This window comes from Phalacrocorax aristotelis, chromosome 3 (genome assembly GCF_949628215.1).
Source record: "Phalacrocorax aristotelis chromosome 3, bGulAri2.1, whole genome shotgun sequence".
NCBI classification, from domain to species: Eukaryota; Metazoa; Chordata; class Aves; order Suliformes; family Phalacrocoracidae; genus Phalacrocorax; species Phalacrocorax aristotelis.
The window spans coordinates 44,230,645-44,302,733 of record NC_134278.1 but is presented as its reverse complement, the minus strand read 5'-3'; the positions used below and the strand labels follow the sequence as shown (position 1 = coordinate 44,302,733).

Sequence of the window (72,089 nt, the reverse complement as noted above, 5' to 3'; positions counted from 1 at the left end):
CATCTCGAAGTCAATCAAAGCAGAGGACACTCAGGCTTCTCCAAGGTCAAATAAATAGAAACCACAGTGTCTTCCAGGAAGGGAAAAGGAAGAAACCTCCATATTAGCCCTAATCCTGCTTGTTCCTAGGGTTAGTAATTCTTTTAAAAGAGCACTGGTGCTGATTTTTTAAATTTCTAATCTGCAGTAACTTAATGTCACTTGCCCTCCTAACAATCCATTTGTAACTACTCCTACTAGCAATACAGAATTTTGAAATTAAATGGGACCATGAAAAGTCACTCTGCTTTAAACTGAAAGCTTGTAATTAAATCAGGTCAATTCGAAACTATTGATGTTGTTCTCAAGGCTACCCCTATAGTTGAGGTGATTCAGATGTTAAACCAGCTGTAATGCTTCTGCCCGTAATACATCAGATGGAATTTTAACATACTGATTAATTTGTTATTTTTGCTCTCCATTCACAACACTTCAAAAGCAGGCTGTTTTAAGAACACCGATGTTTTATTCATAAATCCACCTTTAAAACAACAATAAATTTTAAATGCTGCTAGAGCAAAAATCATTGAAGTTAGAAGCAGCAATAACTAATTCCTTTCAACCAAAAGAATTAAATAAGGATTATAGTATTATTTATTTTAACTTAGTTGGAATTATATTTTCCTATATACAGGCTTTCCCCATTGATCACCTTTATTTTAGGTTACGGAGAAAAGGAGAAGAAAAAATAAAATTCAAGTGCCCGTCAGACAGCATAGCTTCGCATAGAATTCAGAGCACAGAGAATGCAATGGGAACCATCTCTGCAGGAAAAATGCTTCATAATTTAAAAGTGAAGTACACAAAAATCAACTGCTATGTGTTTACTGCCTCATGTGACATATAAAGGATGTTATCACTCATACTTTTTAAATAGCTCTTCAAAATGGGCTTGTTCTGTACGGCTTGCAGCTGTTTGCATTTTTATAAGTCTGGAGGAAATGTACAAATTGTAGATGGATTTGCACGCATTCAGCTTTGTATCACAAAGATATTTTAGGGATAAGGCCAATACAAAAACAATTCAGCAAGGAAAAAAAGTTTGGATAGACTTGACTTTGCCTCACAGAAATGGTACAGCAGGACAGCTAGATTTCCTTTTCATCACCATTAATTTATCTGCATGTAAGTTCTGAAAACTCAGTGGTTATTGGTAAGACTATAAATACAGAAGCTGGATAATAATGTTAGGTTGTCTTTTATCACTGATGATATAGGAAAGGCAGAAGCCAGGGCTCTCAGACTCAGTGCAGGTCCTGGAAGAGGCACTTCACTGGTTCCAGACACCAGAAGGACTGTATTTTAGTTAGCACAATGCCTTTCTGCGGCTATTTTACTATGTCTAGTAATAGTTTGCTTTGACTTTCAAATCCCACACTGCATTTGTCTCTCTGAGATCCAAAGTGAAACCCCAACCCCATTTTACTTAGAAGATGTGATACACTGTCAAGGTGAAACACACCTGAAATACTTCATTTTGCAATGTCTTCTCAGACTGCAGCCTCCTCTTAACCTTTATAATGGTAACTATGGATTCTCTTAGTTTCCGAATAGCCCTCAGGTAGAACGAGTCATTTCACTTTTACCCTTCAAAACTAACAAGCAGAAAACTGTTTGCATCTTGATTCTATCCCTTGGTCCAGAAAATTAACGTTCCCACAGAAAATCTTCCTCTCCAATTTACTCTCTGTTTTACTCACATTATAATTCCTTTCCCTCCCCTTCACCTCATTAATCCACACTACAACAGTTCGTTGATCATTGACCACTGAAAAGTCTGTGCAAATCAAAATGATGATGTTATTTCATGCTGGACTCCTGATATAGGATTTGCTTCATCTAATTTAACTGCCTGGAATGTATATATTTAGACTTTCAGCCATTCATCACATCTTCATTTACAGTCAGTGGAGAGCGACAAGCATCTTCAAGTATATATTCATCCTACATAGCTAAAATACATATCTTATTAATCATTCCTTGGAGATATTTGAAAGGAGAAAGCCTAGGTGGCAGAACTTAGATGTAAAGCTACATGCCCAGCCTTAAGACAGCTGAAGTTAGGTGAGATGAAGCAACTTTACCAAATATCTAGTTGGTTTCTAACTACTCTTTCCAGGGCTACTGTTCCCTATATATTTTCAGATTAGTTCCTCCTTTTGTCTTTTCTAAAGCAAATCAGTTAGTGTAATGATATTTCCAGCCAACTCTGTTGCTGGCTGTTGAGAGAGGCAGTCAAATTCACATCAGGTAACATAACTGAGGATGTGTTGCAACTGTTAGCTTCTTACTATGGAATAGTATAGGAAAGTAGTAACAGTTTCAGAAAAAGTGATCTCTTCAGGGTTGCTCCAGTCTACGCAGCTGTTGAGTGTTTACATTGCTTATGACTTAGTTTTTTTTTCAAGGCCTTTGATTTCAGTAATAGTTGGTGTTTAAATACCCCTAGAAATTTTGTGTACCAAACAAATGCAGGGAATAGCATAACAGGTACTGGCCCTATATAATTTATTCCTTTAAAAGAAATGGAAATAGTTTAATAAAAATGCAAGTGTTCTATTTGGACAGCACAATACAAAACAGTAAAAGCATTCCTTTTTTTTTTTCTCTTGAAGCATTTCTTTCTTTCATTTAATTTATTTTTTTCTATCTAAACTGATATTTTGAATATAGCAAATTTTGTGGATTGTGAACTGTAATTTCTAAGAAAAGTTTTAGTTGTCTTACACTTCCCTGTTAGATGTTTCTGTTTGAACCTGTCTGGCTTCTATACCTTTTAATCGCTTTCACTCTCATCTTTTACCCAATAAATCCCAATTCCCCAGCGTTGCTTCCTTCTGCTTGTAGTTTTTTTACACCAACAACGAAAATCCCATAAAACTGTCCTGTTTCCTGCTTTGCTGCTGTGACACTGCAGTTGTTGCGTTCCCACTCCAAAGCTGTCCCTTTTTGCCTGTGCAAGAGGCAGGGAGCTGGTGCTGAGCTGTGGCGCTGCAGGAGGAGGTGTCTCCTCTCTAGCTAGCGCTGTGCATCATAAACCCACAGGGCTGGGGGAGGATGTGGCAGGTAGAAGTGTTCCCTTGCCACATGCTGGGACATTAGGAGAGATAATTCCGTGCTCCTTTAGATAGTTGCAGCCATTCAACCTTATTCACATTTCTGCTACAGGTACACTTTTGAAAACTACACAGGCTTTGGGTTTAGGCCCATGTGCTTCCGCAGCTGTAATGCTTCCTTTCCTGAAAGGAGCAAACTTGCAGGTGATGGGTGACAATTCTGTTTCACCCCTCCCACCACACAGAGTTACTACATATCCCCACCTCCCGGGCTGAATCAGGGCAAGAATAGCCACCACCTCACAGGACAGAGCCTTTGATGAATGTACATGGTGAATACAGCATCCAGTCCAGCTCACCATATTACCAGACAAATAACTTGGAAGAGAAAATAATGATGCAGTTTTCCAATTTTAGCCGCTTTTGAATTTTATAAATGAAAATCTGCTGAATTTAGTAACACAGCAATAAATAATGATGTAACCAAAGAGAGAGGCCTGATTGCATTAATTTTTATCTGTCCTAGCTGCTAAGATTTGTGGAGCATCCCATTAATTTCACATTGTGATGCAATGCATATTTAATTGTCAAGCCTTCACCACATCAAGCGATACAGAAACACAACACAGAAAATGGGATCTTTAGTCTGAGAAGACAGTTCAAGGTTGAGTTCCCCAGCCTTTTTCTGGTGCTAGTAAAATATATTCATTAATAATCTGTAAAACAGAATAAAGAATATACTTATTAAAATTTTAGATAATGCCATGCTGGATGATTTGAAAGCACTCTGGAGGAATCAGAAAGATCAAAAATCAAAGGTTCTTGGTAAATTGAAGAAATAATTTAAAATCAAGGAGACAAAATTCACTAAACACAAGTGTGTACTTCAACATTTAGGAAGGCAAAATCAAAGGTGTAAGTATAAAATGAGTAATAACTGAGTTGTCAGAGATACTGCAGTGAAGGCTCTGAGAGTTGTAGCAGATCACAAATGAACCATGAACCCCTGCTGGGATGTTGTAACAAAAAAAAGTGTATCTCGTTCTGTGATATATTAGCAAGAATCATGTATAACGGAAACAATTACTTCCTCTGTTAAACGCTGGTGAAAAACTGGAACTCGGGCAACACATTTAAAGAAGGATCTATAAAAAACTAGAGAAAGACTGCTGGAATGAAAGAAAAAAGCACTTCTGAAGCAGTTGGGCTTATTTAATCTAGAAAAGAGAACAGATGGCAGTAGGCTGTGGCTACTAAAATGTTAGTATAAGGATATTCTCCATAGTTATCAGAGGCAAGAGAAAAATTACTTTGCAGCAGGGAAGATTTGAGGCAACCACTCAGGGGAAAGTCACATTTGTCCCCACTTTGGAGTATGGGAAGGTCCTTCCTGGGTGGTTTCTGGCATTCCATTTGGCAAAGATAATGTAGTTAAAATCAGTTTACCTCCAGATCCCACATTCAGTTCTTAAGTTCCCTCCCTGACAAAAACGCTTTTAGTTCTATAACACAATCTGTGAAAACAGTCAGCCTTTAAGAACAATGGCTGTTTTATTTATATACAGTGGAAACTGTTGTAAAAGAGATGTATATGGATTGTTCTAACTTGAGAGACAATGCAAGTACAAACAGAAATACATGGAAGCTTATTTATTCTACTGATAATTTACTGTGGGATTTTGCCAAGGTGAATTATTTCCTTCCAAAATATTTAGTTAAAGGATGAAACAGATGGACAGGGATTTTTTTCGCTATGTGTCTATTAAATTATAATTTATGCCTACCAGACTATGAGCTTTGTCCAACAGGGGACCCATACATGTGGAGATTCAGTTCTACTCATAGATTATATCCTTAATAGATAAGTAGGTGGATATTAATTGAAAATCAACAAAAAAGAACTTAGAAAACAAAGACTAAGACCAAAAGATATGCCAACATAATTTTAGAACAAAATTCAGTGAAATTAACTTTATGCAATTTTGGAACCAAAATAGATTTTCTCCAGCAGATTTTTTTTTTTGAGCCACATGGATCCTGTGCTGTTGCAGGATAATCTAGTGTGTGGTAACAGTATGCACTACTAGCGATACTCCTCAGTGAGTAAATAAGATATTAATCAAAAAAGGCTGCTTGGCCACAACATCTTGCATAAAGAATTGTGTTTGAAGGTATTGCCAGTGGGTTCGGAGGCATACTATACCTGGAAGCTGAACTTGATGAAATACAAAAAAGAGACCAAGTAGAGTATTTGCCTTGATGAATTTGAGGGAAATTAAAAAGTAAGCAAGCTCAATTACAGTAATCAATTATCCCTCAGTCTTGCCTGCGGTTGTGTGAGGGTTTATATTATACGGAGGTATAATCCTGTTGCAGTCAAATAAGGTCCATTCAGGAAAAAAAGATACGTGAACACATCCCAACACTCAGCATCACTTCAAAGCTTATGAGTAGTGTGGGCACAATTGTATGTTGCCATCCCAAGAATGAAACAGAGGGGCCTTGTCATCATGTTGAGGTTTCTGCAAGAAAAGGGAGGAAGAAAGGTGGGATCTGAGGCAGAGACAAAAAGTAGCTTAAATAAAAATCTCAAAATGTATAACTTTCATTCACACTGCACTAAATATGAGATGGTATCATGTTGTTGGCATGAGGGTGACTGAGAACAGCTTAGGATACTGGACATAAATTCAGCTCAGCATAATGTGATTTTTTTTTATAAGAGCCATTGGTCTTCTAGCCAGCTCTAACACCAACTCTCATATTTATGTGGAAGCTGTGTTGTGATGCAGATTTCTTTTACTGAGTTCTGATGATGAAGTTATAACCCATTAGGACTTTAGAGAAGAATGTTGTGCCAGTGAAGAGTTTTGGATGGAGGATCTTAATTTTTTTTTGTACTGTAGTGAAAATTAGAACATAAGGAAATAGTAGTGGGGTCATAAACATACTAGCACTGCGTTTTCTTGTGTGGGTAACTTTCAGATCTTACCTTTTAGATCTACTAGGTTTCACATTCCTTACTCAAGACTGCAAACAAACAGACCAAAACAATATGTGTTAAGCTATCACAACACTATTGCAATCTGTAGTTCACAGAATCACAGAATCCCAGGTTGGAAGGGACCTCAGGGATTTTCAGGATTTTTGTCTAAAAGGTATGACATTTTTGAAGCATCTTTACCTAGCTAATGAATTAATTTCCTAAATTCCTTTACAAAAGTGAAGTGCAATATGTGAAACAATAGGTGAATATGGAAGGGCTCTGAATTTTCCATTCAGTTATGTTTGCAAACATGCAAATGCTCATTTGATTCATTAAAATCCTTTCATGCAGGGCCTCCGTCCTGCCATGGTGCATCCTTCTGCTATGCTTCTATAAACACATTCAGCCCCCATTTGATTAACTGAAAAATGTGTCTCCAGATTCAAGGAATTTCAGCAGATGCCTATCAGAAGAGCAGAATTTCTTCTGCTCGCTTTTGTTATTTCTCTTCCCTATCAGTTCCAGTTCTAATTTGAAATATGAACAGAATCTTGCCTTCTATCTCAATTATATGGAAACTATCCTATTTTAGGAGAAAAAAATTCTAACCCTGAATAGATATTGTGTGCTGGGGTATAATGAATGAACCCTTTAATCAGGAGCTATCTATTCTCCAAATATCTGAAAAAGATTGAATTCACTCTTACACAGTCGAACACTGCAGGAGGACTTTCATAGTAATCAAGGAAGGGAAGGTTGTCAAACAGCATAAAATTTTAGGCATAAATTAGGTCCACATTTATGTAATACCAGTTGTAAAATTTTGTTTTCATTAAGAAGAAATTGTCACTAAAAGGGGGTAAATTCACATTAAATACAGGAGTGTGAATTGTCAGAATGCTGCCAAATTGATCATGCACTGAGCTGTAACAGCGAAAGATTTTTTCTAAATTAGTTTATCGCTCTTTCAGCATAACATGATTACTCTCCCCAGAGAATATGACAATGCATTTTGCAGGTGGTGGGATGTGATACTGTTTTAGTTCATGAGAAATACACGATTCAAGAATTTAAAGAAGTACATAGTATTAAATACTTAAATCTGTGCTTACCTTTAACTGCATTTTACTACTGAAGTATGTCCATGACCATTCTCTGAGACTAGCCAGTGTCCGCACTAGTCAAGTCTATCCTTCAGAACAGAATACTCTCATATTAAGTGCCTCTCGGCATGAAATGTGCTAGGAAGGTACCGGGATTGCAGCAGCTGGCCTGAGGCATAAATAGTACCAGGGTTCACTCTAACAATGCAATAATATAGATCACTCTAAAATGTAATAGTATATGTTACAAAGCCTGGGACATGGTGGAAAAAATGACCTTAGATATCTAATACCCACTGTCTGTATCCATCTTTGAAGATCTGGCCCGTAGTTTCAGGAAAGGCAGATTTCAGAGAGATTTGAGCATTTGCCAGTCATTTTAAGGGCAGGCAAGGAAAGCATTTCTGTGGGGCTGTATGCTGTGGGAGTGCATGCACCCAAGCAAGGACAGTCTTCTGATGTTCACGAGAGAGGACTGAGGGATCTGTATCTTTTACTCCTCTGTGGCTCCCAGAGGCTAATGCTGGCTCTGGAATTAGTTAATCGTCACATGTCTACACAGAAATATGGTACCAAAAAATCTGCTTGTGCTCCCATATACGGTGTCATGTTGCTGACACTTAGCAGTAGTCAGGTAGCTCTACCCACATGCTGCTGCCTCTGAGGTGTGTAGCTGGCTTGCATGTCCCTGGCAGCATGTTGTTTAGCACTTTGGTGAGTTAATACGGGTACAGCCAGATAAGCTTTCAATTAACTCACACACCAAACTTGATTTGAGAGAAATGATACCGTTAGACAGTCTGCCACCTGCTGCCATATCTGAGGCCGACTGACAGTTGCGTGCCACTGGGGTTGCCTGTAGAGTGCACACAGACTGTTAAGCATCTGAGAAAGGGATTTTAGAATTTGGCCAGTGAACATGGTGCTGCCATTGGTCTCCAGGAATGAAAAGCTCTGGCACCTGTGGGTCAGTTTTCAGATATGGTCACGGAAAGCTTACCATGGCGCTTCTATATGAGGACATAAGAAGGATCAAACTGGGTTAGAATAGGAATCTATCTAGCCCAGTGGTCTGTCTCCAAGAGCAGACACAGGCATATGCCCAAATGTGCTGTATCGTAGGCTGCCTGAGTATCATTTTTTAATGGCTCTTTGGCTGCATGCTTATTTGTGAGCAGCTTGTGTTTAAGTGAACAGTTGGGGAACGGTTGTTCTTTAGCAAAAACTCTTAGCTGTCATTCTTGTGTTCAAAAAAATTTATCTGGACACTTGGGGAATATAGTCTTTGTAGGTGAGACAGGAAGAGAAATATTGTGTGGAAAGAGCATAATGTGGTCCTAACAAAATCAAGGCAGTCTGAGGAAGAAGGAAGAGGTTTGAAATGGGATTAAAAGTGAAGTGGCAGTTGTTTCAGCAGAGAAGCTGGCTTTGTCTTTCATGTTTCTCCACGGAAGGTGAAAGGTTGAACTTGAGTTTCTCTACGGGTGTGCAAATGGCAGTTATTTATACTGCTGCATGGTGGAAGGAGATATGTATCAGAATTAGATATTTTAGACATTTCCCAGGATATGAGGCTTAAGTGATTCCTTTCTCTCCTTCCCTGCCTGTCTTTACCTGTGTTTTCCTTTTTGGCTCTCTCTTTCACACTTCATAATTTATCAGCATATGAGCCAATTTCACAGAGTGTTAGCAGGTGTAAGGATAATATGTTCACATAATGTTCATCAAAATGGGCAACTAAATAGTTCAAATAGACTTGTAAAGTCTCCTTTCTGAAAGAAAACCTGACTTATGAATGCAATCCTCCAGAGACATCAGGGAATCCACAAGAGAGAGCTATTATGAGCATCCTGATTGTGAGAAAAGCTTTAATCAGACATCACGCCTAATTATATGCTAGAGAATCCAACTACAGGACCTGAATTCATAAAAATAGGCTTTATTGCTTCCTCTTCAGGAGGATCTTAGGAGAACTAAATGTCTTTTAAGGGGATGGGGCTGGTGATGAACTTCACTGAATGTAGCATTGAAAGTACTACTGGAAAGTCTCCACTGAAAGTGGAGAGGCATTGTTATGCTTAGTAAACTGAGTGAAAAAGAGCAGCATGTTGTCTAGGTAAAAAAATGATGGTGGAGAGGGATGTTTTGGGAAATTTTTTAAAACTGGAATGCCCTGTGAAGCAAAAACCACAGAAGCAATTAGCTTCAGAGGAGATAACATAGCTTATTAAGCATGTATTCTTCTGTCTTGGGGGGTGTAGTATCATACAATGGAGTTATTACTGCAAGTATTAGAACAATGCAATCAACAATGCCTTGAAATTAATGTTTCTGGACTTCACAAGCAATTTCAATTATATTATGCTAATATGTTAAATTAGGAAAACAGAAGTTATGTAAAGCTTTTAGATAACATCAGGGTGCTGAGCTGGTAAATGAATGAAGGGAATTCTCCTGTAGTGGGAATAAGGGACTGAGAAACAGTTAAAGGAAGGTAATTGGGAAATGCCCTCAAACTGAAGCAATCAGCTACTGAAAGAACAATAAGAAATCACTATAAGACCAGAGACACCACCAATAAAGGTCTCCTCGGGGAAGAAGATGGAAGCCAGATCAATGATTTTAGAGAAGTACCATTGAAGCTGCTATCACCTAGCACCTCAAATACTGCATAGCTCTCTAATCACTCAGGTTCAGGAAAGATAAATTCCTCTTGATGGCTAAGAACATCAGGGCATGGCAAACCCATGATGTGAAAAGCAAATGGAGGAGCAAACTAAAAATGGAGAAGGAATGTAACACTATGAAAACACATGATGAATGTAAGCTTAAGGGAAAAAGAAAATAATTTCTTCCCTCTTAAGCTGAAGGGCAGTGCTGTCAGAAGATGAGGTGGGCTTTCATGAGAAGGAATAGTTGAACTACTGAAGTAATGAGATTCCAGAGCAGCAAAACAGCTTTGAAAGTAATTTTAAGCTTAATTATTAAGACTATGCTCAGGTTTGCTGAGAACTGTTCTGGGTGTTCTGGCCTAAAATGTGTCCTTTCCCATCCAGTGTTAGATTTTAGATATCAGGTTGGCATAAAATGTAGAAAGACAGAAGGCTACAGAGTAGAAAAACAATTGGTAAGGAGAAGACAGCTACCTCTTCAGTAAGGATATTAGCATTAAGTATTTTCCAAAACATCTACATGTTTCACTGAAGACAAGTTTTAGTTGTCTTAAAATGATTATGCTTAGAGTTTAAGAGAAGAACCTCTGAGACATCTTTATTAATGCTGTGGTCATCTGTGAAGTCAACTGCTTTGTAAAGGTATGCGTTAGTATCCACCATGGAGAGATGCTCCCAGGTAGCTTAGGTTTCATTACAGGATTAGGAAATTTAGAAAAACACCTAAGGCTTGTTTTCTGACAAACTTTCAGGGAGGATTCTAGAGATTTCCTGAGTGGAAGGGCTTATCAGATCCCTTGCAGAAGTGCAATGGCTTGAAGTGAGCTTGCTCAGGTGCTGGGACAGCGCAGGCAGGTGGTTATATTGTTATACATCTGTGCTGTACAATAGCTGAGCTAGTTCGTTCTGCTCGTGACCATACCGGGCTGTGCAGAGAGCCCAGCTAGCTGAAGTGTAGTATGTCATTTGTAAACTCTGCCTCAGTTCTTTAATGTGGAAGAGGAAAACATGTATATTTATGCAAGGCACCCATTTTCTGGAAAGTAAATGCCCTAACGCTACAAACACTAGTGCAGATGCTTTAGTTAAGTGTGGAAGGAGTCTCAAAACCATTTAAGTCTACAATTTACAACATCAAGGAAAAGCATTTTTATAGATGGTGAAGGGTCAGATCTATTTCACTAACTCTTTGATCTCCTTGGCTGAATGGGATTGGTAGCAGTGAGAATGATTATCATTATGGTGCACATTCCTGCATATTTTTGCTGATAAGATAGAGCTCATGAACCATGTTTTCATTTGTAAATACGTATTTGAGCCTCACAGAAAAGGTAAATGAGTTCTGTTTTGCTATACGGTTATCTGTGAAAAGCATTCATCTTGAACACGAACAAAAATGTAATGCATCAGAGACATAAAATCACTACAAAGGTTAAGGTTTTGGTTCTGTAATTTTTGTAACAGGTTTTGAGTGATAATATTAAGTGCCATTGCTTTCAGAGGTAATGGGAAAGAGGATGTTTTTTAACATCAACCAAATGGAAGATAAAAGAATTTTTCAGACATCCAACATGAAAGACATGAAAAAGGACAGAGAGAAAGAAAGCTGCACTTTTGAACACACTCTCGTGTTGACCTAGATCTCATATGGCTGGTGGGTGGCCCACAGGCTCAATCCTGCTTGCCAGGCAGTGCTGTCCAGCTCTCAGGAATGCTTGGAGATGCACCTGCACTTTATTATTGCTGGGCAGATCGTCCAAGGCACTGGAGAGCTCTGTGAGTCCTTATGGTGCTCTGCGTTAGCCAGAAGCCAGGATGCTAGGAGCAGACTCAAGGGCTGTGCCGAGACAGAGCTCATAAACGCTGCTGGACATGGGCTGGGCCTGCGCAGGCAGATATCGCTGTAGTAAATTGGATAGTACGTCTATCTGTATGTTTTGGGTTGGTTTTTTTTTTCCCCCTGTTAATAAGGGAATCTCAGATAACAACTGATTAAATGGTTATCCTGTGTTCCTGGTCTGTCCCCTCAGTATTGTTTGCTGTCTTTGAGCTCAAGACTGGATCTAGTATGGTATAAACGCATGACAGCTTGGAGCTATATTAGAATAAAAGGTTTCAAGGGTAAAGCCGCCACTCTTGGATGTAATTGACACATCCGGTTGATTGCATTACAATATATTTGATTGACAAGCAGAACTAATTAAAAAGCACTTGATTGCCCTGTACCTTGTTACATTTCATTTCAGTGCACTTATCAGTGAATTATATCTAATTTAGTGACAATGAAGGGACAGTGGCGTCAAGGTGTAGGGCTCACTAGTTCAAAGTTACAAAGGCTTGAACCATTCTAGCTGGAAATAGATTTTTTTTTTCCTTTTGTCAAAATGCTGATAGAGAATGTAAAATTAAAAAGTTGGTGTAGGAGAGGGATTGATATGGCTGAGCAAACTGAGTGGACATAAGGTGGAGACAATGTCAACAAATGCCAGATACTGTAATGGTGCTAATAACAAGACTGAGCAGCTTAAAAACCAAAGTGAACTTCATAACTTGAGAGTATGTGTCTGAAAGATGGCAATCAGTTACTTGATGATTGCTCCTGTTGCAGGAATAACATGATTGTGGTATAGCAGCAAGTCTGTGACTATATACAAATTATTTTGAAACCTTTTGTGACATCTCTTCCATTTTGATTAACCACATCTCACTAAGTACGTGTTTTTCACACATGACAGAATTCAGAAGACAGAAGCCAAGAGGAGAATGAAAATGCAGTTGATGGCATTTTCCTCATTCAAGAATCCTGTCACTGAAAAATAGCCTCCTTTGGGAAAAAGAAACATCTCATAAAAAGTGTTGAAATTAGTACACAATTTCCCAAATTAACCTTAATATTATTTTAGCTATTACTGAAATCTTAAGTTTTTGATTAAAGGCAAAAAATTTGAAAGAGATTTTGATCTTTCATAAAAGTATCAATTAGAACATCACAAGCAACTAATTTTGACTGAAAAAATGAAACCTGATAATTTTTCACCTTTCAACACAAGCAGCTTTGTTTGATTTCATTTTTCTGATTTGTTGTACATCAAATCGTAATAACAATTGTCATTGAACTGCTAGTTAATATGTTATTTTTTAATGTGATCTTAGGCAGGAATAAAGATGAAGGCACCCTGAGTAGGTGAGCTACGTTGCTCTCAGACTCCATTTACTTTTTTAAATTTATGACTCCTTTACATGTAATGGGAACTTAGAAATTCATTCCACTTCTGTACACCTACATGCAGACATCTGCTCTGAGACACCTTGAGCAACAGCCAGGTCTTTTGCCTAAAGGCTTGTTATCCTATCCAAAGACTTTATCTGGTATTAAAATATATGTTGAGACAATATATTTCCTGAAAGGAAGTTTTAGTCAGTGTGAGAATTGCATGGGGTATTTTGCGGTGTGGTGAGCCTGGATGTAACCAGCTAATGGACCCAGAAACAGCATAACTGCTTGTCTGTCTCACCTTCTCTATTAGCCTTGCTGAGAGGTGCTAGCCTGCTCGCAGACTCACACTGGCTGCCCGCTTGGTTCAATGAGCTGTTTGTGCTGAAGGACCGGCCTGTGTGAAGCTTATGTACGGCTTATTGCTTGTTTTACTGCGTGAGGAAGTTGTGCCCACAGCAGCCTTATCACCGCAGATCTGGTTTCAGCTTCTCTAACAGTCCCCTATTGCTGGCAGCGTTAGAAACCTGCACACCTTCTATGTGAGGCTGGGTTTCTTTAGGTTCCACTTCAGTGCTGTGCTTTCAGAAGCAGATTGTTAGGCCAGCTTCTTCTGACAATCAGGAGCAGGGACCTGGCTTTCCAAACACACAAGACTTTGTGTCCAGCAGGTTGTTTTATCCAGGAGGAGCTTTTAGGTGAGAGGAAGAAGAAATGGATCATTTTAGAAAAAATGTTCTGTTTTAAAAACAGAAAGTTGTATGTTCTGTCCTAGATTGCCTTTTTTTGATGTGGTATTTGAATGCAAGAAGGAGAAATGAGAAGTGGGGGGGGAATGAATGAAATGTGACAGGGACTTCTTTCCCATGTCCTATTAAAATATCAGTTTGTATCTGTACTTATCAAGGCCAGGTTGGACGGGGCTTTGAGCAACCTGGTCTAGTGGAAGGTGTCCCTGCCCATGGCAGGGGGCTTGGATCTAGATAATCCCTTCCAACCCAAACCACTCTATGATTCTATGATTGTCAAGGATGAGTTCAAGACAATTGTAAGTTTGGTTTGAGTAAATGGCATAAATCAAATAAACTTATAAAGAATATATCCAAATTAGCAAAGTTTTATTAGCTCAGGAGAAAAGCAAATTTGCCTGTCTGATAGAAAGGAAAAGGATTTTTGAAGACCCCAACCCATTCCTGAAGCTGCACTGTAGCCAGACATAATATTCTGTCTTGGATAATCTTTGCAATCACTGGGACCAAATGCTCTGTTTTACTGGGAGTACTGCATTATTTATTACCTTTATTTCAGTGGCAGCTGTTTCATTTTTTTTTGCATATATATATTTAAAAATAAAACTGACACCACTGTGTTAACCATTTACTATTTTAGATACAGTTAAGGTCTGCAAATGTAGATTATTTGTACAGTGGTTAAAGCAATGAAATATGAGCATGTAAATTACTATTGTATTCCTCTGAGAACTTTTAAAGATATATTTTTTTTGTAAGATTGTATAGACCTAATAAAACCCATTTTCCAGTATCAAATATCTTGTAAATTCAGAAAAATCAAACGATTGCTCCAAGTGCTGCATCACCATGTTGCTAAAAGCAAGGCAAAGTAACCTCAGCTGTAGTACCATACTGATTCAGCTGTGTTGCTTGCTGTACACAGCAAATTCATGCAACAGTCCATAAGAATTCAGTTTGACCCTGAACACTTACAAGAATTCCATGTGTAACAGCTTAAGAAGAACTAAAGTTCTGTTTGTGAGAACTCAGCCAGAAGTCATGGGAATGACTAGCAACAATCTTTAGATCAGGCTCTTGAGAAGAACTACTGCAAGAAGAAAAAGAATGACATTAGACCTACAAAATAATGATCAAAGACTATAGTACACTTAGAATGTTCTCTTTTTATTTTAAATATATCTATTACAATAATTTGTTAGGCTTATATAGAGCACTATTTACATAATTCAGTGTTTATCCTTTGGGGAGAATTCCAGTGCTCAATAAATAAGAGTCAGTGAGCTGCTTGATAACCGTCTTGGAATCAGAGTTCTCAAGTATTAATTTCACATAACCGTCTTGGAATCAGAGTTCTCAAGTATTAATTTCACATAAATGATGAAAGTCCTTGAAATGGTTACAATTACCTGTAGTTTCATACAGTATGTATCTTCTGACAGCAGTCAAATTGTGTTGAAAACTCTGAACATAGCTATAGGTAATCAGAAGAAAGTTTAACAACAACATCAAATTAAAAAAATACTGAAAAACATCAGTTGTTGAACCTCTACACTTTTTAGATGCATCTCAGGGTGATGACATTGTTCAAAGGGAACAAAGAAACAGTTTGGTAGAATCCCTGTTAGAAAATGTCTAGATCATGGGGCAAAATATACAATTACTAATAAATAAAAAATACAGCTTTTTACAAGATCTCGCTTTAACATGGCATCTTAAAATGTGCCTGCAGGTAAGAATGGTTTTCATTAATTTTATTAAAATTCAATTTTCCATGGTTACTATTTCTTACACATGAATTTATGCATATTATATATACTATATAAAACACATAAAAGATTAAGTTGTCAGTACAAGGAATATCAGTAGCTGAGAACATGAAGCAAAAGTTCATATCAGATCCCACCCAATGCTCTGTGTGTAAGCTGAAATACACAAGAAAGGGACTTTGGTCCTGATCTCGCACCAAGAGAGTAAATGTGGTCCCATGTTTCTACATACAGAACTTACTATCATTACTGAGATCGTACCAGCCCTGCGTGCGCCAACTCTCCCATTTTCAGGTGACCCACCACAGAAAGTGGGTTTGAATCAGGACAAGCAGCTTAAGGGTTTTTCTCCTAATTCTCATCAATATATTTCAGAGGTCAAGTCTATGGCACATTGTGTGAGTGGCTGAATATCTATGACATTCAGCTATGGCACCCAGTTTCGTTTCCCCAACATACAGAAAGACAGAAGGGTAAATGCAGCTCATAACTACCAGGCATTTATCCTAGCAAATGTAACATTATCATCATTATCATGGAATAGAAACTGTCATTTATTGACAGTGTGCCTGCTTGTTCAAGAAAACATCTTCGATTTCAGTAGCATTACAGTTTGGCAAAGAATAGTTTCTGAATTATCTTTGTTACAGTTTTGAATCTCTGGCACATTTAAGACACCCACCCACCTATTCAAACAATATTTTAAAGCAAAATTAATGTTTGGTATAAAATAACAGTTGTGTTGTAAATGTGGAAAAATAGTCTACAAAAAATAAGTATAAAAGTGATCTCAGATTTATGAATATGTTTCATATAAACAAGTCCAGGTGACTAATTTGTGTGCTAGAAATGGCCCTTGGTAGGCTGTGTCACAACAGTACATCACATTTTTCACAGTTTACAATAACACAGATTCACAATGTGATGACACCTTATATAAGAAAAATAGTATTTTACAAACTATACATTTGGCATCTATTTTTAGATTTTTTCTATTTCTTTTTCAGTTCCTTTTTTCTTTTTCCTTTTCTCTTTTCTTACAAAATAGTGCAAAATTACAGTGCGTTAATAGAACATTTTGCAAATCCTAATAAAAAGTCAGTGTATTTAACTGTTTTTTTCATTCCGTGGAAATAGTTTGGCACATTAGGATTTTGTATAGATGGAAAAGCTTCTCACTTTCTTCTCTTCAGTATATCCACTGAATCTTTAAAACATTAAATTGCACCAAGGGAGTTAACTTTCCAAACTTTTTAATCTCATCTCTTATAACACGTGTGTTACAAAAGAAAACAGCAAAGGAAAATGTAGATCTCGCAGTTAATTTATTTGCCAGTCAGCATATATCAGACTGGCTTTTCTCATCATGTTATAAAGAAAAGGACTGATGGGAACATTTTTCCTCTGGTGACTGGTAAAGTGTTTAGTTACAGATTCAAGGCTCTACAGGAAATTTATCCCAGCTTTACATATATGTAAGTGTTGGTTTACCATATATCTTTCAAATTTTGCTATCATGCATACTTCTGTATCTGGACCCAAACAGGCTGTATCAAGTCAGGAGGATAAAGTTTCATCAGAGCCTGTTTTGCACTGGACTAATTCCTATGAAGAATAACAAACCATTGCTTTTGCTGCCAATTTGCAATGATTAAATGATTTTCCTACTAATTATTTCCTTAGGAATTTTAACAAAGGGTTCCCCCATGTATGACTTTCTCGTTTGTACAGACTGGTACCATACCTCAAAAAAATGTCAATACTCATTACTTGGAACAGCACAGTCTTCTGCGTAATCATAAACAGGTATGGTACAGACTGCAGGAGTGACAGCGTCCTAAGCCACCCCATGAGCATGCTGAGAAACACACAGAAGATGCCAGAAGAGTCTCAGGTCAGTTCTTTGCCTCCTTGGCTGAAAGCAGGAATAATAAACCTGACTGAGATCACTGAGTCATCTACTAGAGGTTGCCAGACAGCACTCCGTACCAACCTACTCATAATTCAGGCTATTAATCTGGAGGTGAAAGGCTCTCTGCCACATGAGCAAATCTTTGAACTATTCACTGCACAGAGACTGTTGGTTTCAGTTAAGTGCGTAGAGAATATGGCAACGTTAAAGATTCCCAATTAATTACCTTTCCAATAGAGTAATGAAGTGACTTTTTCCAATATGAAAACTGCAGGGTGATGTCTCTAGGCCTAATTATTTCTCATGAGTTTACGGTTTTATCATCTGTATCACTCTGTGGCATTTGTGCCATGAATTAAAATTACTACTGCACGGTTTATTTAATCAATTTCCTGGCATTTCAGTATCTTTTATGAACGTAGCTAACCAGTATGAATTTTACACTGATTCTCTGAAGGTAGAATTGGCTATAGCACTAGAACTAGCGATTCAAATATTAGGAGGGAAACATCCATGAATAAGAAGGTTGGTTTTTAGCCCAGCCATTCCAGCCTTGGCTCAGTCCTTTATTACTAGCTTGGGAATCTCCCAAATTACCTGCTGACTCTGGTGGAAGATTTACCTGATCAAGGAGTGAAAGATGAAGCTGAAATAACTATCTTGTATGAATCATACTGATTGATTTCTAACATTTAAAAATCACTTATATTAAAAACAAACAAACAAAACAGAACTGTCAGTCAATGTTGATGAAAAAGCCAACCAGCTGGTAGATAAACAAATACTTTCCTTAGACTCTCTTCTCATTACTAGTCAATACTAGTTTTGACCAAGGAAATACTTGAGTATTTGATTAACTTTTGATTGACTTTCACTGTTAGGTTTAAATAGGTCAGAAACATCCTTGTTAGCCTGCACAGGCATACCTCTTGTTCCCTCTTTGGACACACAGCTGATCACTCACAGCATCTCATCTAGACTAAACCAAATGTTTCCCTCCAAAAGGAAATTCATGTATGGCTGAGACTGACCCTCTCTAGGGCACACTCAGTCCAGATTAAAAGGATGCACACATGACCAAGTTTTATGCTTTCTTCCTAGGAAAGTCCTCAAAACAGTATCTCAACAAGCCTCAGCTCCTCTCAACTCTTTATACCACACACAGGTTCTCTTGTCCTGCACAGCACAGGCAGGCTGTAAGGCGGAGTGCCATGCTGAGCGGACGGCATGAGGTGATGGTGGCACATATAGTATGATGAAGCAGAAGAGTAGGGCCAAGGTATATTTGATAGACACTAAGCCAGAATTAGTCCAAATAGTTTTCAGTGTGGAGTAGCCAGTCTACGCACAGGATGGACACACATGATGCAAAAGAGGCCACACTGGGCTCTGTTGATTATAGACTGTGCTCTCTGGCACAATTCCCAAAGGCAATAAAAACATGCTGTTTGAAGACCCAGTGCATTAAAGCATTTAAGATGCTCTTGAATTTAAGCATGTGCTTGAGTCTCATGATCATATCCACGTGCTTAAGATCTTTATTGAATCAAGTCCAGAAAGTATTGTTGCATGAAGATGTGAAGGTTTACTTCAAAATCAAAAAAGAAAAGAAAATAAGGGTTCTTGAAGTCAGATAAGAAATTTGATTAGCTTACTGACAGATTTCACTCTTCCCGTAGATGTTATTTTTGGTCTAGTAAAAGAGATAATACAAGGCCAACAGGAGTCCCATTCTTGAATAATCAGCAACAGTTATTAGTTATTTAACTGAAGCTTTCTTAATTAGAGATGGGAAAATATTATATGCTATGTTTTTTTTTAAAAGCTCAATTTGAGAAACAAACACGGGTAGCTAGAAACAGTAAGTAGCTGTTTACCATGCCCAGTAGTGCCAATTTCTCATATTTTCCTGAGCCTGCATGAACTCTACAAATCCCCACATTCATGCTCTCTCAGTCCAACTTCCATTTTATTTGATCTGTGTCTTAAAAGACAAATATGTTGCTGGATGTGTCTTGCGCATTCTGCAGGCCTCGCTCAGGCTGCTTGTTCATTTTGAGTACAGCTGTCTCAGAAGGCAAGAGGTATTCAAAGAAACTGGCAACCAGGATTCACTAAGGAATGCCTCATACTGGGCAAGAGCTGCTGTGGTCATTAAGTGTCTGCAAAATGAAAGGAAAACTCTGCTTTAGAAGGATCTGCTGCCAGTTTTGTCTGACGTCTGCTCACATTCAGTGGGGTAGCAATGCATGTGCAGTTAGTATTTTATCTGTTTTGGGTCTTATTTTCCACACTGAGAAATGCAGTAATGTTGATAGCTCAGTGCATGACAGAACATAAAAACACCCAGAAGAAGCCATTGAAAAAGAAAGAATAATGATTACTCTCTGTCTTCAGTGACTGCCGAGTTAACTTGTGGCAAGTGCATATGCAAGATTATTGTGGGCTGGCAAATAAAATAAACCGAATGCCTGAAATAACTTTTTTGAGAAAATAGTGAGATTTAGTATGATTTCTTATCCTTCATTTCTCTTTTCTTGTACAACTGAATGCAAAGTATACACCTGTGTGGCATTTCTGTAAAGGGAATAACTTCCTTTCCAGTTCCATCAAAAGACTTTCACAGTTCTTAAAATTCAGCCTAAGAGTAGCCATGCTGGCTGGATCCAGTGCTCACTGAGGTAACGACCTTACTAACAGGCTTAAAACTTAGCATATATTTCAAAACTGTCCTGTGTATACACTGATCGGTATTTGTAGTAATAAGTCATATATCTTGTTATTGTGCTTACTTGTTATTAACGTAAGAATTTATTGGCTAAGTCTTGATGCCAAGAAACCAGTCTGATTTGACATAAGGCCTTGTAACACACAACACAACTCCCACTATCTGAAATGAGGAATGAAATATGGGACTGTGCACTTTCACCAAGGAGTGAATGTACTTCCACTGAGATCAATGCAAAGAACTTCCAAATTCCAGCATCAAGGGAATCAGGTTATCCAGCCAAAGCAGTGGCATATTCAGTGACTGAGAATTTCACAGCTCTCCTGAAAACAAAAGGCAGTAGCCACTAGCCTTCAAAATGATAAAAATAGTACTCACATTATATCCATGTCAGCACTTTGTTTTTAGAAGACTGGGTTTCATTATATTGCATTAATTTGCAAGGTAAGCTCATCTTGTTTCATACTGGAATGCTGGTGAGTTTAGGAGGTTCACAGTATATTGCAAACTAGCTTTTAAAGACAGCAATAAATAGTATAAATAAATATCTAGATGAGAATACAGCTTCTGAAGCCATAGGGAGAGCACAAGTGTTTCTACAATATTTCCATGGAGTTTCCTGTTTCAGAAATTTAACTACATTACTTTTACAGACTTCTGTGTTTCTATTCCAGCCTGGGGTAAAAAAAACAACTGACAAATCACCTTATCTTTTGCTAAATGTTTATCATTGTTTATCCCTTATTTCCTCACTTCAGCAACGTTGTTGTCTGCAAGTTTGATCTTAAAGCACTTGATAAACTACTTTGCTTGATCAGGGCCCTCTATATCACATAAGCTGAAGTTTTTCCAGTTAGATTTTTTTTCAATAGAAGGTATGATTTGTAACATTTTGACCTGAAAAACCAAGCTGATTTGCTTTCACTTGATACCAAAACATATCCATACATTTATGTCTTTAAACCAACCTTGTACATACAAATATATACAGCAATCAGATAATTAAGTCTTAGCCAAAAGAAAAAAGTAATAAAATCAAATTACATATGTTAAAAGCAGACATTTAAAACAATCAAGACAATCATCACATTTTTGTATTTGCTATCAGAGCAAATTTAATATTTAAGAACCTATTTATATATTCAAATTTTTATAGGAACTGCTGCTCTTAAGAGTGAATTTGTTTATAACTGTCACATAAAATATTTTCAAAACTCCCAATTCATTAGCTTAATGAGTTGAATGGTTGAATACATCAGCCTGATAACTTAATGAATTTCAGCATATTTCTTTCAGAAAATATACTGTTTGGTGATTTTTTTCCCGCATTCATGAGTCATAACAGCAAGTTGCCCAGCTACAATTGAAGTTCAACAGATCTTTACAGAATTGGGACAAATTCACAGTCATTCAAGAAATTAAATGAGAGAATTGCTAATATTTTTCAACAAGCTAGTTCTAAAAATTCATTATTACCAGCTGCATTCAGTGCATGAGGCTGACGTAATCAAATGCTTATGTTAAAATCTGTTTGTCTCTGTATCAGTATAACACCACTTACAGCCCTGGTTCAGGTCGACAATACTTGAGACACAATGAGACTTTAAGGACATGCTGCATTTAAACACGCTTAAAAATTGGATGACTCTGGGCTTTGGTCACTAAGGTTGTTAGTCTTCTCTATATCTGACTTCTTTATTCTTCGGAGGGTAAGAACAGAAATATTCCTAAAGCAACTTAATGAAGCTATTTGTTAGGAAACATCTTATTTTTAGAAACAAAGACTGCCTACTATTGTAATACCTTTTAAAAACTATATTTCTAAGTTCATCGCCCTTAAAAAGGGGTGCAATTGATCACACTGGAATAATGGTAGGTATTGAACTTTACTGTGCTCTTAAAATGTAAGATGAACCATAAAAAAAACTTTACTGTCTTTTGAAGTAATACACACATTTCAGATTGGAACAGCAAATTATGTTCTTAAAGTTCCCTCTGGCATTTAAAAGTTGTGTCCTCATTTTTTCCAAATAGATTAAACAGGAAATGTAATGTTAAAAATAAAAAAGTAGTGTTAAAAGTGACTACTTTAAGTGTAAGACTGGGACATATTTCACAGAAAATGTGGAAAACCTTGTTTAAAAATTATAGTAAACAATTATTCTTCAGTGCACGTAATCAGTTTGTACATTATAATTTAAAACTGAGTATTGATGACTGCTGCTGCTGATCTTTTAAAATCTCTTACAAAATATAAATAGGTTGGCCAAGGGAAGATAGCTGGTAAACCATGATGTAAGGTCCTCTTTTAATTCTTTTTTTTCTTCTCTTTTCCTTTCCTCTCCACTTGGACTGAAGTTTCTTCCAGCTTCTTCAGAAAAGTGCCCCCCCCCCCCCCAAATTAATTCCAAAACCATTTTTCTAAATTTCCAATGGACTTGTATTCCTGGTGTCTTTTCACATGATCACAAGCAAGACATGCATGTGATTCCCAGAACCTAGGAAGATGCACTGAGAAATCCTTCTTCCAGTTGAAATAACTAAGGTACATCTTGTTATTTTTGTCAAGCATCAGAAGATATTCTGCCAGCTCTCTGGGGGAGAGAAAATCTTCCACGTGTATGAAAGAGTCTGCTGGGATGTAATTCTCATAGTTTTCTCTGGAAGGGCCCAATACAACTGGTACCGATCCGGCCAGAAGAGCATTGTACAGTTTCTCAGTAATGTAATCTTTGTGGATTGAATTTTCAAAGGAAAGGTAGAATTTGCAAGTGGAGATAGTTGGAATCAAGTTTTTATCATTGACGTAGTCTCCAAAGGCTTGTCCGTAGGTATGGATTTCAATGTATTTGCTAAGCTCATTGTAATACTTGACTCGAGCGTGCTCAGGGTTCCAGTTACTTACAACCCAACAGACCAAGTTTTCTTTACTTGGCACTTCAAACGTAAAGGAACTTGTACCGACCATCATGAAGCCATAAGGCACCTGAATATCTGAATCACGCCGATAAGTCAGGGTCAGGTTAAAGAGGTGTTCAATACCACTCTTTTGTGGAGTATGAGTTGGAGACTCCAGGTTCATCCAAATCCACTTCTGGAATGGTGGCCTGACTTGCTGAGGTAAATTAGTCAGATCCCAGCTAATGTCCCTGTGATGAATGAGAACAGCATGGGATCTGTTATATAGTGAGCGGTCAATAGTCAGATGGCACCCGTGGATATTGAACATTGTTTGGCAGGATGTTAGATCGAACGTCTGACCAAATGGCCAAACCCAGATCAAAATAGTAGTTTCATTAAGGTTATCAGTTTTGGAAGAAAAGAAGCTCTTCATTTTTAAAACTGAACTGGCTGATTCTATAGGACCAGAGATCCAGCTATTTGTTGGTTTGATATAAATTAGTATAAATGCCATGAAACAACCAAGGACAATGAAGATAATAAAAAATGGCCGGAAAATTCCTTTAGATGTCGATGTCATAATTTGTTCTGAGAAAAAAGAGAGGAAGAGAAAGAGAGAAAATAACATCAGGTATTAAATTACATATGTCCTGTTAAGGCAATCAGACATCAGACTTCAAAAGTGATAGAACTTCAATATCACTGAGCTGTAACCTCAGAAATTTCCTCTGAGTGGAGAGGATATGGGTTATTGCATGCTATTCGTGACAAAGCAACAATATTTCTCCTCTCCACATTAAAAACTAATTGATATAAATTAAAAGCAGGATTTTAATATATCTCATACTTGATATAAATCACTATACATCCTAAGTAGTCTTTTTACTTAGATCCTAGGCCACGAGCTTGAGACTCACAAGACAGACAAAATCACCCTTTGATTCTGTCCTCTGTAAGGGATAACATACTGCAGTTTTGGTCCATTCATATTTTTGTGTATATACATATGGAGGATATAGGATTAGAGGAATGAAGAAGGAAGGGATGGGAACTTTAATTCTGAAATCATTAATACTGTTAGGAAACTAGTTCATGCCTGATAGCTACATGGGGATGAACATTCATGCCTTCTCCAGAGGACTCGTAAAATAGCTAAGGAAGAAAAGCAGCTATAAAGGTTCTCAGCTCCTCTGTTCCCATAAGCAGCATCACACAGTTCCTACATAAAGAAAAATGAGTAAAAAGATGTCCTTAAATATTTGATCATGTTTTTATGCCACAGCCCCATGTTAAAAATTAGGAAAAGTAGAGATATGCTGCATCTTTGTGAGGTACCGTTTTTTCAAGGGGGAAAAAGGGGTGAAGAGTTCATATAGCCTCCTTTGTCCTCTGGTTGTCCCTTTCTGAGAGAGTTAATAAATCTCATTCCAGAACTTCTCTTCCATATGGTTCTTGTGAAACCTGGCAAAGTTAGGGGTTGCTTATTGCTAGCCTTTGCTCCCGAATGTAGCCCCAGAACTCAGAGGTGTTCTAAAAATAAAAACAGGTAACCATATAAAGAGCACTATGACACACAAGGAAAAAGGAGTGGAAGTTAGTTACCAAAAAGAAGTGTTCTGAATATATTTGCCTACTGTAGAAAGGTAATTCTTCAGTTTGTTTCAATGACTATAAAATTTGTCTGGCTTTCTTTTTCCACATATTTTTCAATTATTTGGGTTTTTGTTATCTTTACTATCTAGCTCCACAAAAAATTTTATAAAAATCCCACCCCTAAATATTTACTTAAAATATATATAATATACGAACAAATAATAAAAAAAAAAATTCAAAGTCACAGAAAGCAGAAAGAGAATTTCAGGCCTTTTAAGCAGTTTCATAGCTCATCTCTAACCTGTGAAATAAGTAGTTAAATTCAGAATGAAGACATGATAGAATGCGATTCAGAGGACCATTAGTGTAACATAACTTTGCTGCTTTGTGAATGTAAAAACTGATGTGTCAGTATAGCACTGCAGTTACAACAAAAATGTTTTTGTAATATTCATCGTTGAGAAAAGGAAAAAGGAGGAAATGTGCTTAGCTTTACATTATATCTTGAGGAAAAAGGAATTTGCCACAATGTCGCCCCTGTTTTTGGGAAGCAGGTGGTCTTAATTCTGGTTTTAGTTATTGTGGTGGGTTAACCTTGGCTAGCTGTCAGACACCCATCCAGCTGCTCTCTCACTCCCCCTCCTCCACAGGACAGTGGGAGAAAATAAGATGAAAATCTTGTGGGTTGAGGTAAGGACAAGGAGATCGATCACCAGTTACTGTCACACGCAAAACAGACTCACCCTGGGGAGAAGTAATGTAATTTATTGCCAATTAAAATATATTTGGATAGTGAGAAACAAAGACAGAAGTTAAAATAATACTTTCCTCCCTCGACCGCTTCCCAAGCTCAACTTCCTCCTCATTCCCAACTCCTCTACCTCCTCCCTGCCCCTGAGCAGTGCAGAGGGATGGGGAACGGAGGTTTGCAGTCAGTCCACAATGATACCTCTCTGCTGCTCCTGCCTCCTCACACTTCTGCCCTGCTCCAACATGGGTCCTTCCCACAGGACGCAGTCCCTTCAGGGAAAAAACTCTACTCCTGCACAGGCTGTCCATGGGCTGCAGTTCCTTCAGGGCATATCCCCCTGCTCTGGCATGGAGTCCTCCCCAGGCTGCAGTGTCGATACTGCTCCACCCTGGTCCTCCATGGGCCGCAGGGGAATCTCTGCTCTAGTGCCTGAAGCACCTCCTCCCATCCTCCTTCTCTGACTTTGGTGCTCACAGGGTTGTTTCTCACTTTTCCCCCCCTCATTCCTCACTGCCTGTCCCTTTCTTAAATACACTTCCCCAGAGGCACCACCACCTTGGCTGCTGGGCTGAGCTGTGCCCTGCGGTGGGTGGGTTGGAGCTGGCTGGAACCCGCCATGTCCGGCCCAGCGCAGCCCCGGCCGCTCCTCACAGAGGCCGCCCTGCAGCCCCTGCTCCCAATACCTGGGCATGAACACACAACACAGTTATATAAAATATAGTGGTATGTAGAGTCTGACTTTTGGTTTTTTTGGCCCCTTTCTTCAGGACATATTTAGCAAGTCCTCTCTGCTTTCAGCAAAATGATCCTGAAGGGAGTAAAGCAGAGGAACTGTTGTTTTCATGGCTTTTCCACATATCCTCATCAGTCTAATTTCCTCTGAATGAAATATATGGTTTTATAGCAACATCACATTGGCTTTTTTAGCTTATGTTGATTTTTACTGGAAAATATATCTGGAGGTGAGGTTATGATGCACAAGAGCAGAAGGTTTCTTCCCTGCCTTACTATAGTGAAAGTCAGAATGGGGCCTCTGAGGAAGAAGTGAGTTAGGCTGAGCAGCTCTAGGATGTGAAGCTCAAGGGAAAAACAAGAGGCTGAGCTGATCTTCATGCAACACTGTTCTTTATGTCTGTGCTATTGAAACCAACACACAGAATATGTATAGCTTTTCACTGGCCAGATAGCTTGAGCCGAGTTTAAACAATAGGTTGGGAAAGGTGTTTATTCATAGACGCTGTTCATTTTCTAGGGATTGAAATGGATGAGAAATTAGAAAAGGACTTTAACATTTTGCTTTGTAACTTAGTCGCCCTTCAGTTAAAAGCCCTTTGACACAAATCTCTCTGATAGAGATTATTTTAGCTCTTCTGCTAACTAATAAAAAACCCTGCATCATCACATGGCAATTCTGGCTACATAGCAAATGACTAGCTATTATGTATTCTGTTCTTTGCTTGAAATTCTAGTGTGTCCATGGTGTTGCATTTCTGTAGGAAGCTTTTGAATTGTAGTGCCAATGTCAGGATAAATGCTGTTTACTCTAACCAGAGTGCCAATATTAACATCTCTCAACACTAAACAGGTGAATTTACCTATTTCATCCCTTCCAGATGTGTTTTCTCACATTGCTTTGCTGCCCTGTGAATTCACGTACCCCCTCCTGACCTGGGAACATGGTTTTTAGATTATGCCTTTCACCAAAACACAAGCCTACACTCAGGTTAGTCCTTTTTAGTTTTCCATCCTTTAGATTCAGAGGACTAACTGTTTGTTACGCAGACTCATACATCTATTAGATGTATAGGCATCACTGGCATCCTTCACTTTGAAGCTACTGCTAACAGGATGGTGGAAAAGGGTTGTAAAAGTAAGACCCATTAAAACCTGGAATGAAAGGCTTGCAAAGAAGCAGAAGACCTGAGCAGACTCCTAAAAATACCACTTACCTATACCCCAAGGAGTTGGACAGGATTTTGTCATGGCATTCTATTTTTCTATTCCATTTTGTGTTAACTCCAGTAATAATTATTAAGACGTGTACTGGGAGTAACAGTAATTTTTCAGGATGAAGTGCAATAACTCTGATGCAATAATTTCTGTGCTTTATATAGCAGATTTAGGAACCAATGGAACAGACCAGCAAACTCTGCCTTCATGGCTTTTGGGACTGAGTCCTGTACACAGTCAGGCAGTAGTACAGTGAAGGCATGTGGTAAGTACCTGTTGACAAATACTATTTTCTTGAGAAGCAGCTCGTCCGTACTGCTAGGAAGTATAGGTTGCATTTTTTTTGTTTGCCCACTAGAATTCATGGAATATTTTTTTCACAATATTGTCCAAAATGTGGAGCCTTTTCCATATTTATTTATTTCCTTCTCTTTTGTGTCCAAGATAACCATTGATCTCCCACTGTAATTCGCACTATATAGGTGACACTAAGGAGACATTTGTTACAAGACATCCAGCCAAGTAACCTTAGCTCACCCTTCCTCGTTCATGGCTTTCCTTCTACCACAGAATAAACAAATTTCCTTTTTGTGGATCCCATCCCCCATTAATCTCTGTCATGCCAAATTCTGAAAAGAAAAGTTTGTCGAAGAAATGTGTTTACTGAGACTTCTGCTAACTGGAAGAATTCAGTACTTTTGATAGTTTTGTTATAAAGTACATTACAGAGTGTTGTGGCATAGCAAGTATTTTCTAGGTGCTTTTTTCCCAAGATGAAAGTATAGTATTTCATCAGTACAAGACTATTTTTCTTGGTACAAAACTTAGCAAGTCTCCTTTTAAAGTGCAAAACTTGGCATTCCATCAGCAAGCAACTCCATTTAGTAACAACACAAACAGGGAGATAGTAACAGGGTACCAGCAACGTTAACCCCAAGTACACCAGGCAAGGCTTGCAAAATTATATGTATTTTGTGCATGCACCATGTTCACTAAGAAATAAAATGGAATTTTATATAAACTGTTTTATCATGGCTTCATTATGACAGTGACTTCTCAATCATTCCAGAAGGGATAGACATATTTTTTTTCTGGTTATGCAACACTGCAGGAGGGAGAAAATATAGCCTTTTTGGTCAATAATATCAATGCCTGTTTCCCTGGTATATTTTCACACCAATTTCTCTGCTATACCCTCAAGATTTTTGCCAGTAGCCCAAAATATATCACTACTTGCAGAGGTATAACTTTCATTACTAGTCTAGTACTGAGATTTTCGAAAGGAAAAGGACTATTTCAAAATTAAGCCGGGGCAAAGATTTTTGAAATCATGGACACTGAATAATGAATAAAAAAAAAATCGCTTGTTACTTTTCTTATCTTAGAATTCTTAACTGTTCAGGGCTAACTCTTATCTTCATCATCACTTGATCTCAGGATAACTCAAGAAGAAATACTTAACAACCTCAGAATAGTCTCTAAGGATCATTGAGGATCTGATCCTGGGATCAGAGTGGGCATTTCTGACACAGAGGACTTACTGAGATTGAGGAGTGAAAGAGCACGGAGGCAAACAGGTGTCAGAAGTATGTCCATTTAGAAGCAGACAGCTGGCTAGGTACATACTCCAGGACTATTAAAAGAACAGTTGAATGCAGTGGGAACTGATAGGAATCACAAGCAAACAATTGTTATTGTTAGAAAGCAGGCTCATTTGAAATTGCTTTTGCTGTCCTCTGGCATGTTTCACCAGCCTCCACAGCATATCTGCATTTATGTTAAGAACTGTGTTTTCTTAGACCATACTTCCAATTAGCTGGAGCTTTTTCACCTGCAGTATTAAAAGAAAACTGATTGCCTCAGGATAGCCTGACTTCCTATCTCCAAGTCACTGCTGCGTGGATGTGCCCCAAACTGCTTTTGCTTTAGCTCTCTGAGACTGAAAAATACTTCTTTTTATTGGAATTAACTCTCACTGCTCCCAGTGATGCCTCCTGTGTCCCAACCAGAAGGGTGGATTTTTTTCCCCCCAATATCCAAACATGGGCTTGCTTCCACGCCTTTCTATGCCTGTCCCACAGATTTCTGAAAGCAGCCCCAGTGTGAAAAGGCTCAACAGAGCTGCACTACAGTTAAAGGTTGAAAGCTGAAAGAGCTGCTAATTTCAGACTGCATATTCATATTCTATTCATATTTTTATTGTTTGCAAAAGTTTCTACCTTCCCCTCTCTGCCTCCTTTGTTTTCGGGTTATTTGCTCAGTTCCTCACATTCCAGTTTTGTGTATTTGCACTTTGAGAGCAGTATAGAATCATTTCATTCAACAGTGGTAATTTTTATTTTGAACAGTTTTAGAAAAATGATCTAAGAGCACACAGAGGACAGGTAGCCATTAAGATAGATTGGTTAGGGATGGTGCTGAACCTATCACTGGAAATTGCTAGGAACAGGTTAGACAAGCACCACTAAGCAATGAGAGATCAGATTCTGCCCCCAGGTCCTGGGGCTGGGCTAGATGACATCACTTGATTCCTTCCAGCCTTGTTCTCAGTGATAATATTAACCACAATTTCTTGTAAAATGTACCTAATAACAACACAAGCTGGCAGTCTAAAACTGCAAAGAATTGCTGAATAAATGAATAAAAATCTCCTCCCTCTCGAAACTTGTCTTACAAACTATGAAATACATAGTACACTGTACTGTACACAGTAAAAATGTGAAGGAAACTGAAAAACTGCGTGGACAACAACAACAACCTCCTTATTTTCAAAGGCAAAATGTAAAGCTTCCTGTCAATTGCTGGCTGGGGTACTGCTGCTTTTCTAAGAATCTCTGAATCTTGTCCCCTCAGGCCTTGCTGAGGAAAAGCCTACTCTCAGCTCCCTTCTCCCAGTTGCTGTGCAGCACACAGCGTGCTGCTATGGCTCAGCAGCCCGCAGGCTTCCCCTGTGATTGTCATCTATCCTCTCCTTCTCCCCACAGCAGTCACACACTGTCACTCTCCAGCTGCTTAGGCAACAGCTCAGTGGTTTCTTTCTGTGATCCAGCTGTACAGCAAAAGGCATTAGCCAGGGACACCGAGTTTCTCAGAATAACAGAGCGAAATGGCTACAGTACTGGAGTAACCGTATCTCCACCCACACTGCCACATATTGGGGGAAAAAAAAAAGAGAAGTGGAATTACCCAAAAATCCTATCAGCAAGGAACTTTTCCAGACAATCTGGCATTAGTGTCAGGACACCCCACTTCATACTGCAGCTGTGTTGCTTTCTAATTATGAGCTTTTAGGTTTGTCTCAGAGGGAACATGAGTACTCTCCATTCCCTCCCCGGCGCAACTGGAAAATACAGGCATGCAAAGCTATCAGAAACCTCAGCAGCATTGCCAGCCTTGGTAACATGCAGAAACAGGACCTTTTTTACCTTAACTTCCACGTTGGCTTGTCCACATCACAGCTAGTTTTTGACCGATAGCGTTCTGTGAAAGGGGTGGTGGCTTTCCATACTGTGCTAGCTACAGAAAAGGGAGTTCTTCACCACCGTAGCTTAGTAGCAAACTTTATTTGCCTTGCCAGGAAAGTGCTTTTTATATTCCTGAAGATAAAGCTTATCCTAGCTATGCAGCTCAAGCCAGTCCACACTTCTTTCAAAAGCCCTGAAAAGGCTCTGCACCAAATGAATCTGATCAAAGAAAAGCTGCTCCAGAAGCAAGTGGTCTCTTTCTCCCTTCCTTCAATGTGGTTTGGGGATAGCAAACTGCCGTTCTCTCTGATTCTGCCAGAACTGCAGAAAGAGCTCTTCAGTAGCTTTGTGGCTGGCTTGTAAAACTGCAGCCAACCAGCTGAAATATGAATACCATACCTGTACAAGCTGTGTATTTGTGATGGCCACGAGCCCATCAGAAAGCCCTACTTAACTCACAGTAGCTGTGAAAATGGTGTGAAGTAAGCCAGAGATGGAGCATGAAGTGGCAGAAGGAGAATATAGGCTTTGCTATGCATGTGTGCTAAGCTCCACAGCCCGGAATCACAGTTGATTATGGCTGATTTCCTAGTATATATTTCCCTAGTACAACGGAAAAACACCTCTCCGTGCAAAGCAGACAAATCAGAATCAGGAAAGAGCAGGGGATGGCTGCTTATAATAGTGAACACTTACTGTGGGGGACATGACTTCTGTGGCAAAGCAAGACTTTTGGAGCTCTAAGGCCCAGCTGTTTGTGTAGATGCGATTAGAGGCTGTGTGCAGTAGCTACACTGCTGAATCTTGCTGCATAGGCAAGCTTGAAAATTTTAATTGGGATTTAATGCTGCTTTTTTTGCAGATACAATTGCATAGATCTGGAGAATTCTGCCCGTAGCAGCATAACTCCTGAGACAGCTCTGCAGCCTAAAAAGAAAGCCTGAAAGGACTCTAAAAATATACCATAAAGTCCTCATAATCGGATCTCTACTTAACATTTCACTTCTCTACCTGCACCTTTTCCTTAAGAAACTCATTATACATCTGGGTTGGGGATCTGTACTGATGTAGCTGGTTTTTTAGGATGCAGGTCAATGTTCTTGCTTTAATTTGCAAAGTCTTAAGTGCTATGGATACTAGTTGCCAGAGAGACAACTACTGCCCTAGAGAGAATATGGAGCAACTGAAGTGCTCAGATCTGTTGCAATCTGCTCTATGGCTGAAAGGGAGAATGGTATTTACTAACACAGTCAGAAGGAAAGTGGAGCAGAGAGGTGATGATTTATTGGCATATTTTTTTAAATATGTCCATATTTGCAAGTAAGGATATTTTCTTTCCCCTCACAGGGTGGGAGGATGGACATTTATTTTAGAAATCCAGCCAACTGAATTGGATTTCTTTATTATTCTGAACAAAGAAGTAACTGAATGTTGGTCAGCAGGACCCATGATGGCCAAGAATCCTTATCCAGGTTCAGCTAGTCGTTGTCTAAATGACTTGAGCAGAGCTTCTTACTGCTCTAGCTTTCATAAAAGAGCATCAGTGACTCAAAGCTTCAGGTTAGAGTTTGTGTACAGAGAGTGTAAATCCTTCATATCGTAAGATACTGAGTGCCAAAAATGATGGTTGCTTATTCTCCATCTGGGAAAAGTGCTGTTCAGGTAAGTGATGTAATGGAGAGCACTAGCAAGTTTAAGGACATCAGCACTAAATTAATGGACAACCAGAAAAACAGAAGACGAGCACCAATCATTTTCCCATTGCACACCAACAGCTATGTTTTCAAGGTGACTTGTCTTGGTAGTGCTAAACATTTTAAAGAAAAAGGCCAGTAGGTGTAAGAATCATAGAATCATAGAATCGTTAAGGTTGGAAAAGACCCTTAAGATCACCGAGTCCAACCGCTAACTTATCACTGCCAAGTCCACCACTAAACCATATCCTCAAGCACCATGTCTACCCTTCTTTTAAATACCTCCAGGGATGGAGACTCCACCACCTCCCTGGGCAGCCTTTTCCAATGTTTGACAACCCTTTCAGTGAACAAGTTTTTCCTAATATCCAACCTAAACTTCCCCTGGTGCAGCTTGAGGCCATTTCCTTTCGTCCTATCGCTTTGTACTAGGGAGAAGAGTCTGACGCCCGCCTCACTACAGCCTCCTTTCAGATAGTTGTAGAGAGCAATAAGGTCTCCCCTCAGCCTCCTCTTCTCCAGACTAAGCAACCCAGCTCCCTCAGCGCCTCCTCAGAAGGCTTGCTCTCCAGACCCTTCACCAACTTTGTTGCCCTTCTCTGGACACGCTCCAGCACCTCGATGTCCTTCTTGTAGTGAGGGACCCAAAACTGAACACAGTACTCGAGGTGCGGCCTCACAAGACTCTTAAATGAAGTGCTTTGTCTTGCTGGAGCAAACAAATTAATAAGTCACCTTAAAGACTGGCCAAGTCTGGACACTGAAAATACGAACGGAATAATTTTAAGAGCCAGTCCAAGTGGCTTCTTACTTATGCACAGAGAGAAGGGTCAAGATACATACAAAGTAAGTTCAGAATCATTCCTAATTAATATTATAAGAAGTTTAAACATATGCACAACCATGAACAGAAACAAAAATATAACCCCCCAAAACGCTAAAACATTAAATAGCAAGAATGAAAACATATTTTAAATAGAATATATATTTTAGATAGTACATATTGTAAAACCAGCAAAAATAAGAAGCCCTAAACCTCTCCAACTGAATATTCCTCTAAGCAAACAAAATTGCAGTTGAAAGAAACCAGTGGTTAATTTCTTGGGGTGTCCCTTTATGTGCATAGCAAAAGAAAGAGCAGAGAGCTGGAACTACTAGTATAACAAGTTGAGAAATATAAAGCTTAACAAAAAGTCACTGAAAAGTCTTTTTCTGTAGAAAAGAAAAAAAAAAAAAAAGAAATCCTTCAGTCAAGAAATAGTAAACACATAAGAGGAATAGGTTGAAAGAACAATAGTCTGAAAAAAATCCTCCAGGAGTTACAAACATCTACATGTTCTAAGATGATGTTTTCTTGTTGCTACTTACTGTCCAGGTGAACATATGCAGTGATGCCTCTGAGAGCAACTCTCAAGGTTAGAATACGGGAATGAAGAATACTCTGCACAGGCTGTTGACAGTACACGGTACAAAGGAGATCAGTAGATAGTGCAGAGATCATACCTAATTTGAAAAGACTCAAGCCGCTTCATATTTCTTAGCTTATTGTCTTCCTTTTATGCTTGTTAAAAAGAGAAGTTAAATACTTGTAGTGTAAGCTAAAGCAGTTCATTCTGATGTTCAGTTACTGGGGTTTACTGTCATACATTATCCTACTCTTAATAGAGAAAAAATTCCATGACAATTTAATAAAATTTTTACCACTACAGTAACAAGTTAATGTAAAATTATTTACTATATCTTGGAAATACAATTTGCCAAGTGGTCTTTTTTGCATCTTAAGGTTTGCAGCCAATAGTCTTTCTCTGGTACAACCCTACTGTATGTATTAAACAGAGGCATTTAAACAGGGGAAAGAAAATGTTTGTATTTTTTCCTACTACAGGAGGGATATTTTACAAAGCCATCTTACTCAGAAAGTAACTTTCTAAAGAAAGCAAGCAGAGACAGCTAGGAGGAAACACAAGAAGAGAGAGAGCAAGGGAAATAAATCGGAAAAGGGGGAAAAAAGGAGCTAGATATGAGATCAGCAGAACTCTAGTTCTGTATTCCTCTTCTTTGAGGACATTGGTGTAAAGAAAAATTATGGCAGGCAGTTGCCTTTGCAAACAGTCTATGAATCCCTGCAGTTAACACAGCTTAGCAAAGGTGGATAGGACTAATTTGATGATAAGAATGATAAGAGGAAGCTAAACCCCTCATTGATTAGGCTACCCCTAAGGAGCCCCAAGCCAGAAAAAAGACTAATAGGGCTCAGGGGCAACGCTGGTACCTGGCTCTGAAACTACAACCTGAAACATGTCTATTCATTTGTCTTGTAATGCTGGTCATGCTTAAGCTCGCTCTGGCCCTCTGCCTTTCAGGATCCTGTGCACTTAGGAGCCTGGTGCCAGCACATCCCCAGAAGGGGCTCATTCTTCACAGTGAAGGACCATTCAAAATCAATAAACTAGTCATTCCCCCGGTTCTCAGCCCTAAGGGTGTAGATGTGGCTACAAGAGCAGACTCCATCTTAAATGCAGTGATAACAGCTGTTTTTTGTCTGATTTTGAAGAAACAGGCATTGGATGAAGTCCCTTTATGCAGCCAATCGAAGGTATGACTTATTAGATATAAATCCTACTTCAGCCAGAAGTGATTCAGACCTAGATATTTCACTTTCCTTAAAGATCTAGCTCCTAGGTGGCGATGGCTGTCAATTTTAAAATGTGTGAAGAATCCTTTCCTCCTTATTGGTGCAGGGCTAATCGAGGCACTACTATTTTCTCTTGACCTCTTTCTGTCTCTTGCCTATTGACTCCCTAATGATTTATCCCAGGAGCACATCTGCAGCAGTAGAGGGTGGAGTCAGCTTCCTTCCCTGTGCAGTTTACAACCTTGTAAAGGGAAGGTGGCAGAGGTGCTTTGAATCTCCTTTGTCAGAAAGATCACAAACCCTGATCTGTATTCTGGGTGAATCCTCCTCTGGCTGTGTTTCAAAAGGTGTAATAGCCCTAATTTCTTCATAAGAGAAAGGGGTTAGCTCCCTGATCTCCAGGGAGGATTCCCAGCTCTGAATCCCAAGAACAACCCACTCCTTCAGAGCGCTGGATGTGCCTTGGTGAGGGATAGAGGAAGACACATTCCAGTTCTTTTCTGGGCAGCCTATTCCACTGCTTGTGCTGTGTGTCTCCATCCTTAGGTGCCTAACTAATTTCCTGCATTAGGTAGGTGGTGTAGGCACCCTAAGGAGGCTTTTGGGCTAACAGCCAGACCTGTTAATGCTCGGTGCACAAAGTGGTTTTTAAGTGCAGCTTTTGGTCTGCATGATCAGTTGTGGTCAGATGTCACACAAAACAAAGCCAAAAATACCACAGAGTCTCCCTCCCAGCCACATTAAATTGGATTTTTTGCTAGAATATATATATATGTCTCTCATAAATTCTCAAAAAGGGAGTGAAAACAAAAGCAATAACACTAATATTAGAAAATCAAGATCTTACTGACCAGCATCTCGTTCCAATAAAGGACAGCACAGTTTTTCCAGGACAATTAGAGCCTGCTGCTGCATGACAAGTCTCATATATGGGGCAGAGAACAAAGCGGTAGGAGGACTTCCTAGCTGTTCTATCAGTTTAACTTGAGTTTAGTTGAGTTGAATTTAATTTCTGTCAATTTAAGTGTTAATCACTTTCTATCTCATTTTTGACACCCATAGCATGAGACTAATAACATTTTCCCTCTTCTAATAAAATACCTTAAAATCTACAAAATTAAAGTACCATACAAGCAAAATAAAATGCTGCTTTAGTAATAACAGTATTTCCACTTCTGAAATGCCTTCCCTTAAAGAATCTTTTGAACTTTTAAAAGCAATAATTAAGGTTTAATTACTGCACAGTCAAAAAATTATTACTAAAACTGCTTTATGAGGAGTAAAGGAGGGATGGAAATGAAGTCCCAGAGTGATAAAGTGATTTCCGCAATATCATAAAGTTTTTACAGATATTTGACAATGATGACTTCAATTCACATCAAAACAGTTGAGTCTGTGGGATAGAATATTTTCCTTCAAACAATTGTCACCAGAAACTAGTCATACCACATTTATTCAGATCAGATATCTCTGGCATGCATCTTTGTTTCAAATCTCTGAAAACACATCCTAATCTTCTTGATTGCAGTAAGTTAGTAAAGGGAAATTGAAGATTTAATCAGATTTAAGTCAATGACCCCTTGATCTGTACAATAAGAAAAACCACAACCCTTTTTCAGAACTATACTTGAAACTGTCAGCAAAGCTGGATTTGCTGAAAGACAAGAAGTATCAGAGATGAAATCTTGCTCACAGAAAGACTGGGAAATCTTCTATTAATTTCAGCCTGGTTAGGGTTTTGTTCTTTCAGCTGGTTGCAGCAACATGTAAGAAGTCAGAAAAGAGCTCAAAAGCTATTCCTTTGTGATTAAAGTTAACTTAGAAACGAAAAACCTAAGGCAACTCAGGAGAAAGCAAGACATGTAAGTCAGAGCTCAGGGGATCTAAAAGCTAGAACAAGTTACAGATAATAAACATTCTCCTGTATACACACCTAGACATAGACACACACAATCTCTGACCTTAGGAAATATTTAATCACCTATTAAAAGTGTGTCTCAGTTTTCATACCTGCAACATTTTATAAATAAAAAATATGCTTACATACATATACACACGCATATGTATATAAATACACACCATTTATGTGATATTTGTAGCACACTTAATTTCTTAGATTCCGTGACACATCTCTTATCAGTTCTGCTTTATATTTTTTTGCATCCATTCCCTTACATACACCTCTATGTATGTAAGCATATACACATACACATGTGTGCTTATGGATATATAGGAAACTACTACCCAACCTGCTGGACGTGGGCAGAGGCGGTGGTCCTAACGAGATGCGCTACCGCTTTGCAGTCAGACAGCTGGCAGGTGCAGAAGGCAGTGGGGTGACTACTACTGCCATACTGGCAAATAGGACAGAGAGAAACAGAGCATGGAATTCACGGAGGCACTGAACCAGGGAGGGGTGGACAGGAAGAGGAGGCGGAAAGTGGAGATGGGTATTATTATTATATGAGGAATAAATTTTTTTTCTTTCTTATATAATTTAACCCTTTTATCAGAGAGGACATGAAAGAAAGCATTGCTCTCAAAGAGTTACTTCAGCAAGAAGCACAGCAGCAGGCTGAATCCTGCAAACCTGAAGATTATTTACAGCATGAGATGCATGAGGCCTCTGTACACATATCTGGAGAAGGGAAATCTGCCTTTAGACTTTTGGAAAAACTCTGAAAAGGAAGAGAAGGCAGTTGCTCACACTGGGATGCTGATGAACTATGTCATGGGGGAATGGGGTGTATTTACTCAAGAATCTTTCCTAATGAGCAAACAAGCATGTTTATTGACATAGTTGGTATGAATAGAAAGCTCTAAAGATAAAGGATTCTTAATATCCAATTTAATTTTCATTTGCATTCTGTCCTTTTTTGCATTTTAAGTGTCAGAAACGATTATCAGCTTCATTTTTATTACCAGTCAGTATCTTTCAAGTTTTCTATGCTTTTAGGTTTTGAGTCATGAATATGACAAATATGATAATTGTTTTCAACCTGTTATTTCTAGTGGATCAATTTTAACTGCCAATACAAAGGTCTAAGATTTATGTGCATCTTTTTTTTTAAAAAAAACCCCAAAATATCTAATGACATTTTAGAATAAGCTCTTTCAAAGGTTTTTTCCATATATCTTCTGTTTATATTCTGAGTTACTCTGTTCAGGTTCCTATGTCATGCCTGACACCTTAGTATCTGGTTTTATCTATTGTTCTGAAATGATGCTCTGCAATGCCAAAATGGAAAATTAAACTGTAAGTAGAATACGTGGGAATTTATTCTATTTAAATGGTTCTGTACTCATAGAGGTGGTTGCTTTGCTGTTCTGCATGTGAGAATGAGAGGAGGGTGACCTGAGTCCACACATCCAATTTGCTTCCTTAGCACTGCTGAGAATGGCTGCCTGGCTGGGAAAATGTATCTTCAGCAGAACTCAGCTTCTGTGTAGGATCAGTCTCTTAGTGACCCACCCCTATTGTGGGACCTCCAGCAAGAGAGGTTTATTCATCCTGCAGACAGATGTACCACTAGAGGAATTTTGGCCAAGTCAGAAAAAGGAGGCCATTGTAGGAATATATAGGAAGATGGGAGGAGATTTTGTAACTCAGTCTTTGATGTTCATTATGGGATAATCAGCAGGTGGCAACTAATGTGTGCTTATGTAATAGAAAAATACACCATATGTAATATACATATTAACTGGATGTATTTTCCTTCCTTTAAACAATTAGAACAAAAAAAATTGTTTCAAATTCTTAGAAGCTAGAAATATTCATTAGAAACCAGAGGCTGGAAACCTAGCTGTGAGTCATTTCTACCTCATGTCAATCTGTTCAAGCACATATTTGAAGTGAATTAATTAATTTATTTCTTGGATGGTGAAGGAGTGGCAAAGATAAGATGTAGTTGCTGGTGGCAGCTGGCAGTGGAGAGGAAAATATTCAAGGTATGTTATAAAGTGGATGGCCCTTTATAAAGAGTGAGAACCATTTCAGGCTGCTGTAGGAGCTCTGGGTGTTTTGGAAGCGCTGGTGTTGAATGCAGGCAGGATTTGTGCTGCAGGACCCCAGGGTGGTCCAGCTCTCACCTTGGTTTGGAGCTAAATATCCTCATGAATCTCTGAAGCAGTTTTGAAACAAATCTTCTGATTACTTCTTGGAAAGGAAAATAGTTTGTGCGCACCTAAATCTCTTTAAGAACTGAGCCAACAGACAGTGAGGGGAAGCAGTCAGGAAATCCATTTCAGAATTGCAATATGGCTTCAAAGCAGATCACTAATGCAGACAATGACCACAGCAACAAAGTCACAAGAATAATTAACCACACTTGATTCTTTTTTTTTGCAATCTCAACAGCAAAATATGCCAAGACCAGGTATGTTTGCCAAAGGAATAGAAATAACCTGACATATTAGCTGTGTGCCTAACAGTATATTGGCATAGTTAATGTATCTGCAAATCATTTCTGTGCTTCTCTGTAGTTCCTAGTGAGCTCCCAGTGACACCTGCTATTAGTAACTGATATGATAGAAGAGGAGAAAGACTATGGTTAAGGATCAGAGAAGGATTTCTTTTAAAAGTTGATTTACTTTGGATTTTTAGAGATGCAACAATATGCAGAATATTTTTTCTAGATTCCAAATAATGTAGTATTAACTGGAAAATATAGTTTTTTAGGTACTCATGAGATATTTAGAAAATTCCTTACAGTTTAAAGGCAGCCTTCTTGATTTAAGCTGTTTGTTTGAATGCCAGGCAAGTGTTTATTCAATGACCATGGTGTAAGCATTTAAACAGAAAGTAAAAGATTACTTAACAGAACTTGTGTGCGATTGACAGATATTGGAATTTGACTCCACTTCTGTGTTATTTAAGATGATAACCAAAGAAATCTGTGCATCCGGAGAAGCTCGTTTTGGATGGATGACCTTTACTTGCTGATGAAAGTTACACGAAATAAATTACATTTCAGCCTCTCTGAAACTGGTGTATAATGCTGAACTGAACTGTAAGTATTTCACTAGGAGACTTCTAACAGGTTCTCAAAGATTTTTTTTTCTAAATAGAGAATAAAATACAATAATCTCCCAGGAGTCTTCTGGAAAGATACTTTAAATTGTCATTTTGTGCAAGGAAGCAAGACAGAGTTTTGCAGAGCTGATGTGTTGATAGTATGATTGCTCTAGCTAGATTTATTTTTCCGTTGGGATTTTACATCACTGTTTTATTTAACTGCCACATATAAGGGAAATTACATAAAAGGAATAGTGTTCAGGCAAATATGGCACAGAATTTAGGTTTGGAATACCTTGATTTACAAAGCCTAAGAACAAAAGAAATGTTTCCATAGCTATTATTGTTTGAAATGCAGAGGAAATATTTTTCTATTTCTTTTACAAATTCCTGCTGTGTATAAGCTGTTGTTCTCTGTTTGTCTTGAGGACAAACTCAGATTTACTGGACAGTAACTGCAAACTGAGGTGGAAATTATTTTCTTGTTTTCATTGGACGAGGTGAATTAAGTGCCCTTTGTTTCCTATTCTCCCTCCATGCATTAGTTCTCAAATGGTTTTAGATTCTGATGTACTGGGCATAAAACTTTATTTTGGTCTATGAAAGTTCAAGGAGACTTGATCACAAAATGTTTAAATTTTTTTTGTGTTCAGTTTTTTATCGGTTTGTCAAAACAAAAATTTAAATCAAGAATGTCAGGTTTGTTAACATTTTCTCAGGGATATTTGTAATCAGATTTTGAATAAATTTTCAGGGAAGCCCATAGCTGCTTTAATACCAGCAGACCTCATTAGGGAGGGAATGGTTTGAAAGATTTCAATTTTGCCCTGACAAAAATGAGAACATTTTCAACATCACAAAATTTTGCAGAGGACAAGAAATCCTTCCAGCTATCAATTTACGATACCATTAATGGCTGCAAGATCTCTCATCCTCTGTCAAGCCTGGAGGACAGGTACACACTGTCACGTGCTGTCAGGATGGGATATGGCAACAGCATCACATCTTTCTCCTGAGCTGTACAACTGCATTACTTTCTAAAGAAAAAGCAAGGGTGGAAGAAATACATCTCACCTCAACACAATCTGAATAATTAGTAGTTTCCATTAGGAGACAATCCAGGAACTGTTGCTCTAGCAGCAAGGACCCACAGGAGTGACATGCTTCCCAGTGTCCCCTAAGTTTTTAGGTAAGTATGCCTTGAAGGATCTGCCTCAAAGAGATTGTACCTGTAACACGCACATGTAAGATACCTTATGAAAATTTCAGTCTCCTCATTGGTCCTATACTAGTCATCTCTACTAACAGCATGACCATGGTGAGAGTTTCATGGTCTCAGTCTCAGACATCACGATTCTTACAGAGAACAGCCTCAAGCCCCTCTCTTAATTGCCTCTTAATTTTTCCTTCTACATCTATTGTTCCTTTTTCTTCATCCTCTGATCCTGTTTCCATCTTTACTTTGGTCCTTTCTGGGGCAATGTCATACCCTTTTCATTTCTCAGAGTTAGCAAAAATTACAGGAATCTGGCAGCTCCAGCAACATCCTAACAATTTACTGAACTAACCAAATAATACTGGCAATGTTGCTTTTCCTGTCCTTTGTCCTTATTTAGAGTTCACTATTTTCTATGCATTTGCTATTTTAAGGCAGATCAATGGAAATTTGAGTGTTCTTGATAGGGCCCAGCATGTTAATCAAAAAACAACTGTTACATAATTGGAAATTGCTGAATAAAAGCCCATGAGAAGACTGGGAGAAAAGCACCTGGAAGCAGTACATTTTTTCCTTATGGTACTCTACTCCTCTGAGTGAGGGGAAAGATTATCAGTGCTCAGAGAACTAGTACTAGATAAGGAACTGGAAGCCTTAGGACTTCAAGGGTGTTCAGGAAAGACAGGACCTCCAGGCTTACCCAGAGTAAAGACGGAAGAATAGAGGCAGTTTCTTGATAGTGCTGTTTGTTTATTAAAGACATTTAACACTATGTATATGTCCTACTCTGTTATTTAAAATGGGTTCAGACTTGAAGTACCATGCCTTTACTCTGTTATTTGCTATGCAGAATTAATTACCATGCCTACAAGTGTATACTTGACTAAGGGTGCTACAGTTACCTTCATGGAGACATGGTATAGCATGTATTACATCCCTGACATTTTCTGAAGTCTTCTTTCTTAATCTTACATGCATTTCATACCAGCCTCACTCTGCTCATTATTCATTACTAGAGTTATTCCTTGTTCCCCCAGCAGCAGACACTCCGAATTAAAAAAGTCTGCAGGATCCAGACCACTGATGCTTTCATGTGAAACCTTTGTCCAATTAATGAGCATGAATTAAAATCCCGTGAATTTGATTATAACACTGGTGGTTTGCATACATTTTCTGGACCTATGATTGTAGGCTTCCTGTAGATTACTATGTAAACGCCTCATTTGAAATAAGAAGCATTATGTTCTTCCAACTGTGTTCAGCTCTGCCTGCTTCCAACCCCATTTCCCTCCCTGCCCTGCTTCTAAGGTCTTCTGGAAGACTCTGGATGCAGGTGACAGCTCTGCCACCAAATGATGCTGCTCTGAACCACCACATCCCTTTTTGCCGTGTTCCTCAGTATGCCAGTTCCAGAGCCCTGCACTGGCCTGCTCTAATGTTTAGTGGGACTCCATGCTGGGCCTCACTTTTAACATGCTTTTTATCTTACCCGTTGGGAATCACTGTTCTTGAAGTTTCCCTAATGGTTGGCTACGGTATAAGTATGACCACTAAGCTATTCAAGATGTCTATATTCCAAACCAGTCATGCTATAATGCCATAAAAAGCAGCATAATAAACAAAGCCACAGAATGATATAGAGAATAACTAATACCAATACTAAACTGAATACAGCACACTAAAGTCATTCCTGCTGTAGCTGCTGAGGAGAAAAATCACTTAGATAAAGCAAAGCAAGAGTACTTTGCTGAATAAATGGTACAGTGAAGGCAGTTTTTGGCCTTCTCTCTTTTGACTTTAATGGAAAACCTCCTAAGCGGAATAATTCTAAATGGAGGGTTGAGGAGGGGTGACAGAAGGACTTTCTTCTAAGGGCAAAAGTTTAGAGGCACACATCCCACAGATGTGGGCTTTCCTTGTCCTCAGTCATCAACACTTTGCCTTTTGCTTGGCAGCTTTGAAAGTTGTTGTTACTCCCTGAATAATAAGTCTCATTTTCTCTGTGATAACTGTGGCAGACATTTGCTACCGTGCACCATAAGTCTGAAGGTATATTTCCATTGTAAATACAGAGTATGAAACCCAGTATTTGAATGTCATTCCCACAGCTCGACTAACACTCTGTCACTGTCATTTTAGCACCCTAATTACATCAACATTGTCCTTTGTGACTCATACTGCAGATTTCCAATCAAAATGTCTCTGATGAGGGAAGTAGCATTATGGCAATCAAGCAGCAGAACAACATCTCTAAATAACCCTAGCTTGTTCAACATCCCAACTGCACTGTAGAACATTAATCTGAACAGCTAAACATGGCAGGAAAGTACACATCACTGTGAACTGCTCTGGCTTAGATAGCTGTTAAGGAGCAGTTAAATATAGATGAGCATTGCCAGACTTCAGTGCACCTCACCCCTGGAACCCCATAACACTGAGTGATGGTAAAGAAACAGCAAAACAATAAATTGATGCCTGTTATGCTTGCATACGTGCATATGAATTCACACACACAAAAAATTCCCACACCATAGACTTAGGAGAAGAAATGTTTTCACTAGTTGATTTTTATTCAAGCCTAAACCCAGAAAGCCTTAGGTTCCTGGGTAACGCAGCACTGTGAACACACAGAGCTTCCATTTTCCCAAGGAAATAAATTTCTAGCAATCACAGCTGTAGAGCAAAGCTTGAAAAAGTAACCTGGTGTATTCCAAAAACTAAGATGAAAAAAATACAGTACTGATTACAAGAAATCCTATTATGGGACTGTGGGAAAGTAGCTCCTGAGTTTCACTGTTCAGTACTTCCAATACAGAACTTGCTTTTTGTTCTCTCAGGGCAGAGGACTTTTAATGTGGAAGTTTTGAAATAGCCTCAAACAAATGCTTTTTCTCTGTTATTTTTTTTTTTTTTCTTTCCTTTTGATGCCACATGGATTTGAACCATGACTGCAGACTACTTTGTGTCTGCAGCAAAATGATGCTGAATACAGTTGGCTGCAATGCTTCATTAGGAACTGGTTTAGCAATTGAGTAGGCCCAGAGCAGAAAAATGTTTGGGTGATATTTTCTGTATTTGGGAACTCATCAGAGATGTGGAATGGATATGGTCTGAACTGCTTTAGCTCTATTACTGTCACAGGATGACTGCTATAATTTAGAGAAATTTGCCATTGATTAGATGCTCCTGTGCTGTTTTACTGCATGTTAGGGCTGTGCTAGTTAGTGTGTGCTGTGAGGCATTTTTCTGCAGAATTTTGTGTTTGTTTGGGGTTTTTTGTTTCTCTTCTAAAATGATACATGATTATCGGAGAGTCCTATCCTTTCTTGAGTACTCCAGGACTATGACACTGGTAAAACAAAGACTCCTGTTTAGGCTTTTCTTTTCCCTGAGAACAGTATACCACTGCTGTCTGTACAGGGTTGCCATTTGGTGAAGAAAGCAATGCCTGTGGTTTGCCAGCAACTCTAAAATCCCTGTCCCCACTGCTGAAACATGAAGAAAGATGAAGAACAGGTTTATTTTGTGGTAGTGCAAAAATGCATAGAACTTTTATTCTGCTGGGGAAAGATATGCTGAAATGAAAGAAGATATTTCAGAGCTACTTATGCTATAAATAGCTAAAAGTGTCTCTTTTCTTATTTAATTCAAAAAAAGAAGTCAGCATGCTTACAGAGCTCTCAGTTTTGGGATCTGTTCTTGCGCAAGAACCTCATCCTCAACCATCAGAACTGTCTGTTCAGAATAGGACATTGACCTGCAGCGAGCCTTCCCGAACGCACATGTACACCCCATTCACATTCTGGTCTCTTCCACAGATTTTCCTCTGATTCTCAGTCTTATTACTTAATCAAGGTATCAGTTTTTAACATTGCTCCCAAAGGAACTGCTGACTGTTATAGCATAGGTTTGGAAATGCCGGTATCTCTAAGGCATAGTTAGACAGAGCTGTTGCCTGTAAACAAGCCTCTTTTTCAGAATAACTGTGGAAAGCATAATGACTGGGCTGGTATTAAATTTTGCTATGAATGAAAGATTTATCTTATATTAATAAAATCTCCCTCTAGACCAACAGGGAGAATTTTATCTCAGTGTAAAGTCATTTACACATTTAAAACATTTGATCCCTTTACACAGACAAGCACACTTTAGACTACCGTAAAAAAGAAGCTATGATGGCAGTTTTGACAGAGATTGGAAATGAGAGCAACATATTAGGAGGATGCTCAGAGTTTCAGTGTGGATGACACTGTACCTGTTTTGCCTGAATGGTGGTGCAGGTGATAGTGACACTGGCAAGTCAGATCTTATGCCTGATTTAGTTTTCTCAAACATAAAATGGATTTAAAGAGACTCACCTTCTTTGTACAGTATTCTGAAAGTACGCAGAGAAATTATCGTGTAACTAAGACTGGTTCCCTTGCACTGACTGAATCCTCTGTTAAGTGAGTAATTGGGATCTGTGATGCCTTTGGGCTTGCAAATCAGCACAGATGAGATCCAGCAGACTGGAAAAATAAAAAGCAAAATGTGATCTATCAAATTACTTCCTAATATCAGTGTCATGTCAAGTGCACGAAGTTGGTTGTACTGATTGCAGAAGAAACACTGATTTGCACCACTGGTAGGTCCATATCATCAGAATATAGCCTCAGCATGTTTGCCCTCCAAATAAGCCCAAAGTAAATAATTTTAGTTCAGATATCATATGAACACAAGCCATAGTCTATCTGAGCTAACGTACCCAACCCCTCAGCATGCCTTCGGGAGGCCTGGCTATGCTGATGCCCTTAAACAGAGCCCAGAGAAGAGCTGGCTCACTTCTTGAATGTGGCCAGAGCAGCTACACAGCATAGATCTTACACAGCACAGACATCGTGGAAGTCCTTATGAACTGTTCATTGGCACTTCTATGAACTTGTGCAAAAGGACAATAAGGCCAGAACTGTGCTCACAGAAGTCATGTATCAGTAACAATACACTGCATAACACTTGTGTGTAAATGCTTTGCCATCTGAAGGATTGCCATGCACTTTCTTTGGTGGACACTGAGCTTTTTAGGTTGGTAGAAAACAACCTCTTTTCTGGTATGACTTGAATACCTGGAAGAAGAAGTTCTTAGTCCTGAGATGATATAAAGAAGGGATGAATAATACTGATGGATACAGAGGAAAAGCAGAGTAAGTAAATACACTCCAAGCAGACATGCAGTACAGCTATTATTTTTACATTTCCTCTCCCTCTGTATATCATATATTTAGAGACTTTGTGAAATAACAATCAATATGCTATAAAAAAAGCAAATGTTAAGTAAAGATATATTCATCACAGGAAAATGACGAAATATTTCATTCTATTTTCTGAAATAGAGGAGTAGGTAGTATCAGCAGTCTTTGCTCACCTGTTCATTACTTTTAGAGGTCTTTCAAATGCTTTCTAGCTGGCATGGATCTAAAAAAAAAAGAAGCTAAAAAAAAAGGAGACTGTGACAGTTATGCATTTGTAAAAAAATATGTATTTACAGAGCTCTGCCCCATGTTAACTCCTCACTGCATGTTACTATTGTATTATGCTATTGTGACATGTTGCTATTAAGAGAAAATATGAAAGAAATCTTTTGGAAAGGATTATAAAGTTTCTGCTTGTGGTGGACTTTACTATCCCCCAGGTAAAATTTACCCTTCCTTCCTTCCTTAGTTCTCTTCTCTCAGATACTTCAGATTATTTCCCCAAATCATGATTTCCAGTTCAGTGCTATTCTTTTAATGACATAGTAATTGCAGCTGTGATCACAGGTTACCCCTTTTCTGTATAGTAATTCTGAAATTGTCCATTGCAAACCTGTAAGAACATTCTAAAAAAGAAAGAGCCAAGGAAAAAGAAATGATGTTGTGACAACCTGAAGATTAAACATTAGGGGTCAGCAAGTGTTTCCATTCCTTTCTGCAGAGACTTACATATAAAACTAACTTTTTAAAGCTTCTTATATAGTATTTTGTAACAGTTTTACAGAGTATAAGAAAATCACTGAATTTTAGACTAGAAATTAAATAAAGCCAATGAATTTTAATGGAACTCCTCTACACAGAAAAAAATTAACTTTTAGAATTTGCACCTCATAATGATGGCCACATTAAAATTCCTCATTAATACATCCTACTGGTTTTGAAAACAGGTATAATTTAAGCTATTGCTGTATATCTTAACTTTCTTATAGAATCCTTCCTTGAAAAATGGAAATACTGAATCTAGCTTGCAGAATATGTTGCACAATTCTGCAAAGTCCCAAGTTAAAAAAGGAAGCTTAGTGAAATGAATTAGGGTCCCATTTGCAGAATTACTAAGGGCACACTTTTCAAAAGCACCTATCACCTACCTGCTTTAGAAATCCATTACCACTTTCAAAACTAGCCTAGACATTTTAATCGGGACTTCAATCCCCTAAAAGTTAGATATCTATTCTAAGCTGGTTGTATAATCTTCTCCTCATATTAGAAGAGAGAGACAGTGGTCTCAGTAAATAATTCAGCTTATCATAAGATAAGAGAGTAGATGCTTATTTCTTATTTCCCCTTGGGATGTAGAGTCATTAATCCTCTTTTGGAGTCAAGTGGATAAAGTAAGGTCAGTTCTTTCTGGGTTGGCAGGTAGGGGATGTAAGGAACAGCTGCCTATAACACTGTTCTGGAAAACTGGAGAATCAAATCCAAATCCCTTCTGTGTTTGATCTGGTTTCCTATCTTCCAGGAAAGAGGCCTAACAACTAAGCTGTAAGGAGGCATTCAGAAATAAAGGTCTTTGTGCATCCCAGGGTGAAATTTAAATACCTGACTACTGTAGCAGAACATGAATGTGACCAAAACACTGTAGCTGTGGAGACTAGCATCCTCCATCTGTGGTGTATCCTAGAACATGGCAGCTTCACGTGAGAGTCTGCAGAATGTGTAAATCCCTGCTTCAAAACTTCAAAAAAAACCCAACAAACCAAACAAACCCCATGTTTTAACCATATCTTGGGACGTTGTAGGTAAGTACTTTTAGCTACATGTTAAACAGATATACTTTCCCTCTCTCCAAGCTGACTCGTGAAGTTCATGCACGCTCCAAATATGGTGGTGGGGTCCGAGTATGCAGGTAGCATGGGGAGAAACCATTTTGACTTGGGGATCCTAGCAGGGTAATGGGATACCCCTAGGCTTTGGACAGCTCGGTCATGGTAGAAAGCTGCGTGGTTTTCCCAGAGCTCAGGAGACAGTGGACTTTTATGCTGAAGCCTTTACAGACCAAAACTTGGATGCAGAAGTCTCTGGACATGGGAAGCCTACATGGCTGAGAGAGTGTAGTGTCTCACAGGTGCCTAAATGTTTGCATTTAAGAACGTGAAGTAGATGCCTAGGTCCCTGACTCTTCAGGCTCTAAATGAAAAATTTCCAGAAATGCCTATAGGTCAAATGTTTTCCTTTTATATTAGAGACTAAAAATTCAGCTAATGTGCCAGGGGAATTTTCTAAAGTTTCTTGGTACTGTTCAGTGATTAACATTCATACCTTCAAATTTTGCCCTCTTCATACCTTGTGCTTTCTTTTGAAAATGAGATTTTATAAATTGTTATATAAGGTGCTTTAAAAAACTGCCCTCCCATTTCTCTAGAAAAATGCAGTTTTTGTTGGTTCAAACAGTGCCTTAATTTTCATAACAACAGGTTCACTTAAAATGTCATGAAGAAGAATGCTAGTCTTTTAAGGCTTTGATATGTTTGAAAACGGAATCCAATTAAACCCCCATATTTGTTAATCTTTGACTTAATAAAGTTTCTGTGGGTGTTATTGGCTGTTTATACCACGAAAACATGGAGAAACAGCATGATTATTTTCAGATTTGTGTTTGGATTTTTTGCCATCATAATCACATGAGAAAGCTACTTGAATGTATTCAATATTAAAATCAGCAAATGGTTTTTAAAGGAGAGAAGGTAATTAACTTCCCTTCTTAATGATGCTTCTAATTTAGACTATGCATGAGATGTATCATGAGTGAGAGAGATGTTGCAGAAAAAGACTGTTCTGTGGCTAAAGAACCAAACTGGGAATCAGCAGTTTGATTCCATTTTCCCTTCTTCAGCAGACTCACTGTGTGACCTTAACTGAAGTATTTAATTATTCTGTGCTGCAGTTTATCTATAAAATGGAAATAATGACAGTCAACTTGCTGAGAGGTTGTGGGGATTAATTATTTAATATTTATATCTTCAGAGAGAATACAGATAGAATTGCAGAGTATGATGAACGATTAACATTATTTTGCTATTATCAAGGTCTGAGATTATAGCCTGGCTATTTTATTGTACAAAAATCTTCACTTCTTATAGTCCTGCATGCGACAATTACCCTGCCTAAAACATATTCTTCAACAAATGTAAAGTCCTTTTCTTGGCTCTTGTAATTAATGCCCAAATTACTCTCAGAAGTAGTAGAGAACAATAATGTGCAAGTCTACCTTTGTTACCTGCACCTGCCAGTTCTGCAGAAGGATGAGTAAAGGGTATCTTCCAGATATGTAACTTTCCGACACTCTAATGGTTTAAAAAAGCCCCAAACCAACACAGAGCACATTAACTGCAGGCTTAGCTTGCAGGTCATGGAGACTGGAAAAAAACCCAACAACTTTCAGCTTCTGGTCAGAGTTGGAGAGTATGCTCACGGGCAGCAGGCAAGACTTGTTTTGAAGGTGACAGGCTTCTGAAGCACAGGTCTGGCCCACACAGCTGTTGAATCTGGCTACCTCAGATAACCTATTAAGCAAACGTCTCAAGCAGCAGTTAAAAGAAAAAAGCTGCATATATGCCCCAGAGGTGTGCCAAATACACTCTAATTGATGCTGATGAATCATTCGGAGAAATTACAGAGTAATATTCATGATGTACAAGTACTGCCATTTTGAATCAACAAGTAATTACCAACAAACGTCTTTAAAAATTTCCTATGTAGTACTATTCAATATACAGGGGCAAATGGTCTTTTTAATTCAAACACTTCCTTGTTGTTATTGGCTGTACTTCATGAATTATTACTTTGAATTGGGGTGTGCTGACAAAGGTCTTCAATGTCTTTAAATATGTGATGCGTCTGAGCAAGTTGAACTTACCACCTGATTTATTTGTCAACACACACTAGAAGAAGGTGGCATGTGTCCTTTCTGGTATTAAAAGGAATGAGGCATTGAGCAGATGATTGCTGTCCCTGTGACTGTATCCTAAGATGAGTCCTTTGTACCAGTGCCTGCTCCTGATCATGGGCAGGGAACACAGCAAAGCCCGAGTTAGGGCACAGCTCAGCTGTGGTCTCTCCCTACATATGTGCAAGGAAAAGTGATTTTAACTGTAGCGCTGAGGCACAGTTTGAAGAACAAAGAGCTCATGCAAATACTCCATTCTTTCCTAGCAAGACACCCAAGAGATTTAGAATAGACAAGAGAGAAATGCCACGATTTTATCTATGCTATTCTTATGTCTGAAGATGATGCCACTAAAAGGGGAGCATATCAACCTCATAGCTTAATATGAAATTTTTACAAATGCATTTGATTCATATCTTCATGAACAAAGAGGTCCCCTGTGAAAGGAAGATTAATTGCATGAGCCTTGGGAGACAATCCATTGTGGTTTTTAACCCAGGGTAATAGTCATGAATTAGCCTATGATCTTGCAATGACACTAGAAGCAAAGATTACACTATGTGAGAGAAGCAGTCTGTAAGGGTTCTTGAAGCTTAAATAAACTGTCTAAATGACTTTTCTTATTTTGTCACTTTCTGTGTACTCTGTTGCTGAGTGTGGCAGTAAAAACACACATAATTTTAAATACCCTGACCTATATAAATGCCATATAGGAAAGCTTTTCTACCTGTGGCTTGAATCTGTCCTGATACTTTATATTTCTGTATCACCTTTGGAGTTGGCAGCTTTGTTTTGGAGTAACCCTAGATCTTGCCTTGCTATAAACAAGCATTATCACCTCCCGCTGCCTGAGGAAGCTTGTATTTCTTGGTCTTGATGAGCAAATTAAAGCCCTGCTAGTTGTACAACATGAAAAACAGTAAAAGCAGGAGTAGCTCTGAAGCACCTAAGTTCTTGTATGACTGTTGCTTAGAGACAGAATCATACATAGGGAATCTACATTAGGTGGCTAGCAAAATTAACACAAACTTTCACTACATTTTCCTTACATAGAACAGAAATAAATGTTTTGAGGGCAGCTAAACCCCCTACAGAGCCTTATTCTGACTCATAACACCAAGAAAATCCTGATCTGCCAATCTAAAACAAAAGCAACCCCCCCCAACAATTATCTTAAATGACAGAACCAAGTTTTCTGATCAGGCTGTTGGTCCCACTCAGTCACCTTACAAAATCCTACTATAACCTGACAGGATATATGAAAGGCAGAGAAGTCTGAGGATCAAAAGCTCTTAGGTAAAGCCCGCCTGCTCTTTGCTTCTTGAGAACAAGATCCCAGATGTGATGACCTCCAATGTGAAAAAGTCATCCTAGGGCTAAGGTCTTTTGTCCAGTCAAGAGAAAAAGGAATCCACGTTCATGCAGAAAAGACTAGTGTCATTATAAAAAGCTTTTTCTTTAGCATGGAGAAACAAAATTACACAAAATATGTAACAAAAAAATAAACCCGGTGGATTAGGATATTTTCCTATCTAATCTCTGCTCTGTAGAATTTGCATAGCTTTATTGTCATGAGCAGTAAGTATGAAATGCAGTGACATCAGAAATGTTCTACACCTCATCTATAGACTTAAGTTAGACTGTATAATGTGAACTGGTATAAACAGGGTGCAGGGCAGTGTATATACACCTCTTGTTTGTACATGTCTTCTCTACCTTCTTTCACAATGAGGATCTGACGGACAGCATCACTAGCTAGGATGTTGCAGAGTACGAGGAACTCTTCATTGGTCAACTGCCAACACCAGCTCACGATCTACATTCCACCATGCAAACAGGCCATTGCAAACATGAAAAAATAACCCAACAAACCCAGAAAATAAAATCTGTCCACAATAAGCAGAGATCCAAACATAGGTTATACAAACGTTGTGGCAAAGAAAATACTGAAATAAAATGGGAAAGAAAGATGGTAACAAAGATTATTGTTTACTGATTTGGTTAAAATGAGAATTTAATCTTTGTTATTTAAAGTGATATTAGTAATATGCAAAACTATAAATAAGTTTTACAGTGATGAAGAAACAGTGTATTTTAGGGACAGAATAATAATCTCTTCTATCAAGCTCAGAAAACTACACATTTGCTAATGTGAACACTCTTAAATTCACAAAAAATGATATAGGGAGGAAAAATGTACTATTTCGTATTACGGAATGAAAGCTATGGACATCACAGCCACTGGCCTTGACTACCAAAAATGACAAACCTAAACCACACAATTATTAAAATTCAAAAGCGTTGGGTAAACTACGAATGCAAAAAAAAAAAAGCCCACTATTTTTGACTTGCAGGTCAAAAAATTGGGAATGCCCTTAGGAGGGCAAGATGCAGATACTTCAGACCAATATGATTATATTTTTAATACATGTCAATTACATTTACAGCCCTGGATAGACATTTGCAATCTAGCAGATTAACCTAACTAAGTGTCAGATGTGATTTGAAGCAACAGAAGGAAGCAATGCAATTAGAATACCAAAAAGGCACAACATGTTAAGCCCTTTTTTGCATGATGCTCTATCCAGCTTCCCCATGTGTTCATCACACCTCTCTGGTCCGAACTCTAGGAGAAACAACCAAGCACGCAAAACATGAGGTGGCTTATTTTGTAGACTTACAGCGGTTTTTTCCCCCATTCCTAGCCAGTGTTAATGCATTAAATATTTCATAGTTTATGTCTTTTCAAAATTAAACAGAAGAGTTTCTTGTTTTGTAAAAGTTACAAATATGAAAACAGTTGATTTTTGTGTGCTTCATACACACTAAAATATTTCACTTAGTTCACTGTCATTGACTATCTCAGTAAATGCCTCAGTGTTGCTCTTGATTAGCCTCTGTTTTTCTCTGGATTACGCCAAATTCTCCTTCAATGCTGAAGTCAAAGCCTTTTGAATATTCCCAGCTTGCTGCTGTGCAGGACAAGGATTTCAAGTGAGTGTTGTAGCTTGCGTTAAAACATTCTGTTTGTTCTGCTGAAGATACAGCTAAGCCTGCACCAAATAAGCAGCAGGTTTCAGAGCACAGCTCCAGGTGATAACAATCATGCTGCACATCCTTACCTTCAAGCAGTTGATGAACTCTTGGGTTAGAGCATTATTAGATATGTGCTTATAAGGCCAAAGTTGTACTGCAGGAAAACATGCTAACTTAAAATGGAATGAACAGCTACTTGCTACAGTGAGTTTTCTCAGTGAGGGGCTCTCCTGGATACCCTGAGCAGTTTCGTACAGAAAATACTGAAAATAGATAGCAGCACAAACCTCTCAACTCTCTACACTTACCAACGACATTTTTTCCCACTTCCTCTCCTCCAACAGGCTTTTCCCTCAGTGTCTGTGTTTACCCCCTCAGGGAAATCAGAAGTGAGTGTGCATCTTTGTTATCTTTTGCTCCATCTCATATCGCATTAGCTCTCAGTCACCCGCATTCTCATGAGCTCTGAGTCTGATCTCGTCTAGGAATTGTACTCATTAACTCAGCTGAAACAACAGTTTACAAAGACATCACTAGAGTAGGGTACATAGTACCGAGTCAGGGTCAGGTTGCTTAACATATGCATTTGTTCAGTTGTTTTTTACTTTATTCCTGCAAACGTGAGCTTGGGGACTGGGTTAGCAAGATCAATGTTCTCAGAGATCATAAATGGAATAACTAAAAGTAAGTTTCTTCAGCTGCATCTACAAAACTGGGTTTTCAGACTGCGCTTTTAAGATTTTGTTGTTGGGTTTCTTTTTATTTTTGAGACTTTTTTTTTAAACATTAGCTAATACGTATAGAAAAGACATGTTAAAGGACATTACATTATCTGAGAAATACTGAAATACATGTAAACAGTGGCTGTTCTATAAAATATATGTGGAAAAGAGTAAGGTTAACACTGCAAATGAAAGGTGGGATTTACCGATGGCTCTAATCTATGCTGCTATATATCCCCAGAAAAACTGACACTTTTTTCTTTTTCCTCCTAATACCACACAGAGAAGATTTAGATCATCTGGAAATCTGAAATACATTTTTGTATACAATATATTTTATTATGAATGCCATTAGTTCAGTGGAATTTGCCTTGCATTTTTCTGATAGGAATGATGTCTTGCTTATGTAATAGATGATGGACAAAGACTACTCCATAACAGTTGATTTGAGTCATGAGGGTGGCTCAAACTTCTTTAATAGTTTGCAAAAACCACATGAACACAGAACCCTCTTCTTTATAAAGATGCATGGGTTTGGCTGGCTGATGTACCATTAGTTACAGTTTCTAAAATAGTACAGAAATAACATATCTTTTGGCAGGTTCCTGGTGGACCCCATCGGAACAGAAATGTGATTGTAGTTGCATTAGGAACATTCACATGCAGGTGGAAAATACGCCACAAGGAGTATTTTCTCTGAGCCAAGAGACAATAAATGAGTGTAGCAAAAGAGATGAAGAAAGATAAGAAGAACAATAAAGGTAGCAGAAATAAGATCTTGTGTTTAAGCATGAATGTCCAAGTCACTTTAGAAAGCAAAAATAAATCTATATCAGCCATCCTGTTTGCTGCTGAATGCATATCAGAGTACTTTCTTTTCTAAAAAACTTTTTAACTTTTTTGTGTACTATTTTTTATTAGTTTTTATTTTTGTACCTTTTTTGTTGTTGTTGTTGTTGTTGTTTTCTTCCCAAACAGCGTGTCCTTAGATGTTGAATGGGAAGAGAATAGGATCAGTTTATGGATCAACTTTAGGAATCTATTGTAGTATAAAGGGCTACCTAAATGGAATTTGAAAGATGTTGCCACTATAGCAGCAGAATGAATAAAGATACACATGCTCCAAAGTAATGTGCAATGATAAAAACACAAAGGCTGACTCTGATGTGGCAGGAAACTGCTTCCTATCACAAGATAGGAAGGTAGAGCTTCAGAACAGAGGAAAGCATTCCATAACAACTGACATGACTATTTTGGCAGCTGTATTTTATATGAGCAGATGAGTGCAGTGAGGAGACTGGTTAAAAACACAAGACAGCACATCAGGGCTTTAGCAGCAAGGGCAAGAAAACACAATGTAAACCCCTTTGGAGGAGCAAGTGGTCTAGATGGCCTTATCATGGCAACAAATGCAATGGAAAAGGAGGAACTGAAAATTTTCTCTAGCAAGTTAAGGGTCACTGTTTTTATACCATTTGGATTGTCTAAATACCCTGCAAGTAGTGCCTTGTGGCAATCCAGTCTAAAGGTGAGACGGGGTGGGCCGTCTGGGTATGAGAAACACAGACTTATGCCCATGCACTAAGCCAATGTTTTCACTACTGCCCCTCAGTTTTTTTCCTTTCTTATCAGTGTATTTCACAATTGTTCTATTTAGCAAGTATTTCCCAGCATGGTCTTAATTCTCCCCAGACTGATTTCTATTTGCTCAGTCCTTGCTGAATGCCCTGCATGATCCAAATTCTTTAAATCTAATTGCATTATTTATTAGCTTAGTGATTTTTGAGTAGACAACTAAGTTTGCATGTAGCCTCTGAGGTGTTAGAATTTGTGAGGATACTTTCTTGGCTGCCATGGAGGCCAACTTCATCTTCTCTTTTCCCTTCTGGCCACCACAATGAAGGTGCTTTCACCTTGACCCTCTTATTGAAGTTACTTTCTCTACAGGACATGTCTCCTTTGAGCACAGGTGAGGAGAGAGCTTTATAAAATGTATTTATACTCAACAAGTAGAAGTTAAAAGGCATGTGTTGCCAATCCCAGGGATGCTGCTTGCATGAATTATGTCTCAATAATTACATTGCTCCTGAGTTAAATCATTTCCTTACCCATTTTTCCACCAGTTTTCTCCATCAAATCACAGATACATTATCTAAATGCAAAATAGCCCTAAAATTACCCTAGCACGCTACAGTCCTTTCCCAAACTGAAAGTTTCCACCCCAGATTACATTTCACAAATCAGCTTTCCATTCTGCAACTACTCACTTCTCTTCCCTTTAAACATTAATCTCTGAGGTGAAATCATCTTAAACACTTTTTGAAATAAGTCCTGCAGAGGAGTTAAGTGCAATTTTCTCTGCTCAGAACTTATATACATCTTCTATACATTTCTGCAGGCAGCAGAGTGGCCACTTCTTTCTGGCTTTTCTCAGTAGAATTATGCTTTTTCTTTCAGTAGTAGGTTGATTGTAATCCAACTCTCAGGGAATTTTTTGTCCTTATTTTCTTCTAGCAAACGGGAAAACTGGAGAATACAGTGCTCATTGTCACTTGTCTTAAGAACTAGAAAAGAGTTCAGGCAACTACATTTTAATGCTGCAGTTCCTAAAACTTACATGCTCAGAGCCAAGTGTAATGTTTGCACTGGAAAGTGCACTGTGCTGCTGAGAAGTGGAGCACCTGGAGTGGGCTTTGCAGTATTAAGTCAGGTGTCCATGTTCCCTTGAAAGAACGGGATTTCTGGAAGCCTACAAGAGGGATTTGCACCTGTCAGCAGGTGAAACACATTGATGCTTAAGCCAGTCCAGAGGAGGCTGAATCTACAAATCTGTTATAAGTAGGCAATCTTAAGGTGGTAGGTAGTCATGTCTCTTAAACTAGAATATAGGCCCTGAAGCTCAGCTCCTGAACTTGGCTACCAAACTGGGTGTTGACTGGTCTTCAATTCCTATGTTGGGAAGGACAAATGACGGAGTACAACACTCAGTTGCAGTGAGTAGTCTCAGTGTCCAAACCAACAAGCAGGAACTCATTGTGGAAAGATGTTGGTGAGATAACATGTATTTTTTTCCAATTGCAGCTTGTCAGCCAAGATTGTGAAAGACATGCAGTAAGTTCAACACGAAAGCCTGACAGGCTTGTACCTTGCATATCTTGGGAGCCCAGAGCTTTGTGTACAACATTCACACGAGAAAGAGCTTGCTGGAGGTCTCCTGCCAATGTGCTTAATTGTAGTTACTCAGTAAATATATTGTTTGACCTGGAGATAATTGAAAAGATAAGTAGTAAATTTTCTTTGTGTTGAGGAGGAATAATGCCAGCATAGTTACCAATGCCTTAAAGCATTCACAATCAAAACAGAAGAAACCTTTTGTTAAGCTTGGATGCTACCTTAAATTTAGACTTGGAAATGTTTTTTCTTCCATTTGAACCTTCAGAGTGTTCACACTTAAACTCAGCAGAACTACTCATGAACTTAGCACTCAGCACATGCAAAGTATTTGGATGGCCACAGACACAAAGTCAGATACATGGTGGTGCCTAGGTGCTCAGTAACGGAGCTGGGATTTTCAAGAACACCTATCCAGACAGTATAGACTTGTCTCCCTTACCTTCTAAATGATACGTAGAGCTGGCATGGCTACTTCAGCTGCAGATGATGAGATCCCTAGCTGCTGGGAAAGCCCTTCTCTTCAGGAAAGAGCTTTTCATATTTTGTATCCCTTTCTAAACTTTCTCCAGATTAATCCATAAAAACCCCTTTGGTTTTGATCTTGACACTATATAAGTCTTCTTGAGGGGAATCAGGCTGCATGATGCTTTCCAGAATGGGACTAGTCTCCTGAGACCTGAACGACCTTCTACAATAAAGTGCTGGTTGTTGATCATTCCTTTGTAGGGACACATAGGCACAAAAGTACCAATGACCATCTCTGCAAATTCCAGTGAGTTTCTAAATACTATTGAAAAACTGATCAAGGCTTACAAGTGTTCTATTACAAACAGTTACACTATACTACATAATTGTCTTTATTAAGAACTAAAATGCTTCACAACTGTATAACATTGTATCTCCTTTTGCTGCCTATAAAAGATATATCTTTTTTATACGACATATAAAATGAAGTCATTAAAAAAAAGAAATTTATGACTAAAGTGAATGTCTAATCTTTTTATAAAACAAATCTGCTGTTTCAACCTCAGGTAGTTTCTCTTTCAGCATCCTTACGCTGATTGACAGCCAATCCATGCTGTTCATCAGAAAAGCTGAGTGCCATTTCCACCACAAGTTCTTCTTGTTACTTTTGAAAGATCAAATAACTTCCTTTACATTTCTTTCTACCTCAAATCAAAGCTTATAAGAATATTAGCCCCAGCATACATGTTTGTGTCCCGAGTCCTTTGAATACACTGCAGCTATGTGTAGGTAAATATGATAGATAGCAGAACAGGCTCAATAAAAATCAACAACAGATTTGTTTGAATAAGGATTGCATGATCAGGTTATTTACTAGCAAGCTGGCAACTATCCAAGGCTACAGGACCTTAGAGGGAAAGAATACTCTACACAAGCAGTGAAGACAGGCTGAGATTTATGGAAATATTATTTTAGAATTCAAGAACTGTTGTCTCAGGGATATATTTCTGCTATATTTTTGCAGTGCTACAGACTACAAGCCTGACTCGTGATGGCCCTAGAATTTTCATCTGTATGTATTAGGGCAAACTGTATACCTCACAGCTATTCCCTGCTCACTGTTTCCCGTTATTATTCCTTAAAACAGGGACAGGACGCACATGAATTGGCAGTATTAGAACTAGCACAAGATAAGTGACTTTTTGCTGCATTTCTCTCTCATCCACCTAAGAAGATTAAGTGATGTAGCATAGGTTTTACATGCAGAAGACATTTCTTGCAGAGAATTATAAAATGTTTAAATCCACTTCTATGAAACTTTTCTCTGAAATGAAATGCACTTAACATTGCAAACGGGCTGTTCCAACCTGCTCATGTTTGTCCTTTTGTTAGTGCGTCCTTCGCATAGAAGTGATTTATGCCACCAAAAGAATGGCATAGCTAGTGCAGTCTGTAACATTTATCCAAACAAAATAGTTGCATTGCAAAAAAGATATATTTTCTGTGTATATGCACAGTAATTAGAGTATTCCACCACTATGAAAACTGACAAAGAACCTTGTTCCTACCTGACAATATAGCACTACCAAAGAAGACACTATTGCCCTATGGAAGAATCCAGATTCAAACACATGAATGGAATGAGTAAGGGACATTATGCATAATTTTAAAAAAATCAAAATGTTCCTTAATATTTTGGGGAAAGTAATACATTGGTATTTCATTATAATCTGGCAGTGGAGGATGGGAAAGGGAGTAGTGAGGGAGAATTAATAAATACATAAACCACTTAAAATTTAAGTTAAAAAATATAGTTTTAAAAATTGTTAATTCACTTTTAAAATTACAAACTTATGAAGACATCAGTTACAAGAACTAATAATAAAGATCTCTATGATTCAGCTTTGCAGATCCATCTATAAGCAGCACTTCTCTGTATCTGCCAACTCTTTCAGAGAAGGCATGCTTAGTTTTAAACAAAAGAATTAATTAAATTTTTAAAAACCATGCTAACTTATATATATATTCTTGATAGATTTAAACTCACCAGTATTCATGATACACTACTAAGTCAGAAACTCATAATCTAAAGTGTTTGTTGGTTGCATGAAATGCTGGTTTGGACCTCTTTGTAGTCACAGCATCACAGAATCACAGAATCACAGAACGGCAGGGGTTAGAAGGGACCGCTGGAGATTAGCTCATCCAACCCCCCTGCTTGAGCAGGGACACCTAGAGCAGGGGGCACAGGTAGGTTCTGAAAACTTCCAAAGTAGGAAATTCATGCCACTCAAGTCTCATTATCATCATAAACCAAGATTATGGCTTAACACTTCTGCCAGAAGTTAAGGAAACAAAATACCAAAACAAAGCCAAAGTCTAATTTCACTAGCACAGTGTATATTTGCCCACAGACTTGAGTGAAAAAATTATTTGGCTTTCCTTCCTACCTGCTACCTTTAAGCTACTGATAATTGATCAGATGGAAACAGGTAACTACAGAGAGTAAGCATGGTCAGAATCAACGTCGTGACAACCATTGCCTTATTTTCATCAAAGTTCTTTACAGTAAGACTCCTTTTCTTGAAAGCAGAGCTGTTCATTTTCTCAGTGATCCAAAGCCAGAGGAGTAAATAGTTTGCCTGACTTAAATTAGTTTTGTATGAATTTCTGTGGAATGACAAGTAATAGTTAAAAGAAAAATCAAAAGCCATGTTGTACTGAACAAGTCTTGTGTGGAAGTACATCATGAAGGGTGATGACATCTTAAATACCATATTCCTTTTTTTTCCTTCAAACTTGGCATTTTTTTATCTTTAACAAATAAAATGAGCTGAGAACTACATGGAGTTCAGATTAATGTGATTTCCATTGCTTTCTCTAAAAAGTGTTAAACAGTGGCACTGTGGTCTTTCATGTGCAGTTTTGATTATAGGCACATTTAGGCTACAGTACTGGAAAGGTGTATGCACCTGCTTGCCATTTGGCATTGCAAAGAGCTCCATTGATTTTGGTGAGCTAAGGTAAGCCTTTGAGCGTGCCTTTGCAGGATCGAAGCTTAGCTGCTTCAAATTTCAAACAATAATACCATGACATGCCTAGGTCAAACTTCTCTTCTGTTTCAACAATCTGTTTCTGTGGTTGTTTCTGTTAAGTACTCTGTTCTTTATCCTACCTCGCATAATTAAAGTTGTATTTGAAACTCGTACTTAGCGATTTATGAAAATAAAACTGAAGCTAGCTATGCTGGGTAACTGGCTTTGACAGAAAAAGACAGAATGAGTAAAGCAGGTCAAAATTTTTGCAGGCAAAATAAAACCAAAACAACCAGTCAGGTAGCAATAAAGACGACCTGAGACTTAATTAGAGACACATACATAGAAAGGTAGAAACAAAATCGTTTTCCCCCAGAATAAGTGCCTACAAATTGAACACTGCAAAGATTGCCCAGCTGTTTCAACTTAGAGTGTAACATTGCTATTTTTCAAAGCCTGAAATAGCTCCATAATTGGGCATAAAATAAGTAATGGAATAATGCAGTGAAAAAGTTTCCTTGTTTCCCTCTAACACAGTCTGAAAGTGCAGGCAACCCAATAAGACTCATGTGCTTTATATTTGAAATAATTTTCAGGTACTTTATCACATGATTCTCCCACCTCAGAAGATATTTCTTCCTTTCATTTAGACCTACTTTGTGTGTTCATATCACACTGGTCTGCTGGGCAGAAAAGTAAATGTCTTTAAAACTGACTTCTGATTTGGGAGCTCTGCTTTGCTGATACGCGGGACAGTAGTCAGACTTCATGTCAGGCACTCATGAATCAATTTGACAAGGCCTGTCTATGATAGAGGTTAAACTGCTCATTAATTACAGATAGAAGTAAGTTTTATTGGTTGGCACAGCGTCTAATAGCTTAGAAATGTCCATAGTTTACAAAATGGCTGTAATAATCTAAGGTGGATTAATCTTCTCTCTTTTTTATTCCAATCAGCCTTCAAGTTGGTTATTAACTGGTGTCAGAGGGCAGAGTGACCTGTAGAATCTGGGAGAAAAAACTGTGGGGAGAGTCCTTTTCAGTCTGCACAGGTCTGGCATGCCACATTCTCAGCTTAACTAGGTTTTTCAGAGACGTGTGTAGCTACGCTATCGAGCATGTATGAAATGAAACACCTGACACAGAAAAATCCAGCTCAAATGATTGAAATTTTACAAAGTTGCAAGGAACTGAAAAAAGAAGTATTAGCTCTGCCTACCATAAATAACATGACCTTGAGAGTTTGGAGGCTGACTTTTAGGCCACTGCTTCATCTGTTTTTTTTGCCTTCAGAAGACATTGTCAAAAATCCTGGGTGGTGGCACTGATTGCTTTTGATTTATCCAGGATTTCTTCTGGAGTAAGTGAGTGAAGTACTTGGTATTCTTTCTCAGATCCTGCCTCCTGTCTCCTGGGTTTGGTGATCTATAGACTTTACCAGATGGTGAATAATCTTCATAAGGTAAGACAATAAATCATAATCAGAGAAAAATACTGCAGTCTGAGGCTGAATGGGAGCAGTGTGTTTTCCTGTGTCTAATGATCTTACAACTATGCTCCATATACTGGAACTACCTGCTTATCCACAACGTACTTATCCTACTCTTGCCATACTCTATCTTCTTCACACAGAAATTAGCAGCACTGTTGTTTCTCCAGCTGCTCTACTGACTAGCAATTTCAATACAACCAAAGACAATTATTTACTTTATAATTTGCCTGTGTAACTGGGCTGTCTTGTCATTTGTTTCAAACTGTGCATGATAATTGCTGTTATCAAATATGATATATAGGAAAATTTGTGGTGGTGCAAAGGAATTTAGTTGTGCAACTACTATCGACGTTAATAGAAGTCACACAGATTGATCCTTTTAAAGCTTGCTGGAATTTAGGTAGTTAAATATTCTAAATTTTTTTAGGAAAACAGGGGACTTCCAATCAACTTCCATGTCAAATATTTATCAGTATTTAGACACCTTGATGCCACTCCTAATCATTTGCCCACTTCATCTCTGACAAGTGAAAATCAATTTATTTTGTATCAGTTTTAGACTATTTGCCAAAAGGTCTTTAGCTTTCTTTCAGGATAATAGTGCCTTTTGAATAGCTGATTTTTTATTTTCCTCATTTATTGAGCATTTTCCAACTTTTGTGCTGAGTCAGGAGTCCTTTGCGAAAAATAGTATGTGATCATGTAATTGAAGATGTAATATGCACAATCACATGAGAGTAGACTGAAGACTGACAAAACATCCTTGGGTCTGGCATTTCCTAGCTCATAATATTTTGGATTTCCAACCTCAGTAATATTCTTTGACATATTTTTTTTTGGTAAAGAATTGATTTATGTGAATGAACATTTGTAGAAAGTGTGATTCAAATAAAGAAAGGAATCGTCTGAACTAAATTCACGTTGCACAAATTCCCAATGAAGGTGATTTCATTGTGTATCATGAAGACTAAGAAACTTTTCCTACTTTGCTCTCATAATGCTTTGACTTGACATCACCATGTTACTTTATATCCTTTTGTGCCTCTGAGGCAACTCCTTTGCTCTTCATCATAGCATGTAATTACTTATCTTCCTCCCAGGTATGTTTATCTACAGCTATCTATACATTCAGCTTGCAGGTTAAAGAAGTGACTTGATTGAATTTCCAAGTTAGTCTACAGTAGATCAGTATTTGAACTTTGGTAATTCAAAGACAGAGTGATAGCAACTTTGGAGGGATTCTTATACACTCTTACCCAGCTATGTTAGTTTTTGGTAGATGAGAGCCTGTTTGGTGCAATTGGCTGCATTCTGAAGTAAAAAATATACTCACAAAATATATATGGAAGCTAGATCTTGAGAATCGTATAATCTCCCATTTCTTTTTCAGTTCCACTATTGGGTCTATCCTGCCTTGAGGGAAGTGAGACCTTTTTTGATAAGGAACCGTTGCTCACTTCTCATCACTCACCCCAGAAGCTTGATGGATTTTAACTGAATAGGAGTTCATTAGCTGTGAACATACACCAAGAGGATGGAATTTTTGACTGCTACCATTCTGAAATTACATTTAGGTCTGCAATTGTCTTATTAAAATTAAGTGGGAAAATAAAAGTACACAGGCAACTGCACATATAAACCCAAGATACTGGGTCATAAAAAGATGACATACTTACCATCATTTTAACACAGTGTGAAACAAGCAGCGGATATTGGTCTCAGTGAACAAAGCTCCATCCTTTTCTTAGCATCTGGACCTGTAGATTTCTAAAGCAACAATGCCATAATAAAGACAAAGGTGCTTGCCATCTGTTCTGCTTTATGAAGATTATTTGTTGCCCTTGTAATCCTGGAAAGTTTCCAGCAAATGTTCCAGCAAATTTGAGCATAGAAGTAATCAGGTGTGAGGCATATGACCATTATTGTGTGTGATGTGCTATAAAACATAAAGCAGCAAGGAAACACAAAGGAGAAGATAAAAATAGAGCACAAAGAAGAAGAAAACAAATGTTAATAGAGATAAAAGATATTGGACTTTTTTTTCCATTTTGACTGAAAATTAATAATTCTATGCATAGAAAAAGGCAATGTTAAGGTTGTGATTTCAAACACTTAAAAGCTAGAAAGTATGCTGTTGGTGAGCTCCTGGTTAACTGCACAGAGGTCCCTGATGACTTTAGGAGAAACTGCACTACCTGAGAGGAGCTCAGGCAACTGTGACGGTTGGAGCTTGTAACAAAGATGACAAGGTACCAACATAATGTGTAAAATGGATGGCAGCAAACAGCTCTAAAAAAGGAGATGTAAGGAATACACGGATGACTCTTTAAACTAGGAAGAAGTTATTGTATAATCATTAGGTTCAGAAGAAGAATTGGCAATAGGTCAACCATAACATTTCTATCTCATTTTGAGAGACACAATAAATTTTAGCTTTACTGTATTCACTTGAATGTGTGAGGTTGACCAGTCCTCACTATGAACTAATGAGGTGGTCTTCCTGTCATCTGTTCAAAGATGCAGCAGGAATGATTTCAGACTTTCCAATAAAATATCTTCTAGAAGTAAAAAATAGAACCAGGTGCAAGTAGATTGAAAAGCATTGCTCTGGCCAGTAGGTTCAGGTTAAGGTGCATGGCATTTTGAACAAAATAGAGAACTAGCTCTTCTGATTTCTATTCAGAACTTTGACACAGTCTTCCTCTTTGATCATGGAGAGGACCTATACAAGCCTGGATAGTCTGTCAGAAGTTGAACATCTAAAGATGACAGAGCCCCTTGAAATCTTTTTCATTTGGGCTCTTTTTTTTTAGTTTCATTTCCTCAAAATTTTAATTGGAAATCAATGAAGTGACATAGCTATGTGGCTATGAAGCCACTCCTCAAAACCTGAACGGAAAAAAGCCTTAGGTTTCTTTTTTAGTTTGTTTGAGTGTTGTGAGCTGGCATTAGATGTTTGGTCAGCTGTTCTGGTGTCTGGAATAGAGCTAATGCAAGTTCCGGGTTAGAATGGTCATGCGAAGTCAACACTGCTATCTCAGTTCTCCATCAGTAGAACTATGCTTACTCTTGCCACGTTCTCCTGAATGGCTATTAACATGTTTGACCAGCCAATAAAGAAATAGTTTATTCCGAAAAGAAAAGAACAAGGCTGTGATCCGTGGTACAGAGAACACAAGCTGCCAGAATTTTCAGGGTTACCAGAGAACTAAGAAAATATGTTCCAGTTCAGGATTTCTTTAGAAGTTTTTGTTTTTGTAGCTAAAGCCTCTTTTCATGTTAAGATATTCATAAATAAACTCAAATAAAATAATATGTAACAAAGGGCTGCTTTTGAAGATGCATCATAAGAAAGAAGAAAAAAGAGACAATACCTCTCTGTACCACTCAGGGGAGGGCACAGTCCTGGACAGGAAGGCTTCAGAGGATATGGATGAAAACAGACTGAGACCATGAAATGGAAGCAAAGTGATAAAAAGTCCTGGAGGAATTGATTTATGAGAAAAGATCAAAAAGGTAAAACGAATCTATAGCTAAGAGTGACTAAGAATAAAAGAGAGCAGTAGAAGTTGGCATGCTTTATAGCCATGCAGGGAAATGTCACTCAAATAATATGGGGGTTTTGGGGAATGGTAGCCCTGTGAAATCATTCCAGGATATACTGATAGAAGAGCTCAGTAGGCTGACAAACATTAGAAAAAATATGGTAGAAAAAAAGGTAGTCATTGGATACAGATGACAGAGACAAAAGAACTAGATTTTTCATTTCAAATTTGGTAGCATATTAATGTTAAACTTGAGCTGGGAGAAAGAATTGGAGATGATGGCTGCTATAGTGGCTGGCCTCAGCCTACATTATTTGCCTTTTTTCAGCAATCCCCTCTATCAACTGGACAAGGAAAACATAAGGATCATGTACACCTGTGATACTAAGTTGCTTGTCGGGCAAGAAAGATACAAAACCTTCATTCAGCCTAAATTCAGTGCATGGGGCTGTGGAAAGAATTGAACCTTGATCACTGTAAATCGTGCCTGATTCTCTGAATTCAACTGCCTTAATCAGCCATGGTATGAGGACAGATAAATGACCTCTCACTCTAGTGACCACAGACATACTGCCATCCACTTCAAAAAAAAAAAAAACCAAAACCAAACCTTTTGTTGACCTGAAATGAAATACTGAAAGGCTTTTCTGGTGCGTGAGTTGATGGAAAGGTCTTGATACCAGCCTCCAAAAGGGCATTCCTGAGTTTATCATATGAATTACAGAGTTTGGCAGGTACATCTGTAGGGGAAAAAAGCCAGGAGGAAGGTGTTCGCTTTCTTCTCTTTTAGATGAGATGAAACTCCCTGGATGCTCTAGTGAGGGAAAAACACAGCATGTTTATGAATGGACCTGCCTGCCAGTGACAAGCCTGACTCCAGGATTTCTGGCACTGACAAACCAATGAATGGGATTTAGCATATCAGGAAACAGAGGAAATGTATTATCTGAAGATTCAGACAAACTTGATACTGCTTTCAACAAAGGTGGTTCAGATCCTGCATTCTTCTGAAACAGCCTTATTCAGAAGAAAAGTATACCCCAAAGTTGCACTAAATCAGCAGTGAAGGTTATGTAAGGGCAACAAAAATGTCCTTTTCAATAAAAATTCATGTTAGTTTTGGACTAAGAAAGGCTTAGCCTTCATGAGCTGTCTGATTCTGACTGTTGGGTTGACTTGTGAACGACCATTACCCACCCACACCAGTTACATCAGCTATGAAGTTGCTGTGCTTCACACAGGACACAGCTTCTTCTCCAGGATGCTTTTGTGCCTGTAAAGCCATAAAGCCATATTGTGCCCCAGATCATAACCTGAATAAAATTCTTTCAGGTCTGAACATTTTCACATTTAGCACACAGTATCTGTTTGAGCTGGGTATCAGACAAACCATACACTTGATCAAATTTCCTTTGAGAAGATAACCCTTGTCACCTCTTTAACTGGAAAAACTTTCAAAGACTTCTGTCTTTAGATGACTAAGGTGTTCCTTGGTGAGGGACTGACATTTTTTTTGCCTTGGGGAACAAGTAAGTAAGCGCTGCAATCCAGAGGGACCTAAACAGGCTGGAGGAATGGGCCAGCAGGAAGGTTTCAAATTTCAACAACAAATGCCAAGTCCTGCACCTGGGAGGAAGACACGTTGCAATGACATAGGCTGGGGACTGTCTTGTTGGGGAACAGCTCTGCCAAAAAGGACCTGAGGATCTTGGCAGGCAGCAAGCTGAATGTGAGCTATCAGTGTGTCCTGTAAGGAAAGAAGGCCAGCAGCATCTGGGGCTGCATGGGAGAATAGCCAACACATCAAGGGAAGTGATGACTCCCCACTATTCAGCACTCAGACGACACCTAGATTTTGTGGCTAGGTTTTGGGTCCCCCAGTACAAGACAGACTGATAAACTGGAGTCAATTCATGAAGGACCACCAAGATGCTCAGGGAGCTGGAGCACTTGCCCTGTGAGAATAAGCTGAGGGACTGGTGCTTTTTCAGCCTGAAAAGAAGTGGCTTTGAGGGTACTATAGCAGCCCCCCAGACCTTCAAGGAAGTCAATGAGAAGATTAAGCCGTGATCCTCTCTAGCAGTACATGGCTAGAGACTAAGAGACAGTGGGTACAAACTGGAAAGAGAGGTTCAAACCAGGTATAAAGAGAAATTTTTACATCCTGATGATAGCCGAGCAATGGAACAGGCTGCTCAGAGATGTGGTACAGTCTCTAGCCTTGGAGTTTTTCAAGACCCAGCTGGACACAACCTTGAGCAACCTGGCCTGACCTCAGATCTGAGAGTACTTTTAGCAGAAGATTGGACTAGAAATGTTGTGAGGTCCATTCCTTCCTGAATTACCTTAGGGTCCCTCCTCAATAAATACTGAGAAAGTATATGAAGCACAGGAAGGATTAATTAAGGATTTTTATGGTAAGACCAGAAAATAGTCTGTAGGCTGATTCCTATATTCTCCCTCCAGGTTAAATTGCCAGTTCAGTTGGGTTGTCTTGCATGGTATAGGCAATTGGAATCTACTGAAGGATTTCAATGACAGTGCTACATTGAACTGAAGTTGAGAGGTCTCTAGCTAACCATTTTACTAGAGCACTAGAGTTAATACCCAAATCTGCTGAAACGTATCACAGACTTCTTAAAAAAATTCAGCAGGACTTCAGTTCCACCTTATTTAAAAAAAGAAAGAGTAAGCTAATTTCTGCTCACAGTTACACTAAATTGTTTGCTTTTCCATGTTTTTGCATATGAAAAGAGTACGTTCACTAGTATTCCATAACAGTAACAACTAAAATCTAACGGTTTAGTGTACAATCAAGGGAAAATGAGATGCACATGGAATTGATATTGCTCTTTTCTGTTTGACCTGTATGATTTATAAAATCTCTAAAAAACCAAACAAAAAAATTCTTAGCAGAAAGAAAAAAAAGCATAGTTTTTAATGGATTGCACCCCAGAACAAGATTCACCCCATTAGTTCTATGTATTATTTAATCAAGCAATACAGAACTCTTGTTATGCTACCAAGCGATTTTAAAAAGCAAGTTAATCATGCTGAAGTGACTGACAATACAGCAGCACTTTCTGCAGGCTTCATTTCAAATCTAATTATTTTAATCCAACAAGCATACCAATGCAGCAGGCAAGATAGTCTTTTATAGTTTAAGTAAAGATGTGGGGGGAAGGAACTGTACATACTTCAGAAACTCTAAAATTTAACTTCCATTCACAAAATTATTTTAAATAGAAGGACAACATTTTTATCCTGTGATTACCTTTGTCAAGGTTGCCAATCTCATACCTAGGCTTTGCCAGTAAAAAGCTGCTAATTTTTTTTCCTAGTTATCTCCTCTGCTGCCAGAGATATTATATTTTAAATGAAAGGCACTCACAGTATACCTAGAAAAACTACATTTAAAATCTGTACACACTATCTATATTAGCACACATTATTATTATAACAAAGGTACAATAAAAACAAATCCGTTGTGAACTGGATTAACTCAGTGCAAGAGTGGATGCAGATTTTAATTTACGTTTGCTGTGCTGGGTCAGGATCTCTTAAATACAGTTTAAAATTATCTTTTTGTGTATTTTCTTTCCTTTTACCGTTCAATGCTTCCTTTGTTACGTGTGTTTTCTCTTTTCCTCCTTTTACCTTCTGGAAATTATCCAAGTTATCTGTATATTTGAACCACACATTTATTTTCTGCTTATACCCTAACTCCCTCCTTCCTTTCCCTTCTTTGGTTCTCTTCATCTCCCTTTTACTCAGTCCATGACTTGACACTTGTCACTTTTAAGAGTGGATGTCACAGAATCTGTAATATCTCATGAGAGATAATAACATGGAGCAGGAAAAGAACACAACCTATTGAAAAGAGGAATGGAAAAAAAATCAGTATGGGAGGGCGGATGAGCTGAGACGAGAACGTACAGGCAGCCCTCACCATCCCTTAGATATCAGGAGTCTAGGTCTCACAGGTGGAACAGTTGGGTAATGAAATATCAGCAGAAAGTGGCTGTTGTGATGGCCTTGTTCAAGACAAATATATATATATATATATATGCCATCATTGCTTTTATATTTCCTTTCTCTGTGTTTCTGATTTCAGAGCTGGAAAATCTGTAATATTCCTTTCTGTATATCGTGATATCAGAATTGATGTTTTTTTAAACACCGTATTTCTGTTATCAACTGCACACTTTCACCACAGGCTGCATAATTAAGAGACTATTGTGACTATCCTAAAATAATGAGTAACATGCAAATTAAATTGTCTGTGGACGATGTTAAAAACTTCTAATTATGGAATTCATCCTGTTGGAATATGAAAACATAGAAGTAAAAAAGTCAGAGCACTGCTTAACTTTCATTCTAAGAGCAAGACTATGTAATTACATACAAGTTATTCACAAAAAACAGATATAAAACTATTTATTGCAGCTATGTTCAGAAGTCAGATTAGAAACATGATTCTCATATTATGTTAAAATACAAGGGCATATACTTTTTATGAGAAAAAATATATGTCAGTCTTCTGATGAAACAGTTACTGTAAGAAATCACCTGCATCCTAAAACAACAAAAAGTATCACTTTTCTTAAACTGAAATGAATTTTATATCACATTAAAGATGGTAACATCTATTTTTTTAAAATTTGGGTAGTTTCCAAACTATAGCTTAGGATTTTTTTAAAAATGCACCATGCAATTAAGGATAACATGAGTCACCCTCACAAGTAATGAGGATAGTTTGACTGCAAAATATAAACACTTGCTAAGATTTATTCAGGACAGGAAGAACTGATTTTTACTGGGGGTTGAAAAGAGAAAGATACTTTTTATGAGGACTTGAAGTATGTATACATCATACAAAAGTTATTACAGAAATACCATATGCTTTCTGATGAAAATATTGAAATAAACCAGCTTAGAGGAACACAGGTTTTACTGGTCTGCATCAGTCACCATCCATGATTTCTGTCTCAAACTGATGGTTTTTAATAGTGACCTACTGTGATTTTAAAACATGGAGTGTCTTCTTCCAAGTTTGGTATTAAGGCACAAAGATTTGAATCCTCATTTTTTAGCAGTTAAACAGAGTAGGTGGTCATACCCTACTGCCATGGGTATAACATAAACCCCTAGGTCTGATAAGCCAGACTTCCCAGGAGAATTTGTGATCATGCTTCAACAAAATTAGAATAAGGTGGTAAGCACATGCCTGAAAGAAAGAAATACTGCCCATTACATGTACACTGTGTCGGCCATATGGTACTGAAATTTCACAACAGGAAAGTAACTTGGTTTTAAAAATGAAAGAAATGAGCAGGTGTAGGATAACATACCATGAACAAAAAGCTTTTTAAGCATGAAATGGTCAGAATAATGAGGAAGCTATAGTCTAGACTGGAGAAACACAGCCTAACTCCACAGAGACATTTGTGAACAACTGCCCTGCACAGTAGACCTTAAACAAATATGCTGTTTGGCTCTTGTTTTTAAGATCCCTAATAGCCATCTTTTTTCATTCATTAATATTCAGTGAACATCCTTATAGGAGAGGAAGATGAGGCATCAGTGTGTGCCATCATACACAAATTATCCCAGACTCTCAACAGCTTCTTTGCTTTCAGTGCTTGTGCATGGGGTTTTGATATTCTGCCAAGAGCTACTGCTTACGTGACTGACCGAAATACCTGAGTTTCCTTTTCTTTCCATGTGTTTTCCTCTCACAGTCACTAGGGATAACACAGACCATTGGCAGTGCAGGGGAGTAAGGGACAGGTCCTTTCCTGCTGACTAACAGAGACTCTGCAACAGCCATCCCACTGCTAGTCCACACTAACAAAAAAGGGACAAAGAGGAAGAAAAGACACGTTTGTTGTGTGACTCACACACTCTTTGCTAAAAGGAAAATTACCTCTTAAAATTGTATTCCTGAAACATTTTGGAGTATGTGTAGGCACAGACATTTTAATTAGGATTTTGTGATCC

The 72,089-nt window shown here is 38.3% G+C and overlaps 1 protein-coding gene and 1 long non-coding RNA gene across 3 annotated transcripts; one reads left to right on the top strand and one right to left on the bottom strand.

Moving 5' to 3' along the window:
• Window positions 1-15,157: 15,157 nt before the first annotated feature.
• Window positions 15,158-54,126, bottom strand: FUT9 (fucosyltransferase 9). Of its 2 annotated transcripts, XM_075087305.1 has the most exons (3): window positions 53,965-54,126; window positions 45,805-45,954; window positions 15,158-23,717 (listed from the first exon to the last, which is right to left on the bottom strand). In XM_075087305.1, the coding sequence occupies exon 3, from the start codon at window positions 23,707-23,709 to the stop codon at window positions 22,630-22,632; it is 1,080 nt and encodes a 359-aa protein (XP_074943406.1). In that variant the 5' UTR covers window positions 23,710-23,717; window positions 45,805-45,954; window positions 53,965-54,126; the 3' UTR covers window positions 15,158-22,629. The 2 variants fall into 2 exon arrangements, with proteins under 2 accessions (XP_074943406.1, XP_074943407.1); XM_075087306.1 differs by lacking the exon at window positions 45,805-45,954.
• A 133-nt stretch (window positions 54,127-54,259) lies between these two features.
• On the top strand, window positions 54,260-64,352 carry LOC142054570 (uncharacterized). The gene is made up of 3 exons (XR_012659588.1): window positions 54,260-54,344; window positions 62,010-62,514; window positions 63,935-64,352. It is a non-coding gene; the product is annotated as an uncharacterized LOC142054570 (long non-coding RNA).
• Window positions 64,353-72,089: the final 7,737 nt, after the last annotated feature.

Excerpts from the sequence above, each read along its gene's own strand:
- FUT9 (XM_075087305.1), bottom strand. The coding sequence starts at position 23,709 with ATGACATCGACATCTAAAGGAATTTTCCGGCCATTTTTTATTATCTTC.